Genomic DNA, 72089 nt, shown 5'->3' with positions numbered 1-72089 from the left:
GCATATTCAACTTGGTTTCCTTCATGTTCTTTGGACTAAAAATTCAACCCTCTTATAGGAAGTTTGGGCATTTCTTGAAGGTCAGAGTTTGACAGATATTTAGGCCAATAGCCAGCCTTCCTCTCCCTTAAGGTTTTTTTTTTTTTTTTTTTTCCTAGTGACTGTAGAAATAATGAGAATTTGCTAAGCCTAGCAGGCAAAGATACAATGTTTTTGATTAGGGATACCTAAGTATGCCCGTGGACTTCTTGGAAGAAAATAAAACTAAGAAAATGGCTAAGTATAACTGAGTTAACACTACATACATCCATACATTGTTGGAAAAAGGAAAATTAGGGAGAATTATTATAGATTAAGGATGTTGTTAGATTAAGAAATATCTAGTTTGCTATATCTTATTTATGATTATACTTATACTGTCACCTTTTCTTATTTTAAGTGGTATTCTTTTCCTTGAGATCTACATTATGTAACTGAAAAATCTCACTTGCTACATTTGAGATCTTAGAAACACTAAGAATTGTTAAAGCTTGAAATAACAAAAAGGAAAATATCCTACACATCATGAGCAAGATTCTGTATCATTTTCTATACATTCTTTTAGTATAAATTTATCTAAAACAGAGTTCTTCACTAAATTCCTCTTAAGTTCCATGCATGTCTTTTTTTCTGCATTAAAAACCTCTCTACTTTCAGTCTTCTAAAAAAAAACAGAACCACTCTCAACTAAACATATACATTTATTCTTGCCTTTTAGAAAGATGCAATAGTTGAAGCCAAGAAAATGAATACATATAGTTTAATCATGTAGACCAAAGAACAGGGTATACCCAGGGTCATAGCGCTAACTTTGTTACTTGTAGGCAGCCAATTTATTTTCACTTCTATGTTTTAATGTCTTAATTGAGAAAATGGAAATTATATATACATGTCTTAGCTTAAGGTATGTACAGGTGGTTATGTATGCATGTGTGAGTATATTTGAGAATGTGTTTATATGTGCACATGTGGAGGCTATTGCAGGATAATGCATGTGAAATACATGTGAAGAGCTTTGTTCATTTATTTGCTAGCAGATGCTTACTCAATTTCAGATACAATTATTAAGTAAGTTACTCCTGTCTTTGAGAGTTCATTCAATTCCCATAATACTCTGCTGGACTTATATTACTATGTTATGAAGAGAGCATTATAAATAATTAGAATTAAACTATGATTATAAATGCAAATGAACAACTTCTACATGAATAGTGGCTTGCATAGTGCTTTCTCTGTTGATTCAATAATTTCCAGTGGTTTCTTAGTTATTTTTGACAATCACCTCAGCTCCACTCTAGAAAGAACACAACTTTTCCACTGAGAGGACCATCCAGATGCTCCTTCACTCCCCATCCCTACTGTAGTCTAAACAACTAGCTGCATTCTACCCCCTAAACAAATTTGCAGTTATCAGTGTATTTTCAGTGCATTCTTGGTGTGCAGAAATAAATTTTGCACTTTCTAGCCACCACCTGGGAGCTATAGACCACACTATGAGATCTAAAATAGGCATTAATTATTGCCTTAAATCTCCCTCTTTGGGAGGAATATACAAAGAATATTTAGCACTTAGCTAAAAAGTAGAAACATATCTTAGGAAATGCTCTCTTCTAGAGTCAAGGCACGTGTGTCCTGTTTGGCAATCTTTATATACTTTTCCCTAGCAGATCAGTTTTTATCCTTTAAAGCTCTTTAGAATAACATATGGATACACATTATAATAGTGTAAAGTATTAGAGTTCTATTTTCTGTAGTTAAGAGAAATCTGTGTTAACAAGTGACTTCTTATCATTACAGATCATTTTAACTTCTCATTAGAATTGGCCAAAAGTGACAGATGCATAGCAGCATTAAACAGGCTAAAACAAAGACAAACAGAATGGATTTTGGTCACTGTGCCTTTCCTTACTGATGAATTCTTATGTATGCAGACATTGTACTTCTAGCTATGTAACAGCAATTTCCTTTCTCTCACATTATACAGCCTAGCCATTTACACTATTTTATAGTGAAGAGGTTAACAGCAGGATCTTGGATAGGTCTGAGTCCAAGACAGTATTCTACTGTTTTCCAGATCCATGACTTATTCTCCAAATGCCTCAATTTTTTCAGGCTTAAAATAGATAAAACAATGGTAAATTAAGCACTGAGTCAGATTGTACATTTGAATTATTTAGCATAGTTTGGCACATAATAAGTACTCAATAAATACTACATCTTGGACAGATGACTATGATAATAATTGTGATGATTAGAATACCTGAAAACAAACAGAAGTAAAGCAACCAAAAGTAAAGGATTATAGTGTTAAGAATCAGATTCCTAGTCACTTGTCTTCGATACAGGCAGAAGACTCCAATCATGATTAGTGCACTATCATTATCTAGGTTGAAGGAAAAAAAAACAACAGTTCTGTTTCCCCCTTCTCACTGATTTCTAAAATGAGGAAATGTGAGCACTGTTCTATTATTTCCCATCTCACAGATCAAAATTGGACTATAAATAGGACAACTCCCCTCCTGCAAGGAAGGCCTTACAGGACAGGGCCTCTCTTTTTGGCCCCAAGTTCATTTTGTGGACCTGAACAAATGATTGTTATCCTTACTTCAGAGGTGGAGAAAAAGGTCTATAGTAATGAACTTTGAGTGGAGAATTTTTTAGGGATTTTCTCTGATGTTTCATTAGGCTAATGATGTTGAGAATTAAGTCATAAAGCATTCCTGTTGCTGAAAAAGAGGTGAGTAAATATGGTGGAAGCTGTTTTCCTGTTGATCTTTCAAAGGCAGTTTAATTAGCTAATGGTCGACTCTCCAAAGCCAAAGCTAGATAATTGGACTGGGGGCGGAGTAAACTGACTTCTTTGACAAGTGTGCTTATTTAGAGAATTACTTTAATTCCTTTGTTCATTACAGGGACCCTGTAAGACAAGGCAACCCTGGGATTTCATGGAGATGCAAGTAATTGCTCTGATTTATTTTTATAAATCTGTCTTCAGTTTCACAACTCATTATTAGTCTTTTGTGTGCTAAAAGTATAGGCATCTTATGTGCATAAAATAATTAAAATAAATCTAAGACATCTTTTGCCTTTTGTGGCATATAGAATTAGTCTGACTTGTTTTAGGGCAACGTGAGGATCTTATGATAGTTGATTTTATGGTCTTTAGGAGAAAGTTCCAATATCCTAACCAAAATCAAATTAAATAACCTTTGTTCTCTTTTCAGTGTCTCTAATCACTAGAGTAAGACAAATCATAATTTTCCCTACCCTAATCGGTTAGGTGAATGTCAATATTTATGTATTTCTGTGTTTGATCAATGTCACTGCATCATTTTCAGCCCAAAACACCAAAAAAAAAAAAAAAAAAAAAAAAAAACCCAAAAGGAAACAAAAATGACAATTGGAGAAATTTTAACATTGAAAGCTTAGTAAGACATCTTAATCCTTCAGTTGGAGGAAAAATAGAAAACTCGATTAGCATTCAATTACCAATTTGCTATATTCTGCAACAGCAATCAACAATAAACAACTATATCAGAACTGGCATACCAATTGAGCAAAATACCTGTTCTTGGACCTCTTAACATAGAAAAAGCAATAGACTGGAGCAACCTCTAAAAAGAATTATTAGTTTCTAAATCAGATGAGATTAGTATAACTGAAACTTGAATCATCAATATATTCTTAATATGAGTATATATGCTTTTATCATAATCTCTGTAAATAAAAAGTGCATTATAATACCTATATGCACTCATTGAAGATGAGGATAATTAGAATAGAGAGAAATATAAAAACTTAATACACAATAAATTTTAATTGAAAGTGCACTATGTGTAGGGACATTGCTTAATAACAGAAATATCAAGATGACAAAGATATGATACTGATACTGCTATTTAGGGACTCACGCCTTGATGAAGTGAAAAGTAAGCAGATAAACTGTAACACAACATGGAAATCTTACTAGCATACATATGAACCAAGTGATGTATGAGCCTAAAGGGGAAACAATTCATTCTGCTTCTCAACAGTGCTTTATTATTCTGGGGTTCTGGGTTGGCAGAATCTGAAACTCTGACCATAGTATTGATCAGTTGATCTAAATAATTCACTAGAAATCTGGTGTTTGTATTTTATAATAGAGATAAAATTTTATCTAAACAAAGAACACAGATTATTGTATTTTAAATCTCTACTACTTTTATTGTATTGGGTTTGTAATTAATTAGGTAGAAAATTAAGAATGGTGCTTTCAAAATCTCTTCTTACCAATTCTGAAAACATGAATAGATTCACGTATTTTAGGAAATGTAAACTGATTCATGGGAAATCTGAGTGTGTGTGTTACACATGTTGTATTAAGTACTTTGTTGTTATATATGTACATATTTATCAACGTCTCCTCCATGACTAGTTAGTGGAGTTTTTTGAAACACCATGATAATAAGGTCAAAGTCATGGATGTGGGTTTCCCTCATTTTGTTCCATGGCTACAGATAGATTTTTCATCTCTGCTAGGCTTCTTGAAAATATCTGCATCTGATCACAAGGAAAGGTACTTTAAATAAATCAATGCAAATCCATCAGCCGTGCTTGCACCTGGCATTGAATAAGTCACCCAGATAAACTTGTTTGCAAGCAAAATGGGATGAAAAGAATGTCCTACAAATGCTGAGTGTAATTTTTTTCAAAGTAGTTTGCAAACCTTTTGAGGAGAGGATGCTGTATTATACTCTCATGTCCTCTACATCCACCAGTGTAGTATGATACACAGCTACTTTTTTTGTTGTTGGATTCATGACTGTAATACAATAAAAATCTCTCTACTTTGATGAGAGAGTGGCATGGACATATATACACTACCAAATGTAAAATAGATAGCTAGTGGGAAGCAGCCGCATAGCACAGGGAGATCAGCTCGGTGCTTTGTGACCACCTAGAGGGGTGTGATAGGGAGGGTGGGAGGGAGGGAGATGCAAGAGGGAAGAGATATGGGAACATATGTATATGTAAAACTGATTCACTTTGTTATAAAGCAGAAACTAACACACCATTGTAAAGCAATTATACTCCAATAAAGATGTTAAAAAAAAAATCTCTCTACTTTGAAATAAACTAAAATAAATAGTGATCATTTTAAAACCTACATTTTTTGAGTCCACAGATGCAAACTCACATAAATTATTTAAATATCAAAGGAATGAATTTGAAGGAATATATTTTCATTGAAAAAGAAAAAGGAGAAATACAATTGATTTCTCTTTAAGTATGGCTTGAATAAAATAGTCATCACTAATGTGAGTTTTTATACTGGCAGTGGGATTTGTGTGTGTGTAAATACAGCAGCATAGAAATTTTGATTACCACAATCCTTTTTATTGAAGCTCCATTGTACAGTGAAAAAGAAAAGCTTGATGGCTTAATTCATATCTGGTTTGCATTTTCCTCTCTGACTTTTTTGGTATGTACTTTAGTTAGAGTTTTTTGTCCTGTATCTCTATTTCCCCATCTTTAAGGATAATAATTTGTAAATAGCCTTTAAAAAATGAAGTATTAGAGTTCCAGCTTTAACCTCAGACTTCTTTGTACTTCATATATTATCACCTATTACCTAACTTCAAACTACACTTTATACTAATTTCTCTATCTCTCTCTAAAATTTTTTTCAAGACATTTTCATCTATAAAGCTAACAAAAACTCCTCTCTGACTTTGTCCCACTAGAGATTGTCTACCTCTCTATCACTCTCACTTTATAGCTTTATTTCTTGAAACAGTAATTTAATTTCTTTTTATTTTCTTAAGTCATATTTACATAAATTGAGTGCATCTCCTATTACTCCTTTAAAATGACACTTGGTAAGATCACCAGCAATCTTTCATTTGACACAATTTGTAGAAAAATACTGCTGCTTATCTGATCAAACTTTGCTTAAAATATCTCTCCTTTTAAAACTCCCCCTGTCTCAATGAAACTATTTCTCTCTTCAGTTCTTTTCTCTATGAATATTCATTCACCATCTTTCTCTGACCCCTTGATATTTCCAAGGGCTCCTTAGAACTATGTTGCTTCACAATCCAATTCACTCTTCTTGCTATATAATCTTTACATTTATATGGCTCCTAACCCTCAAGATAAGCTGGTGGCTAACCATTCCAGATCTATCCTAGACTTGCCTCCTAAACTCCACACATATTTTAAAATTACCTATTGGACATCTTGGCCTGGATCTCCAATGGGCAACAGAAGTCAGTAAACCTAAAACTTTCTCCCTAAAGACTGTTCTTATTTTTGAGTAAACTCACCTAAAGTAAAAACTTAATTTCTCTAGTCATTGTAGGATCTACCTACTCCCTTTATAACTTCATTACTTAATGGATTATTAAGTCTTCTAGTTTTATCCCCCCATGCCAATTATAATCTTTCCCTGTTTTTATTACCAACTTGTTTAAATGCAGATTAATTTTTACTCAGTTGACTCTATCCAATCTACTTGTGTCTAATATTGTTCATCCAACCAAACCTTCCAAACAGCCACCACGTCCCTACTCATCTTGGTACTGGGTCTCTGTACAATCCCCAAGAAAAACCTAGTTTCAAATAGAGTTGTTTTTTTTTTCTTACACTTTGTCTTAGAGAAGTTAACAACTGTAGGCCTTAGAAATAAAATGGCTGATCAACTTGACTATAATATAGCTATCAAGTCTGTGTTTGAAATCCCAACGTGTAATTTGTCTTCTATATAAGTATGTAATGGCTTTTAAGAGTACGGCCTCTGGAGGCAGACTGGCTTTTTGTGAATCTTGACTTTTCCCTTTATGACTTTGAAGAAGTTACTTATTATCTGTGTCTGTGTCCTCATTTGTAACGAAGGAGTGAAAAACCATACCTACTTCTTTGGGTAATTACATTTACTACATATGAAACTCATACCAGTGTCTGGAACATTGTATGTGCTCAAAATTATTCACTAGTATTTTTCTAAGGGTATGCTTTAAAGAATGGATGAGTTGTGTTTTTTTTTTTTTTTTTTTTTTGGTTGTTTGTTTGGTTTTGTCTAGAGGAACCTCAGACCCTGAATGTCTGCCTACACTTGATGTGCATGGGCAAAGCAGCCTCTAAACCACTCTTGATGCCATTAAATTGCCCTTTCCCAACTTCCCAGGTCACTCCAATATGGGAGCCAGAAACACACTCAGTGAGCCCTACAGGGATGAGGAATGGACTATAGACTCTCTTTAACCACATTTGGTCTACCACTCCTACTCCCATACCAAGCCAGTGCTACTGCTGTTGCATTATAAGGAATCTCAAGTATTGTACTTTTTCTGTCCATGTGTGAATGGATCAGCTTTTGAAAACAACTGCAATCAAAATTCTCAAACTCCTTCTTTGTCATCGGAATTCATTGTAATTTTCCTAGACTAGATCTCAAGATCTAGAATAAGAAAACTTGCATGTAGTTTTTATTAATAAGGAATCAGTATTACTCTCTCTGGAACAAGAACATATTAGTGTAATATAAAATTAGTATACTTTCTTAAAATCCTTATTGGTTCCTACTATCTTATGGCAAAGCTCAAATCCTTAGGATAAGATGGGTCATTCATAATCTACCCTGCTTATTTTTCCAGAATCATTTTCTAACCTCTCCTACGTGCTCCATGTTCAAGAAATAACAAATACTTGCAAACCGCTGAGTATAGCATGATTTCTCTCATTGCATGCCTTGCCTACTTCCATCGCCTGCACCTTCTCCCACCTGTTCTTCTACCTCTACTTACTAAAAACTTACTTATCTGTCAAAATACAGTTTAAAATTAACCTCCTCTAAGAATTCAGAGCCTGTGTTCCTGGATAAATGCCCACTTAGATAGACACCTTTTGGGCCTAACCAAGCACTTCTTCCTGTCTCCTGCTTGATCTTTGTATGTATGTATGTTATAATAAAACTGATGACTGACATTTATGGTAGCTCCTTTTCTTGATTGAGAGGCCCTGTAGGCCGAGGCCCTGTGGGCCGGTGACCTTGCTTAGTTTAATGTTTAATCCTCAAAGCTATGCATGGAGTCCACAAGGTAAGGACTAGAGAAATGTTACTAAATAGGTATATATCCATAAAACCTACATCAGTTTCCATTGTGGAGAGAGAAGAATGATTATTGAGAAATTCAGAAGACTACAAATATTGAAAGTTGGGTACATTTATCTTGGTTAATTGACTCATTTACTAGAGAGTATTGGAGGACATTCTCCACAGTTCATGTATGACTTGTGCAGATTCTGTCATGTTTCCACACATCTTGTGATGCATGGACTGCCTTTGTTTTAACCATATTTTCAAGCATGTTTTTATAGCAAACAGCTTGGGAAGATAGAGATAGTTTTTCCCTCTGGTCAAAGGTACTATCCAATATAATGTAGATAATGCCTTCCTTTAGGACAAAGGTGAGGAAAGTTACCTACTGCCCAGTATAAAAGATTTGGGTTCCCTAAATGCAGGCTTCCCATCCTACAACACAACTCAATGTGTGTTCAGATGTTCCCTGGTCCAGTTTTCCCTTCATGTATCATTAAAAAGTAGGACCTAGATAAAATAAATACTCTAAATCAAAATGTGTTTTATTTTATGCTAGTGAAAATAGCATTATAAGCTTGAAATGAGTTTCTGAAATAGGCAAAATCCACACTCAGGTTTCCTATCTTCTGTCCTCACTGCTGTTGCCCAGACAGTTACCACTGTGCTTATCATTGGAGTGTCTATTTCTTCTTTCTTTATTTGAATGGTTGATGAGGAAAAAATAATAGTATGATTAGATATGGATATTATCTTGCTACTTCTAAACTCTTATTCCTTTCTGAGTACAAACTAAATTGTTGCCTCATATTTCCTTTTGCAAACCACCTTCCATAATCCTAGCCCTACTCCAAATAATAGCAAACAAGAAAAGGAAGAGAAAGATAAACTGACAACCATAGATTCTATCTTCTGTAACAGATATGTGTGTTGTTACTTTTAGATATTAATAACATTTCATTTTAATAATCTCATAAATCCCATGAAGTTTTAGCAATTATTCCCATTTTATGAATAAGGAAAGTGAGACTCAGAGGGTTGACTTAATATGCCCAAGAAAAAAGAGCCCAGTAAGTAAGTAAGTGGCAGAAGCCAGGAGTTTTAGACCCTGAAATTCACCAAAAAATAATTTCAAGAATTTCATTTTATCCTTAGGACTTCCAACAAAAATTCCATTCCTGCTTTTCCTTGTCACTTTTCACTATAAATATTTAGTCACTGGGCTAACTCCTCTACCCTCTATCCAAAATTACTTTCCTCTCTCTTCTGTTTATACTCTCTTTTTTCTCTTCAATCCTCTGTTCTCATGTAAAGAGTTTATATATGAAATATAATATATCCATAGGCCACACTAAGCATTATGCAACCTATGGAGATATTATATTTGCTCAGCAGAACATTTTCAAAATTGGATATTTTATGAAAGAGTTCAGGTTAGCAACTTTTCTTGAAGACTGACAAGATCTAACAACACTGGACCCACATTTCTGTATAACCATCTGCTTGAGCTGAACAGTGGCAGTCCCCTTTAAAAAGGGCACTCTGAAGTGTGCAGTAGGCTCAATTGCTTCCTTTGTCTCACACCTGGATGCTTCCTCATTTATGTTGTAGGCCAGGACCCACAGGCATTTGAATTTGTGGTGCCTGATTTATACAGTATTGGTTAGCTGTACAGATGGCAAGGAACTACTGCCCTGTGCCAAGAAATTATTAAGGTACATAGAGTCGTTTCATTTAAGAGCTTTCTGGTGGAATAAAACACCCCCTTTATAGTCTATTAAGTGATAGGAAAGAGATTACTCGCTATTGTTGTGAGAGATGCTATTGTTTAGCATTTTGATTTTTGTGGACTTATGAAGAAATTTATGGGATTTCTTGGTTTTTTTTACTGTCAAACACTTACTTCAGTGAATAAATTGTATCCTTTGGGATTTACCTAACAAGAAATTTGATAAGCCATTTATCTTTTAAGTAATTTTTAATGTCTGACCATTGGCTCCAGCAAAGAAAAGTAACTTTAGTGTTACAGATGACAAATCACATTAGCTAAAACCAAGAACTTCTCCAGCAAACTTTATGGCAACACCATTGATTTGTCTCTGTGGTATATCTTGTATATTGAATGGCACATTTGACATGTATTAGCTGCTACTAAATGGGAAAGAAAGAATTTTAAGTGTATTTAAACTTCATCAATGAGATTAAATTAAAGCTAATAGAGATTTTGTCTTAGGTTTTTTCTCATATTAATTAATTGAAAATGATTTCTTTCTTCATTTTTGCATTAAGATATTTATTCTCATTTGAATTTCCCATTATATTAAAAAAGAAAGACCACAGAAGTCTTTAAATGCAATAAAGTATTGAGGCTCCAAAGCCTTAATTTTAATACTTGACAAAAACATTCTACAAACAAGTATCTTTCATTGTATATCACAACATAGAAGTTCACATAGAAATATTCTATGTATATTACCAAATTTTTCCTGAAATCAGACAAGAAAATAGAATGTGTTCATAATTATAAGCATTTCTTACTTCACAGGATTCATCAAATCTAATACTGAATTTATAAAATTAAAGGAACTTCAAATTTATTTTGGGCAATATTACTTGTACAACAGAGAATTTTGGGATTATATGTTGTGATTTTGCTCCCATGTTGATTACAGGAGATGGTGAGGGCAAAGATTCTGGAATCAAACTGATCTGGATTTAATATTCTGGCTATACTATATTCTGTGAGTTTGATCCTTTACTATTTCTTTAACTTATCTTGCCTCTGCTCTCTTCTCTCATTCCACTTAAAAAATAAATAATTATTTTTATCTTGGATGCCTTTATCCAAGATAAATTGAGTAATGAATTCATTGTTCAAAATATAGGAAATTCTCAATAATTGATTGTTAATTCTTTTTACTTATATTTATTAAAATATCAGAGAACAAAGTTTTAGAAAAAATAAACCAAATATCAATTAAATTACTGAAAACATGCAGGACCACATACAGAAAACACTTGTATTTAATTTGAAATATTAAATTTTAGTTAAATTAAGATGTAACTAATGCCTTCAATAATTTTAGAAATTAAAAAACTTTTCTATATAATTTAATAATCACAGAAGATATAAAATAGAAATTTAAAAAATTCTAATCTTACAAATAACATGTGAGACATTTATGAGTAAAATTACAAAAGAGCTAAAAGAGATGAAGGCATATATCCATGTTCATGGGAATATGATGCATCGGTAAGATGTTCATTTTTTTCCTTGATTCATAATTTGATAGTTTCAATTAAATTCTTTTTTTTGTTTGTTTCTTAGTATTTATTTATTTATTAACATCTTTATTGGAGTATAATTGTTTTACAATGGTGTGTTAGTTTCTGCTTTATAACAAAGTGAATCAGCTACACATATACATATACCCCCATATCTCCTCAATTAAATTCTAATCAAAATTTCAAAATAATTTTATGGCTTTGATAGCAAAGCCATGAAAGAGCCAAAACATTTTTGAAGCAAAAGATTAGGATGAGGTTGCCCTAAAAGATATAAAAATCATAAAAAAAACTAAATTAATAAGCATCCAATGGTACCAACACCAGGTTACCATGTAGCAAATGTCATGTAATAGAAATTCCAGGGTGGGTATTGGCAAGTGATAACAAATAGAAAAAAACAAAAGAATAGAATTTAACATAAATTTATCAGCAAATCTATGCAAACATAAGGAGACCCAATATATGACAGCAGTGAGATCAATGGGGAAAGGTAATCTATTCAATAATGGTACTGGGGCCGTGCTTACCTATATGGAACAATGAAATAGGATGTCTATTACATAACATACTCCATGCGAAGTAAATAATTCTTTGTGATATATAATACTATAATGGTTTTAAATAAAATAAAGAACAAAAAGGGAAACATTAATAATACTGATTATATTAATTTTTTTCACAAATAGAAATAAAAGAGTAAAAGTAAGTAACTTAATGGGAGAGGCTGTCACATATAATTAGCAGTAAACTAATATAGAGCATGTACAACATTTTAAAATCAATTAAAATGCAAAACAATTGAACAAAATATAAAAAGAGACATTTCCTAGAAGCAAGAATATGGGTAGCTAATACAAATAAAACAAAAGGTCAACCTGTTCAGAAACTAAAGAAAAGCAAATTAAAACCATAGTGAGAAACCAGTTCAATCACTTAATTGGAAAAAAACCTGAAAAGTCTGAAAATAGTCATGGCCATTGCTTACAACCAATTAGAATGTCTTTCAACCAATTTGTAAAACAATTTGGAGTTATATATACATTTAAAAAATGTGCTTGTATTAAGGCGCAACTATTTTCTTCCTACATATATATTTGTTTGATAAATACTTATACACTTGCACCAGGAGACAGAAGAATATTGATATCAACATTATTTCTAATAGCAACACAACTAGGAACAACCCAAATGTAAAACAACAGGAAGATGGATTAAAGCAAATGTAGTATATGCAACAATGGGAGAGAATGAGACAGGGAATTCATGAGAATGAGACAGGGTTGTTCATGTTGTGAACTACCACAACATGTATCATATGTTTGCATTTCATCAACAAAATATTGAGCAAATAAAGCAAATCACAGAAGAATTAATTTAACATGGCATCATTATTTGAATTTCAATAATTGACAAATTTAAATAATATAAATATTAGCATATATAATATGTAGCAAAACTATATTTAAAAACTAGGGAATGAGAAATATAAAATATAGTAGTTCTGTATTCAGAAATGTTAAACACAGTGAGAATGGGATATGATTTGCCACTACTTATTTGTCAAAATAAAAAATTTGGATAATTTCTCAAATTCCAGGTGTAGAGAAATAGACAGCCTTATATGTTTGGAGCAAGTATGTAAGTATTTTAGACACTTTGGCAAAAAGCATGATCTCTTTTATACACAGCAATTGTATTGCTAAATCTACAGTCTATAGTTACATTCATCCAAAGCAATAAAGATGTATACATTACAATATTTGTTATGGTATTTAATAGAATATTAACTGGAAACATTTTTCAAAGTCAATTATTAGGATATAAGTTATGTTAGATATATGGAATGGAATACTATAGAATCATTGGAAAGAATTAGGTAGATCTATACGTGTTCATATCAAGAGATAAACAACCTATAGTATAATTTTTTTTAAGTATGATATATATAATACTACTCAAATGCTTTTGATTTTTTAAAATTTATTGAGGGTACCCCTACTCTTCTTTTTATAGTTATTTTTAAGATTTTCTTATTTTTTTCAAGACATAAATAAGGAAAAACATGTTCTAAACTTGTCATTTTGAAAGATAAAATCTAAGTATTATTTTAACATTTTGTTAAATGACATATTTTAAAGGGATGAGTAAATAAATTCAGTATGATAGCTTCTGACACAAAGGTTTCACATTGAAGGAATTCTCAAGAAGAATTGGCAACAAACTCCTGCTCATATACAGAATGTATCTTACACTTAGATTTTAATGAAAAACAATTTGAAATAAATTATTCACCAGTAAGATACGGTTAATTATTCATGGAATGTACATGCAATGGAATATTATGCATCTAATAAAAATGTCAGGTAGGTATTATATCCACTATATATAAATAAATGAAAAAGTATGCAATACAGCATATATCATATGATCTTAGTGAGGAGACTGCACAAAGAATTTTTAAAGGATTTGAAACAAACCACTGTAGAAAATTTTATTCTTAGGGTTTAAGAAATTGTATAGAAATCCTTATAGTCTGATTTATTTTTTACAATGAATATCTATTACTTCTATAGACAGTAAATAATAAAGTTGTTTCTATTTACAAAAACAAATCTTCACAACTACATATGCAAATAATGTTTTAAAATACTTTAAATAATTCTCAAATTCTAAATAAATATTGTATTATATAGAGACTATGAAAATGGAATTACAAAAAATAAAATAATTTTTGTTCAAAATATTAAGTGCCTACTCTAAGTTTGGCCCCCTTGTTGGCACTGATATAGCAAGCAGCACATCGCAGGATGAAGGCTGGGGTTATGGGGAAACAGAAGACAGTATAGTCTGTGAAAACTGGTTTAGCCCCGGGAACCTGATCTGACCCAGTATAGAGAAGCTGTGAGCAAAAGTTAAAGTGGCCATTTTGATAGGAACTGTTTCAGACACAAGGCATATTCAACATCACCTTAGGGCCCAGTTAAAAGGGTAACAGCACCAGGGAGAGGATTTTTCTCTAAATTGTTAGGAAGTAGTTTTGGCAACATAAGTTACCAGGACAGCCCATGGCAGAGGACTTCTTTGCCTAGTTGACAGCTGCAGGATATAGCAATTATACTGTTAAATGTGCTTCTAAATTAAACTGCTAAGTATATCTTATAGATAGGCTCACAGAAGGGGCAAGTCACCTTCAAACAGTCTATTGAGAAAAGTAAGACACCCAAGAGGGAAGCTGGACTTGTGGAAGAGCGTGACAAAGGCTGCATGCCATTTCTGAGCACCTATAAGACATACTTTGTGACTTGGGAAAAAACTTTTAAAGGAGAATTTGCAGGAAACCAAAACTCTAGCAGGAGCAAGTATGAGCAAGAGCCAGGAAAGCCACTTAGGATTAATCATTTAGCGCCACAGGGTGATGAGGCTGAGCATTTGGATTGAATGTAAAAGAAAGCAAAGAGAATTTTTCCAGAGGAAAGTTTTCGGAAGAGATAAATCTTGAATTTTAGCAGGGCGGTGGGGTCCCAAAACTAGATGCATCTGCCTTTAGGCAACAATAATTCTGAAAACGTTGACTAGTCCTTTGTTATTTGACTTCAGTTTTAGTTCTTAATGACGATTGACATTCCAAATCTCTGACATATGTTACCTCAGCTGTTTTTAAGTGACACAAAAGAGAAAAGGAAATTGAGAAGTACTGATGTTTTAAAATGTCTTTTTTTCCTAAACAACTCTTAGTGTTAATGAATACTAGGCTTCCTTAACCAGTAAGTAGGGGAGTCAATTGCTTACTCTTGGAATGTGAATCAATACTTTCAAACACTGTGGGATAAACTACCACATGACATACTTCTAAATTATACGTTAGTTTACAAACATCTCTCATCATAATAATATACTATTTTTAGGCCCTGATACATACACACTTGTCCAGTACATACTACCAAACAGTGAGACAGATACAGTGTCACCCCATAAGACTATGCTGTTCAGTATGGTAATCATATGTGGCTATTGAGCACTTAAAATGTGGCTAGTCCGACTTTAGATGTGTTGTTAGTATAAATTTGACACCGGGATTTGAAAAGGCAGTATCAAAAAAATACATCATTAATGAATATTTTTATAATGAACATTTATTGAAATAATAATATTTTGGATAAATTCGGTTAAATAAAATACACTTTAAAATTAATTTACCTGTTACTTTTTATTGTGACTACCAGATTATATAAAAATGCATTTATGGCTTGCATTTTATTTCTAATAGACAGTATTAATCTAAAAGACTAAAATCAAAAAAGAGGAAGAAAAATTTCTAGCCACATCAAGATAATTATATCTCTAGTCTTAACTACGTTCCAAAAGTGGGTAACAAGAGATGCTGAGACATAGCAAGTTTAAGCAGTCATACAAACTTCGGGAACAGTATCCAGGTCTTTTTTTGGTGCTTTGTCATCACTTTTGCTTGTTGTATCTTATATCAATGAATCTTTCAATGTCCTTGAAACAATTAAATCAATTTAGCTTATGCTTTCTTAAAAACAAATTATTTCTTCCCTTTGGTTTTGCATATGCAGAAAGAGACTCTGAAACAATTTCACAATGGTTGTTGTTAAGAAAGTTATTAGATTTTTTTTGAGTGAAATTATAACCCAAGTGCCTTTCATACCTTAATGATGGTGTCTTTAAATCTGAATTCCAAGGTGACCTGTTTCTTCCATCCTCTTTAGTGTTTATTCAACATGAGACAATTAATGAATTCTAAGGGTTCATATCCCCTGTTTTCTTTGGAAATGGTTTGGCTGGTAATCAGTGTTAGGAGATTCATTGGCATGTTCTGTTGTACAAATAATGTTGGCTGGGGAAGGACGCTGATTATTTAACATCAGTGTTTGACAGAAAGCTTGTGTTTATAGTGTGAAAAGGTACAGGCTTAGAAAACTGCATGTTCAGATGTTAGAAGGGGTTTTTAGGGAAGGGTCTTCTGCCAGATCAGCTTCTAAATGTTGGAACTGGCTTTCAGAGTGTTCACAATCTTTCGGGGTCTGTTGGCACATCCATCACAATGTGTCATATGATGAGGCATAAACTAAGGTTGCAGTTGGGACTGCATAGTTAGATGTTGTGTTGACGTGCCAGGAAGCATAGGCACCTTAGGTATTCCTGGTTGACAGCCCCATAGAATAAGATAAATGCCAAGATCTGTTAAAAAGATGGGGCTGTGGTTGGCTCAGAAGAAACACAATTACATGTCACATAAAGTCCATCTTATAATCAAGCTCCAACCTACCTTTCCAGGGCTAATTTCTCTTCCTACTATACTGTAAGCTCCACGAAGGAAGAGATTTTGCCTGTTTTCTTTACTTTTAACCACAGTTCTATAATGGAACCTGGAATATAATAAGTTCTCAATAAATGCCTGTTAAATCAAAATTATCTAACTAAGTCTCAGAACGGGCTTTCTCTTTATTGTATATGTTTCTCCATGTATCAGCTTTAAGGAGCTGGTTACCTAAAGGGTATCCACATGACCTTCTAAAATCTTCTGGGATATCTAATAATTAAAGATCAATTAGCTATTTGTATTGTCATATTTTTTCTTAGAGTCACACTAAGCTTTATATGGTGTATGATTTATTTTAAAAATGGCCAGTTACCTGATCTGTTTGCCTTTACCCGGTGAAATTCCTGTGTACAGTAGGAAACTCCTACCCACATACCTTACAGTTGAGCACAGAGAGTTGTTTAAAACAGGGATCCATGTCTGCATTTATGGAAGATAACCTTTTCTGGTCTTCAGGATAATGTTCTGAATTTCTAATGGGCAGGTTTTAATTTGTATTATAAGGCGCAAGCTTAGGCTTTGAAAGGATTACTGAAAATAGAATTATGTAAGTTTTGTGGGTTTAGTTTAGTATTCCTATGACCATTGGAGGAATAATCAAGCAGGGAAATAGGAAGGTATTGCTCCAGGGAACCTGTTTATGAGTCTGGTCATTCTGTATTTTGTATTGTGCAAGGAGTGACGTCAATAAAACATGTGAAACATATTTGTTTCTGAAGTCAGAATTATTTTTAAGAATGAAATTTTAGATAAGTGGTGGGGTATTTTTTTGACCCTAAAGGCTAATAGGTGTTTTGAAGTACTTTCCTGAGTTATATAAGAATTCTCATTTTATTGAAATCAATTTGGCAAATGATTTCTAGCCCAACCATGAAGCAAGCACTATGACGTACTTATTCAAAGATTAGCAAGTCATGGTTCCTGTCCTTAAATATCTCATTCTCAAGCAGGAAAGGCAAACACACGCACAAACACACACACGCGTGCACACACACACATACACACACGAGGCAACAGAGGGAGTACTGACCTCTTTTGAGAACAAATGGCTAAGGGAGCACTTCAACTTCATTAGGTGGGCTCACAGATATGGCAAACTTTAAATTAGGCATTTGAAATATAAGGAGGGTTTAACCTCATTTAGGTAGTCTGGAGGTTGGTGGTGGGGTTACTGGCACAGAACATATAATGGAAGCAAAGGAACAGATAAGTAAAAAGGCGTGATGGGTCTAACCATCATACGGAAGTGCATAATTCTGGAAGGCATGTTCCCATTGCAGTTCATGTGAATGACTATGCCTTGCAAAACTCCAGGGGTATTGTTCACATAGTTTATATGAATGTATCCACTAGAATTGTGTAACACAGCAGCCCAGGGTTCTGTCAACAGTAAATAGTTTAGCCATTTGTGATTACTTGAGGAAGAATTATGGGAATTGAGTCTGTAAATATCTGTAGTATGAATTTTACAAGATATAGAACTAGGGATTATTAATTTGCAAACAAATGAGGCTAATTAGATCATTAAGATTAAAAAATAGTTAATTATAAATTATTTTGAAAATTGTAATTCTAAAGCTAAAAATATCGATAGAATTTGAGTTTATTTACATTGTTTCTTCAGGATTTAGTCACCATTGAGTCTGAATTAATATTTTAGCACTTAAAACAAAATAAGTCACAAATATGCCTCAGTATATTTGTAGGACAACCTGAGCATGGAGTTGTTATAAGATATTTAAAAAATGAAAGTTCGAGTGTCTATGTGAAATTATCAGGGAAATTAGAGGATAGAGAGTAGGGAAAAAACAAGGCACAGAGATTTTAGAACATTGTAATTTGAGATATATTAACAATAGTGCCTAAGACTTTTCAGGCAACCTTGATTCATTAGTTCAAATGTTTCTGTTTGTATTACAGCTCTTCCTCTACCCCTCTATACCCTTTTTCACTGAATTGGATATTCTTTAGCTGCCTTCTAATTACGGGATATGTGACATTCATCTATTCAAGAGAAAATAGCAATTTTTTAAAGTAGCAAATATAATCTTTTTAGAAGTGGCAACCTGAGGCATTACTTATGTGGTCAACGGCAAACCCTAAGTAGGTAATCGCCGTCTGGTTGCTTCTCAAATTGGTTGTATGTTTGGAGCACTGTGTGGATATTGGTCTGTTTGCTTTCAGATGAATCCTTCTCCTAATGGACTATCAAGTATTTGGATAAATCTATCACTAACGCAGACGATGGCTCCTGTACTTATTGAAATGCCTTCAAACCAATTTGGTAAATTACATCCACTATGAGAGTTAGATGGCATGTCATGAAAGATCAAGCTTTTTGGTAAAATGTCATTTCTTTGAAAGTTTTATATCCCCCTTTTAGAAATAAAGTCTTTTGAAAGAGAAAATATACCATTAATATGTATTTTATATGTTATCTTAAATTTCACACAGAAATGTACAGCATTTAGAAAGTTCAAGAACACATATGAGAACTGGATAAAGAATTCTCTTTACTTGTAAGAAATTTTTTAAACACAACTTTTTTTTCTCACTACTCTTTTTATCCACCATAAACAGGCAAGTTTATACACAGCTATAGTAGAAGTAGAAGAGTTTTTCCAGAGTAATAGCCTCTATTATCTGAACATTTGAAAAATAAAAACAAAATTATCATTTTTCTCTAGCTTTGAACTCTACTTATGGAGTATGTGTACTAAATTTAATACCAAAATCAAAATATGTTTGCACTTATTAGAGATTCTATGAGTGTTTACTTGGCAAAAAAAATAATAAAAATAAATAAATAATTTATAAAAAATAAATAAAAAATAACTTTTTATTAACCATGGGACACACCACTTTAAAAAATTTATGAGGTGGTGTATGTTTCTAATTAGAAAAGTAATATACGTTCAGAAAAGGAAATGTTGGAGAATGCAGAAAAAGGGTAGTACATTTAATATTCAACTTATTAAGGGTTTTAATATAAGGTACAATTACTGTTTTTAAACTTCAATGTGAAGCATAACTTGCAGTCCTTTATTCAGTCTGGTAGTAACTAAATGAAACATGGAAAGAGATAATTGGCAAAATACTCTCTCTCCTCAGCAGCTTTGCAAGATGCTTACAGACATCTCCATCTAGGAGAGGAGAGGACAGGGAATCTGTTTGGCTTTGTGAGAACTGTGTTAACCTTATCAACCTGCATTCTTATACCCATCACATTTTACATAAAGTCTTATTCTCTTTACTGTAAGTAAATTTTTAAATATTTATTTTATTTTTCATTAAAGTATAGTTGATTTATTTACTTATTTTTTATTTGGCCGTGCCCCACGGCATGCGGGATCTTAGCTACCTGACCAGGGATCGAACCCAGGTCCCCTGCATTGGGAGCACAGAGCCTTAACCACTGGACTGCCAAGGAAGTCCTGACTGTAAGTAAATTTTAATGTAACTTTTGGTTTACTTTCATTTTTGCAATGAAAAAAACCCATAAATTCTATCTTATTATCTGAACAAAGATAATTGGTAAGGTAGGTATCTTTAGATTTGAAAGATGTAATTGGGGACGTCCTTTTGAAAGAGTTTGATAGAATATTTAAAAATAGCCATGCACAGCATCTATTGTCTTTTTAAAGTCTTCAAGTAGAGAAAAATCCTGATGTCCAAGATAGCGTTATCCAGTTTCTCACTATCCAGCAAGGATTTTAGTCCGAAGATCTCAACTGGAAGCAGAGAATAGTCTGCCAAGGGGATTAATATGAAATAGGCTTTTCATACTGACTGGGAAAGGTGACTGCAGTAGCCACTATAACAATGGGAAAAAAACATCAGCCAACAGTATGGGCACTCTGACCTACTATCCTAAGTATATACCTTGAGAGACTTAAGGCAGACCTTGCTACTATTTTACAAACTTTATCCAGCTTAGTTATTTTAATAAAATGTATGGAGAGAGCTTACTTCAACAATTTAACCAAGTTAAAAGTTAGATTTAACTAAGTTAGAATGATTTTAACTAAGTTAAACAAGTTAACTAAGTTAAGAGGTCTAACTTGATAAAATTCTAGGCTGGTATCTCATTCCTACAGCTCTACCCTAGGGAGGTTGGCAACAATGCTGAATACTCATTCAGTAACTTATGAAAAAGATAATTTATTTAAAAAATATCTCTGAAACAATATGGTCTTTCAAAACAATGTTGTAAATATACATTTTTGATGCAGAAGGATCCCTAAGACATTATAACGAGGAGCTGAGAGCGTAGACTCTGGAGTCAAGAATGTCAGTTCTTGAATCCTGGTTCTGCCACTTACTAGCTGTGTGACCTTGGGTGAGTTACTTAACATCTCAGTGCCAAATCTTAGAACGATATACTAAAATTTTCTAATGGGAACATCTCCAGGGAATAGTACTGAGGAAATGGTTTTGATGGTGAGGGGGACTTTATGTACGCTTTTAAGCCTTTATGTAGAAATTTACATTTTTATTATATGCTTGATTTATTTTTATATAAATAAGTACATTGGAAGTAAGACATACTTATTTTTTTATCCCACCACCACCCTGCCCCCACTCATCCCCCTTGGTGTCCATACGTTTGTTCTCTACATCTGTGTCTCTATTTCTGCCTTGCAAACCGGTTCATCTGTACCATTTTTCTAGATTCCTCATATATGCATTAACATACAATATTTGTTTTTCTCTTTCTGACATACTTCACTATGTATGACACTATCTAGGTCCATCCACGTCTCTACAAATGACCCAATTTCATTCCTTTTCATGGCTGAGTAATATTCCATTGTATATATGTCCCACATCTTCTTGATCCATTCATCTGTCGATGGGCATTTAGGTTGCTTCCATGACCTGGCTATTGTAAATAGTGCTGCAATGAACATTGGGGTGCATGTGTCTTTTTGAATTATGGTTTTCTCTGGGAATATGCCCAGTAGTGGGATTGCTGGGTCATATGGTAGTTCTATTTTTAGTTTTTTAAGGAACCTCCATACTGTTTTCCATAGTGGCTGTATCAATTTACATTCCCACCAGCAGTGCAAGAGGGTTCCCTTTTCTCCACACCCTCACCAGCATTTGTTGTTTAAGACATACTTTTAAAAGTTCCTATTTGTATAAGACACACTGAGATGTGTATCACCCTAAAACTGTGTGTGTATGTGTTATATACCTTGATGAGAGTAGGGCGCATTTGTTTTTGCCCTTTTATTTATCTATATTTGAGAATCAAAAACTCTGGAAGGAGTTCTTTTTTCTGTTGAATAAAAGATATAGAGTCAAAGATTACAAATTGTTTAAATTCTATGCAGACTGATATTAGGGACAAATCTAAAACAATGGTTTTTTTCAGGTTTCAGTGCCTAGGGGTGAAAATTAAGAATCAGAACAAAAAACGCACAGGGTTATATCATACAGAATGGAAATAAACATTTCTATAAGGACAAAAACAAGAACAAACAACAAAAACAAAGGCTGTAGTTGTCACTTATTAAAAAGGGTGCATTTGCCCAGAGATTGTGTTCTGTGACCACTCAGCACTTATTTCAGGTTCTCTGTACCCTGGAGGTTTGTACAACGATAACAGGCATGAAGCTGGCCAAAGCAACAGGCACAAGAAACCAATGATGCATTTTCTAGTAGAGGTATTGTATTAGGTCTCTCCAGATTGATCTATCTAAATCTATCTCTCACCAATCAAGATAGAGATTTTAAGGAATTTTCTAGGAACAGTGTGTGTTATATGGGTATCCTTATAATCACATATCCAATTCATCCTAGGGAAGAATTAGGAACTACAATACTCATATTTTCCTTGAGAATAATGTAAACTCAAAATACATGATTGTAATTTTGTAGGATGTCATACAGGCAATTGAAAAACAATGAACAGGGATAATCAAGGCAAATATTTAAGGCAATTTACATTGTCTCCCTAGGTCTCCTCTTCTGTCCATGTCCATCCTTCCCACCTGTTGAATTCCCATTTTATCCTCCAGTTCCACCACCCAGCAGCATCAGCTTTCTCCCCAGCCTTCTTTATCAAAGGGTGCCTTCAGAGCCTTCATTTATATTAAAAGGGCAATTACAATAAAGACTTAGAGGGTTGCATCCCTCTATGGTATGAGAGATCAGTCTTAACCTAAAGGAATGAGTTTTGAAAATAACTCAGTGTTAAAAGAAGTAAACAGTATTGTTTCCCTGTGGTTTTGCTGGATTTCCTAGGAAAATATTTGTATTTTGTACCCATTTTGGCTCAACCAATGAAGCATAGTACGACTTTGTGCCAGAAGTGAAACAGAATTGAAATAGCATTGTGAGGTAGAATTGTTTCAGTAAATCGATGTGGTTTTCCCCAATTTAGGATTTGATTTTTATTCTTTGTAAATAGAATTTATAAATTATATAAAATATATTAAGCATAATATTCGGTATATAATAAGTTAGTTAATTTTAATTGTATTGTTTTCATCCTTCCTTCTTTTGCAAGGGAATTAGCTGATAGCAGTCCTTAATTTTGACTTTACAAAACTATCACCAAATTTTGTCACTGTCTAGAATTACTTCCAGTGACTACTTAGTGCATCTACACTGGAACTCCAAGTCATAATAATAGGATTTAGGTAGAATGCCAATGTACTCCTCAGTCTTTCAGTGTGACAGCAAAATCCCTGAGCAATTCCCATTGGTACCAGAATATGTGATCTTGCTATCCATTAGAATTTTCTATTTCCTAAATATTCAGTGCATTTCACACCACTATGTCTCTGCATGAATTATTTCTTCTTAAAATGATAGACTTCTCCTGGAGAAGACATCCTGCCTCAACCTAAATAATACCACTAGTAAGATTTCAAAAGACAACTCATTTTATTATTAAACAACCTAATGCTAAAGCATAATTTCCCTTAAGATGAAATATGCACCCCTCTCATAAATCTGTATGGATCCCTTCTGAAGAAACAAAATCCTTGTTTATTGATTATAGTTATCATGTATTCATATATCTACTTTTCTTCATTTTTTAAAAATTTTGGGCTAAACCTCATTGTTTCTTGACCCCCTTATAATTCTAATTAGTCTCCTAATGCACTCTGCTTTTTAAAATCCATCTTAAAATTAAAGTAAAATGAAAATAAAACAAGGTTAGTGAATAAGACAGTTAAATTGTAACACTAGAGGCTACTATGGCATTGTGAAAAAATCTTGGTCTTTATAGTTATACAAACTTAGTTTATATCCCAGATTTGCAACTTACTGGCTCCGAGCAATTGACTTAAAGTCATCTGTAAAATGATGAGAGCGATATGTCAACTATAATGGTTATTATGAAAATAAAATGTAATAATCCATGTAAAGCCCTGGTACATAGGAAGTACTCAATTATCTTTATCAATTCCTCCATTTACTTGCTCCTTTACCAAGGAGAATTTACTTCTGTATTGTGAAATAGCTATTCTCCTAAATGTTTTACATGCCATTGTGTTTTATTGAAACATATTAACTTTCTTAACTTTTTATGTTGAAAAAATTTTAGATTTACAGAAGAGTTACAGTGCAGAGAGTTCTCATATGCCCCACACTACACTTTTTCCAATGCTGACATCTTATATAACTATTGTACATTTATCAAAACTAAGAAATTAACATTCATATAACACTATTAACTAAACTACAGACTTTATTCATATGTCACCATTTTCCACTAAAATCTTTATCCTGTTCCAAGATTTAGTTCAGGACTCCATGATATATTCAGCATGTATTAATTTTTTAAAATTCAGATCCCAAGCTCTTTAATGATATTTTAAAGAGCCAGTTTTTAACTGCTCTGCACCTATTTCAAGGTTTCATTTTTATTCTTATATTTTACTTTGGTTTATGTCCACCATTTCTATATGTTATTTTTAAACTTGAGTCTATCACATGTGGCATTAGCTAAGCAGCTTGACATTGTGTCATCATGCGTTTTTTAAAATTGTTTTTTATGTCTTTGCTCAAATCATTGATAAAAAGTTTGAATATGATGGGACCCAAAAATGACTCTGTAAAACATCTCTTGTGAACAAATTGAGCCACTGAACCCATTCATCAATACTCTGAGTACTCTTCTGCATCTCATGATTTGGGCCAGAACAGCTGAGCCAAAGTGGGTTTCGTGTTGAGAACATATAAATTGTCCTTGCTTTTGTATCCAATCTGACAGTATCTCCAATTATAGACATCTTGTTACTATTTTCTATTTGTCCTATTTCTTAGTATTTTTTCATGTTTTCTGCTTCTTTTGGATTAATTGAATCATTATTATGATTTCATTTATGTCCTCTAATGGCCTATTTTTTTAAATTAATTAATTAATTAATTAATTTTATTTTTGGCTGTGTTGGGTCTTCATTGCTGTTTGTGGGCTTTCTCTGGTTGCAGCGAGCGGGGGCTACTCTTCACTGCGTTGTGCAGGCTTCTCACTGCGGTGGCTTCTCATGTTGCGAAGCATGGGCTCTAGGCTCGCAGGCTTCAGTAGTTGCAGCACGCAGGCTTTGTAGTTGTGGCTCGCAGGCTCTAGAGCTCAGGGTCAGTAGTTGTGGCTCACGGGCTTAGTTGCTCCGCGGCATGTGGGATCTTCCTGGACCAGGGCTCGAACCCGTGTCCCCTGCATTGGCAGGAGGATTCCCAATCACTGAGCCACCAGGGAAGCCCCCTTTAGTGGCCTATTAACTATATCTATTTGTGTTATTAATTTTTTTGATGATTCATTAAAAATTACAACATATATCTTTAACTTATCATTATCTACCTTCAGATAACATTTTACTGCTTTATAAGTGGTGTTAAGGACCTAAAAATACTATAATTTAATTTGCTTATTCCCTTCATTTATTCCATAGTTATCACATAATTAAATTCTATATATGTTGTAAACTCCTCAATACATTGTTATTATTTATTTCAACAGTAAATTATTCTTAAATAGATTAAAAATGAGAAATTTTTTAAAAATTTACTCACATATTTTCCATCTCTGTGATTATTTAATCCTCTGTGTAGATCCAACTTTCTCTCTGATATCATTTTCTTCTTTCTGAAGAACTCCCTTTTAATTTTAAGTTTTTTCTATGCTCTTCTTGATATTCTTGGTATGAAAAAGTCTTAATTTTGTTTTCATCTTTGTAAGATAATTCTGGAAGGGATAAAATTTTTGGTCGATATATCTTTTTTTTTTTCTTTCAGTACTTTATAGATTTGTTCATTGTCTTCTAGTTTGCACAGTTTCTGACAATAGGTTTGCTGCTGTGATTCCTTTTTTTTTTGTACTACATTCCAATGATTTATTTAATTTATAATTGGGAATTTGTACCATTTGACCACTTTTACCCATTTCATGCCCCACCACACACACCCCCCGCCCCCCCCCACACACACACAAACACTAATCTGTTTTCTGTATTTACGAGTTTGTTTGGATTTTTTTTTTTTTAGATTCCACATATAAGTGATATCATATGGTATCTTTTTTTGGTCTGATTTATTTCACTTAGCATAATGAACTCAAGGTTCATTCATGTCACAAATGGCAAAATGTACTTTTTTATGGATGAATATTGTATATATATGCATATATATTTTTTTCTTTATCAATTTATCCATCAGTGGACACATAGGTTTCTTCCACACCTTGGATATTATAAATAATGCTGCAGTGAACATAGGGGTGCATATTTCTTTTTGAGTTAGTTTTTTTGTTTCCATCAGATAAATATCCAGTAGTAGAATTGCTGGATCATATGGTAGTTCTATTTAAATTTTTTGAGGAAGCTTCATATTGTTTCCATAGTGGCTTCACCAAATTACATTCCCACCAACAGTGTACAAGGGTTCCCTTTCTCCACATCCTCGCCAACACTTGTTATTTGTTGTCTTTTTGATAATAGCCACTCTAAGAGATGTGAGGTGATATCTCATTGTGGTTTTGATTTGCATTTCCCTGATGATTATGATGTTGAGCACATTTCCATGTACCTGTTGGCCATCTATATGCCATCTTTGGAAAAATGTCTATTCAGAAGGTTTGCCCATTTTTTAATCAGATTGTTTTTATTTTATTATTGAGCTGTATGAGTTCTTTATATATTTTGGATATTAACCCCTTACCGGATGTATGATTTGCAAATATTTCCTCCCATTCAGTAGGTTGCCTTTTTGTTTTGTTGATGGCTTCCTTTGCTGTGCATAATCTTCTTAGTTTAATATAATCCCACTGCTGTGATTCTTATTTTGTTCTTCTACATATAGTATATCATTTTTCTTTTTCTTTCAGGATTTTCTCTTTATTATTGTTTTTTACCTATTTGTTAGGTTAGGTTTTGGTCTTGGTTTTTGTTGTTGTTGATGTTTCTTCATCTTTGGGCTTTTGCTATTCCTGGATCTGTAGATTTATAATTTTCGTCCATATTGGAAGAATTTGGCCATTTTTTCTTTAAGTATTTGTTTCTGCCCTTTTTGCTTATTCTGAGACTCCAATTACACATGTAGACAACCTGACATTTTTCAATGGCACATCAAGCCTTGGTCATTTTTGCTTATTTCTTTGGTCTTCTTTCTTTCTGAACTTCATTTTGAATAGTTTCTATTAGTATATCTTTATGTTCACTGATATTTCCTCTTCAGAGTCTAATCTGCTTTTAATCCCATCCTGTGTATTTTTCATTTAAGATATTGTATTTTTCATCTCTACCAGTTCCATTTGGGTCTTTTAAATATCTTCCATTTTATTTCTTTGTATATTCAAATTTACATTTACATCTTAGGTTATGTTTACAATATTTATAAAGCTGTTTTAATGTCCTTGTTAATAAATTACATCATCTCAGTTATTTTTGAGTCTGTTTCTACTGCTTGACTTTTCTCCTGGTTTGGTTTATATTCTCCTGCTTCTTCACATGCCTGATAATGCTTTATTAGATGTTGGACAATTTTGAATTTTATGGTGTTTGTTTCTGAATCTTACTGAATTCCTTTGAAGAGTGTTGGATTTTGTTCTGCAGCATAGATAAGTAGCTTGTGGGAATTTGATCCATTCAAGCCCAGCATTAAGCTTTGTTTGGCCAGGTCCTTCATTGACTTTACCTCTGGGATTAATTTAATCCCAACTGCTAAGGTGTGACATCTCTGAAAACTCTACTCAATTTTTTTTATATTATAATGTCTTTCTACTATGGCCAGTAGGAAGAAAAACTATTTCCAGTTTGTGTGAGTTCTGAGTAGTGATCAGACTATTGCTTCCCTGTGGTTCCTTTTTTTTCGGACAGTAGGAGTCTCCTTTATACATGCACACATTAATATTCAACAAATGCCTCAAGGGTATCCTTCTTAAATTCTTCAGTGTTCTTTCTTTCTGCAGTTCCTTCCTCTCCTGTATTCTTCCCCATAAATTCTAACTGCCTTGATCTTCCCAAACTCTAATTTCTGTATCCTCAACTCAGTGAGATCACCAAGGCTTTCTCCTGGAAACTGCCTGCAATAAGCTGGAGTATTGTAGGACTCAGCTCATTTATTCCTCTTCTCTCAGGGATTACAGACCAGTGGTGTTTGTTTTTCAGTGTCTGAAAATGATTGTGTCATATATTTTGTCTGATTTTTAATTGTCAGATGTTTCCATTGGTTATGATGGAAGAGCAATTCTGAAGCAGAATTCTGAAGTGTTCTTTCTGTGGAAACTTCTACAGATCTAAAAATGGCTTTATGTGCAAGAAGGAGTATTTACAGTTACCCAAATTATGAATTAACATTGATTTATTAAATTTAGACATTTGGAATCGAGTTGTTTAAATTCTTAAGTTCAAATTACATACTTTATCTTAACCATACACAAAAATCAATTCAACATGGATTAAAGAATTGAACCAGTAAGACCTGGAAAAATAAAACTCCTAGAAAAAAACCTAAGGGGTAAGCTCCTTGACATTGGTTTTGGCAATGATTTTTTGGCAATGATTTTTTGGATTTGACACCAAAAATAAAGTCAACAAAAGCAAAAATAAACAAGTGGGACTACCTCAAACTAATAAGCTTCAGCACAGAAAAAAAAATAAACAAAATGAAAAGGCAACCTATGGAATGGGAGAAAATATTTGCAAGTCATATATCCAATAAGGTGTTAATATCCAAAATATACAAGAAACTCATACAACTCAAAAAACCCCAATAAAAACAACAAAAAAATCCCCAAACCCAAATTGACCAATTAAATAATGGCAAAAGATCTTAAACATTTTACCAAAGAAAACATACAAATGGCTGACAGGTACATGAAAATGTGCTCAACATCATTAATCATCAGGGGAATGGAAATTAAAACCACAATGAGACATCTCTTTACACTTGTTAGGATGTCTGTTATAAAAAAGGCTAGAGATAACAAATGCTGGTGAGGATGTGGAGAAAAGAGAACCTTTGTGCACTATTGGTGGAAATGTAAATTGGTGCAGCCACTATGAAAAACAGTAGGAGGTTCCTCAAAAAGTTAGAAACAGTACTACCATCTGATCCAGCAATTCCACTTCTGGGTGTATATCCAAAGGAAACTAATCATTGTCTCAAGGAGATATCTGTACTCCCATATTCATAATAGCATTATTCACAGTAGCTGAAGTATGGAAACCACCTAAGTGTCTATTGGCAGATGAATGGATCAAGAAAATGTTGGGAGAAATGTTAGAATGTCAAGCAAATTGAGGCTATTAGGATGATAATTTTGAATGTCAAATCTGATCATCTCAAAGAGTTGACATTGTTTATCCAAGATTAGAGACAGATCAAGGGACCTAGGGGGAGTAATCATCTTCTTAAGTTTTCTCCAGCCATAGACAGACATTCTAACCAACACTGCTTTATAGACAAGGGTCTCCAAGTCTGCATACTATTCAACTGATATTCTTTATAATAAGATATTCTTTATAATGTAATCTGATGTGGTTAGATGAAAATCTTCACACCTATTCAGATTTAGCAAACTTCATTGATTTCTCTGTGGAGTCTGCATTTCTTTAGCTTTAGGCAACAATTCTATGTTCATTTTAATGGCATCCCATTGAATCTTGACTATGTCTCATATTTTTTCTTCCTCTGAAATCACAACTCTAAAGTTCTGCTAATGAAACTTTCATAAACATATAAACTATTCTAGAATTTTCTCAGAATCTACCTGTCATTTCTGGCTTCTATTCCTGCCTTCATTTTGAAAGCATTTAACCATCATTAGTCTTATGGCATATTTTCCTTTTATTATGAGTTTGTTAGGATTACTGACAGGTGTTCTGAAATTACATCTATGAATTCATTTGATATTGTAAGATAAATTTTCTGAGTTTAGTGTCCTAATCTCATTTAGACAATTACATGTGTTCTCACCCTTTCCTCACCCAACTTTTACCTCTGTTTTATTTAGTCTGTTCTTTCCAGTTTTTGTAGCTGAAAAAAGGGAAGTAAAATTTGTTGCATGGTTCTTTGTACTTTCTCTATAACAGTACAGTCTATATCAAACAATAGATCTATCCTTTCCTTCTTTTTCTGAGTGTGATTTATAGTCACTTAACAATCATTACCTTGGTTTCCATTTATTCCATTTTCATGCCCTTTTTGAGTGATAAAAACAAAAACAGTTGTAGAAAATGCTTTTGCCTTACAGGAAAAAATGTGCTTTAAGATTTCAACCAACTTTAGAAAAGAAACATTAAAGACTTCTCAATTATTGATTGTCCTTTTGCAGCTAAAATGAACATAGAAGTGCTAAGTAAAATAAATAACTTTATGTCATTAGCCTACCATTCCCGTATATATGAATTTACTTAGAATTATCATATAGCCAATCATATAACTAAGTTCAATTTTTGATTGAAAACTTCTAAGTCTTATAATATTAGTGGAAGTAGAAAATTTTCTTCATGCTCTATTGAATTAAAAAATTTTTCCAACCTTGCTAAAATTTATGACAAAGAAAACTAATTTTTAACTCTCTCTAATTCTTAGGGTTTAAATGTTATATGATAAATATAAGTTAAACCAACAAAAAAACAAATAATGCAAAAGGAATTTTGTTACTAAACAAACAAAAAAGTCCCTAAACATATTACAATCTATAAGTATATGTTATTTAAGCTCAAGAAAGGACATCATGTTGTTATTCATATAAAACCTTTAGGTATCCTGTCATAATGACATGGAAATATTAATCCGTCCCAGAAAGCAATTTTCTTTTTTTATGAACAAGAGTAATTTGTGACCCATTAGTAAAGAAGGGGAAATTATTTTAATGATAGTAATCATGAAACAAATTTTAATTCTAGTGTACTTACAAATAGTCAATATTTTGGTCTACAAAAAAGTTTCATCATGATTATATGCAAAGCGCAACATCTCTATGCTTGCCATGGAGAGTGCAACTATAACAGATGATAGCATAAAATTCCTAAAATATATTATTTACAGTAAATTAGTAAAAGAAGAATGAGTTATTATACATATTGTTACCCAAACTAGGTTTAAGATATGTATATATGTTTTATCACCAAATAGAAACATGGTTTTAGTCATAATTAATAGCCTAAATATGTTCAGATATTTTTACCAAATTAACATTACTGAATGAAGCAAATTTTCATAAACTGTGTATGTGCATACTGTGAGAATTGCAAATGACACCATTTTTGAGAACTTAATTTGGCACTTATATTAGGAAAAATACACTTGAAACACCTAGTGTTTGGCACCCTATGGTGAACTTTTGCTGAGATCTGATAATCTGGGCACCAGCAGCCTCTTGGAGCGGGAGCACATCACAGCTTCACACAGCACTCCAAGCCTCCAGGCCTCTGAAGGCCTGTTTCTTTGGTTCAGCATCTCTGCACTAGGATGGCCCAACACTAGAGAACACGAAGTTGAGGATACACTTCAATCACTGGGTCCTCTGCTTTATTATTTTGCAAACACAATAGCTCTTTGCTCCTGCAATATTATCTTCTACATTGTACTTATATCTAAATGTCTTCCATTTCTTGAAGCTCTGGGAAAGAGAAAGTGATTCAGGTACTATATCTTTTTACAGATTGCTTTCTGATAAATACCAATGTGACTGGCAAAAACAAATGTGAAGTATAAATGTATTTGCCTTTCACAGTTTTCAATTTTAAATTGAAGTATCAATATTTAATTTTCTTACAAGTTTTCTGGTGTGTTGTATTAAGTACAGTTCTAATTTTATTTTATTTTTTAAAGTTTTCTCAACATTTATTAAGTGCATATTTCACAATACATATTTGAAAACTGCCATTTTAAGCACAGAGTCTACTGAAGTGTATACATCATTTTAAGAGAAATAAATAACTTTCATATTAAAAATAATTATCTCTTTTGGATGGATTATGGAGAATTTTTCTCATCTTTATATTTTCCTCATTGAACTTATTTTATAATTAATGAGTAACCCATTGTCTTTAGAAGTGGATTTATACTGTAACATTTCAAGTTTTTAATGTAGGATCTCATTCTCATATTATAAGATTTGTGCTGAGGTAGATCTAATCAGGCAGAAGTAAGAACATATAAACAAAAGTCCTTTATCAGGACCAAATTACTATAAGATAACTCTATCCTAAAATTCTACAGTCTAAAACTATAGATGTTCAAAAAGAGCAATATAATAGAATCAGTCAGATACTTTAATGCTTCTTGCCATATATGAAATACATTTCAAATTTCATTATTCTTGTCAGATAAAAATAAATTAAAAATTTTTATAACATAAGCCAATAAGAAAAATAACATACTACTTTAAAATACACATAATTTTTCAGAAATGCTTTTGAGTTAAATATTAAATTTAATATATTTTTGAAAAATGTGTGTGAAAACAGCTAATTATAGAATTATAGAATTTTTAAACCTTTTTTAAGCTTTGAATGTATAGAACTTTGATGAAACCATCTATAGAAAAACATCTTAGACTGTTTTAAATTGATTAAAAAAATAATGATACAGAACTACCTCATTTCTCAAATGCATATTGATGTTATATTAAGTGTTTGAAAATAGTTTGATTTCCTCAATAATCTAAGCCAGAAAATGTGCTGTATAAACGTTTTTTAAATGTCCAGGCAATATTTTCAGCTAGCAAATATATATCACTCCCCAACTCCCACCCCAAGAATAGACAGTTACACTGACATTACAAGGTCTTAATTCAGTGAGTTAGAATTAATAATGTTCCACTGTATCTTGTAATTGGTGGAAATCTGTTTACTTCTACTCTGCTCTCCCTTTGTGCTTAAATGTTCTGTTGAATTCACCATGAACTTCAAGGTGAACTTCAGAGGTTCAGTGAGAGGTTTATTCATTTTGGCAGAAAAAAGGGCTGACTCTATACATAGCTAACTTTTAAACTACATTCCTGTACCTTGCAAAACCACCAACATTTTCTCCACAACTGGCTATTTTCCATTTTTGATATGATGAGAGCCAAAACAAGAGTTAGTTAAGAAACCAGAATTCTTTTCAGCTCTGAAAATTAAAAAAAAAACCTCTAGGAGAAAATTTTGGTTGTATGCTCACTGTATTGATCCTCCAATCTAATTTCATTTTAAGGTAGAAATTGGATTATCTTTGGGTTTTTTTTTTTCCTTTGAAAGCTGTTGAACTCATTATAAATACAAAAATCTATTTAATTTACCTATACTAATCAAGTAAGTGATCTTTCTATTGGTATTTGAGGAAGGAAGATCAAATGTAATTCCCAATGTCATATATACACAGAGCTGTATATCACTTTGGGATGCCAATTTCAAGTCTTGAGGCACAGTATGCTTGCACTCATCCTTGGCCTCTACTTATTAGACAAGTTAAGTGCAGCCCAAATTTGGAAGCCTGGCTATAAACTATTGTCTTTCAATTTTATTTATGGACACGTTTAGTAAAACATGAACTTTTCCCCTGAATGTTTGAAATATGGTAGTTTTAACATACCCTGTGTCTACTACTTTCTTCTTATGCATATTCTTATGAAACATTACCATCTGACAACTTTAGGGGGAAATTTGTAGATCCCAGTAAATAATTGTGTAATTCAGTTAATAAAGCCAAAATATTCATATTAAATTAGGAAACTTAGTTTTCTTTTATTTATTTATTTATTTTTATTTATGGCTGTGTTGGGTCTTCGTTTCCGTGCGAGGGCTTTCTCCAGTTGTGGCAAGTGGGGGCCACTCCTCATCGCGGTGCGCGGGCCTCTCACTATCACGGCCTCTCTTGTTGCGGAGCACAGGCTCCAGACGCGCAGGCTCAGTAATTGTGGCTCATGGGCCCAGTTGCTCCGCGGCATGTGGGATCCTCCCAGATCAGGGCTCGAACCCGTGTCCCCTGCATTGGCAGGCAGATTCTCAACCACCGCGCCACCAGGGAAGCCCCTAGTTTTCTTATATTTGGATATTTTAAGCAATGGAGATAACAGTATTGTCCTAAATCTCTGATTACTATTTCTAGAACCTAGTATAGAATTCTGAACTCTAGGCCATTAACATGTGAAGTATTCTAAGAGAGTATTGCTGTGAAAATTAAATGTAGCTGATCATTGTAATGCTTTTAAATGCTCTGCCATTCTTAATTCACATCAATCAATTGCAATCATTAATCATGTTGAATGCAGTGGTTTGGGTGAACACTTAATATTGATTCTAGCTTAAATTTCACTGCAATTATAACTTAATGGTAAGTAGTATGTGTAATATTTAAATATAATCTAGTTTAAACTGTCAATTAAGTGACAGCAGCAAGAAAGGACAAGTCCTGTGACCCAGACAGAAATTATAAGTAAATTTTTTTCTTAAATGGAGAAGGAAAGAAGCCAATGGATCAAAAGAGCAAGAGGAAGGGGATGTTTGATGGTACATGTTAAGTACAGTGTTTAGCTATGCTAACACTAGCATATTTACAGAGGTGCTCTAAGACACAAATGGAAAAACAAGTGCACCAACAAACAGAACAGCAGTCATTCAGGTGTTGGAAGATGACAGATTTCAAAGGCCCGGGCATTTTCTGCTAAAATTCAAGATTGCCTTCCTAAATGGAAAGTCCAGACACTTATTTATTAAAAAATCCTACATTTAAAAAAGAAAACCGGTCACAATTTATCTCCTGCTCCAAATATATTACTCAGGTTTCCCTGAGACAACCAGTCAACCAGCTTTGTGCAAGTCCATTAATTACACTGATTCTAACTTTCCTCATCTGAAAATAAATGTTTCAACCAAATAATTCATAAGGCTTAAGGCATAGTTTCAGCAGTTTGAGTTGATAATATACATACATATAGACTTATTTGAAGGGATACTCTAAGGAGTGATGCTCAGAATGTGGCTCCCTGACCAGCAGAACTGGCATCACCTGGGAACTTGTTAGCAATGCAGATTATCAGGCCCCACCTCCTACATGCCAAATTGGACAGGTGATTCTGACACAGGCTGAAGTTTGAGAAGTACTGCTTTCAGGCATGGTATGCTTCTATGTTAGTTAGACAGGAACAGGAGGAATCAAATGCAAAATTGTTAACTTCTCTCTCCAAAATCCCACCAAACTGACAATATTTAAGAGGAAAAATAACAAACAGAACAAGTAAATGAATCCTCAGCAATATCAACATTCTGGGAAGTTATCAACTGACTATATCTGTGAGCAATTTCTTGGAAAAAAAATATAGATAAAATCAAAATGATGCCAAAATCCAATGGATTTGAGGAATTATTTACCAAGTATAATTAAAACAGTAAACTTTAAAACAAGTTAGTTTTTTTCTGAAGAACTGAAAAATCTAAACAACAAGATTCTTGTGTTGGGACCAGGGATAATAAAAGTGCTAATGGGAAGTTGATCCAATTATTATTTAAAGGCTGAGGAAGAGCTGATCAGTCCCATTTTCAGATGAAGAGCCACAAAAAGAGCTGTGAAAGTTTTGACATTGGAAATGGTCAGAGATCCAGAGACTTCTGAATGTGTTCCAAGTAATATTAAGCATTATGGAAAGAAGAAAATATATTCCCAAGTGGGAAAACATACTGCCAACCTGAATTGAATGTGTAGTCCCTTCTATCTCCAACCACACACTTATGCATAAATTCATCAAAGCCACCATTGTCATGCATTAATCAGATGTGACATGTACATGCAGAAGCAGTGACAGGTGCATAGGCTACTAATACCACTACTACCAGCTATGTATATACACATACTCAAATCCTAAGTATTTTAAGAAATCTAACTGCATAAGAAAAGGTAAAAAAAGGAAAAATAAAAAATAAACACACACACATACATACAAACCAACACTAGGATGACTAAACTCCGATGGAGAAAGGTAATACAGGGGCAAAATTTATCAGACTTCATCTCATAAAGCTACAGAAATAAAAATATACACATAATATATTAAAAGAAAATTATATGCTTAAAGAAGAAATTAATAAATTACATATCAAAACTCTAGATTTGAGCGATAAAACAAATACCTCATTCTTTGCAAAGATCTACAAGGACAATATAGTCTTGAAGGCTGAAGATATTAAAAGAATTAAGGAAGCATGACTAGAACCTGATGAGAGTCAGAAAATAAATATAAATAAGAGGACATTAATTTATAAAAGAACTATAATCAAATTATATCAATAATTTTGAGAGTCCAGCTGAAATGATTAATTTTCTAAGAAAGATTATGTAACTTGCTAAAGTCACACAGTTTAGCGATGGATTCAGTTTGGTCTGAATATAAAGTTTTTCCTATCAATGTCTACCACACCATCCCTATCCTTTTTCTGGTACTGTTAGAGATGATTTTGATCAGGTATCCATCTTCCTTCACAAGGCCAAATATTTCAGGGCAAGCAGGCTACCTTAATAACCATAGAGGGAGAATCACATGGGTTTAATCCATTTTTAGTACCATGTATTAAATCAACCATCCTTTTCCCTCTAACTTGAAATAGCAGCTTTGTAATTTTTTAATATCCCACATATATGCAGATCTATTTCTGAAATCTCTTGTTTTTTTATTTTACTGATCAATTTGGATATTCCCTGTATTAATACAATATTCTTTAGAAAACAGAACCTTTTTACTAAGTTTTAGTATGTGGTAATAAAACTCCCAGCTTACTTTTCTCATTTGATACTAATCATTTTAAAGAAGTAATAACTTTGACCTCAGTAAATATATTTTCATAATTTGCCTTTAAAATCCCTGAAATAACTATTCATTTGAAGGTTCTTGAAACTTGCAATTCTACCAATTTTTGCTTTATGTAATATGTTTCTTTTACCATTTACCTACCTATATTCCTATTATGCCAAATAATTTTAGAACAAAGGAAAATGAAGTTGTTTTAAATAACATGGAGGGTTGTCAAAAGTTGAATTATTTCCTTATTTTAATATTATTTTTGTTTGCATTCATCATGTTTAAAAAACTATTTTGATAATTCCCTGTGTGTGCTAGAATGTTCATGTTTCCTTATCTTTATTATTTATTTCTCAGTGTATTTAGAATATAATATTTCTCCCATTTTAGATGAAGTAAAAAAATACATTAAACAGCTCATAAAGTTAATATCAAAAAAAAAAACCAAAAACCCAATCATAAATGGGCAGAAGACTTGAATAGATATTTCTCCAAAGAAGACATGCAGCTGGCCAACAGGCACATGAAAAGATGCTCAACATCTCTAATTATTAGAGAAATACTTATCAAAACCACAATGAGATATCATCTCACACCTGTCAGAGTGACTATCATCAAAAACTCTACAAGTAACAAATGTTGCTGAGGATGTGGAGAAAAGGGAACCCTCATGCACTGTTGGTGGGAATGTAAATTGGTGCAACCACAATGGAAGTAGGGAGGGAGGTTCCTCAAAAAACGAAAAATAGAAATACCATATGACCCAGCAATTCCACTCCTGGGTATATATCTGGAAAAAAATGAAAACACTAATTTGAAAAGATGCATGCATCCCAATGTTCATCCAGCACTATTTATAATAGCTAAAATATGGAAGCAACCAAAGTGTCCATCAACAGAGAAATGGATAAAGAAGATGTGGATATATATGGAGACATACACATACACACACACACACAATGGAATATTACTCAACCATAAAAAAAATGAAATTCTGCCATTTGCAGCAACATGGATGGACCTAGAGAATATTACGCTTAGTAAAATAAGTAAGACAAAAACAAATTCTGTATGATATCACTTATATGTGTAATCTAAAAAACAATACAAATTAATGTATATGCAAAACAGACTCATAGATATAGAAAACAAACCAGCAGTTACCAGTGGAGAGAGGGAAGGGAGGAGGAGCATGTTAGGGGTAGGGGGTTAAGAGATACAAACTACTATGTATAAAATAGACAAGCAACAAGGATATACTGTATGGCCCAGGGAATTACAGCCATTATCTTGTAATAATGTAACAGGGAAGAACAAAATCTGACTCCATGCTGGATCTGTTTCTTTTACATTAACCTTTTCTCTCCATTGTTTTTTGTTACTATAATCACTAAAAGGATGTTGTCTATAGCTATTGGCATACATAATGGCCTCCCTCGGGGAACCCTGCCCTTCTGCCTAAATGTTAAACTAAAGTGCCTTTGTTCAGCTTACAGGGAAACATTCTGACCCTGCCCACCTGTGAATGGCTGCAAGAAAGAAGAAATTAACACATCCCTTCCCCGAGGCTGGCCAAATCAGGAGATGCTTTGCAAGACTTATGGCCTTTTTACTTTACTTCCTCACCTCCTCTCCCTCTGTGTTCTATAAAAGAAACTGGCATCCAGACCCCAGTAAGATGGTACTCTAGGACATTAGTCTACCATGTTCTCAGACGCCCGGCTTTCTGAATAAAGTCACTATTCCTTGCCTCAACACCATGTCTCCCAATTTATTGGCCTGTCATGCAGCGAGCAGAGCAAGCTTGGACTCAGTAACAATAACTTTTAATGGATTATAAACTGTAAAAATACTGAATCACTATACTGTACAAATGAAACTAATATAATATTGTAAATCAACTATACTTCAATAAAAAAAGAAAACACATGAAGACATGCTAGTCTTCTGAGAGTCATTCCACTTAAAATTTTCAGTACCTTGAATTTGTAAAGCTATTTCTAAAATACTAAGATGTAAAGATATCATTTAAAATGTATAGAAGCTTAATCTATTAGAAAAAATATGCAATTTAGATGAGATGGTTAATACATCTAGAGACCAATAGTCCATTCCAGACTATATACCACTCTGCCTTTGTGCAGTCTTTGTGCAGACTTTGGGGAGAGTCTAGAGAGCAGGGGACAGAGCCTCTGGGTGGTTTGTCCCTGTCAAGACCATTAGACATAGACTGGAGATCAGAAACAGGACTTCAGTTAAGCAAGAAAATGACTGGCAAAAAAAAGAAGGACCCCAGCTGCAGGGAAATTTGGGAGCTAGGTGAATTTCTAAAACAAGAACTCAGAACAAGAACCAGAATGATAGGCCATTTGAATAACTCAGGATACATAAAAACTGGGGAAAACCTGTTTGGAAACTCAATCATCAAGAGCCTCAGCAGAGTTGACTTGTATCTTTGAGTATAATGCGGAAGTCCCAAGACTTTAATTTAATTAACTCCCAGTGATTCTAAGCCCTCCTGGTTGTGCATGTGTTAGTGGTAGTGTGGGAATAAAGGGAATTGATGGTAAAGCAGACAAATGGAATTGAATATACTCATTCTGATTTAACATTAAGTTGGCTTGAAAACTGGGTCAAAGCAGATTTTGCAAGTTAAGAGATCAATAGCTCAATTATAGCAGAGCTGGAGAAGGCAGATCTAAAGAAGTTAGGTAGTGAAGAACAAGGAGAGGCTGAATGGCACTGTTATACTTTGCTTCTTCAGTAAACTGGCTATTTTGCTCACTGCTTCCTGTTCAAATGAAGGGATTCATCATGAAGTTGATCTGACTCTAGTGTAAATGTATTAAAAATATTGATTCTTTTAATTCATTTTTTCTCCAATATAAATATCTATGGTTAAGCTGTCCTATACTTAGTTTACTAGGCTGACTGATTTTAAATTTTTCATTAAAAAAAAAACAACTTTAAATGCCAAAGTATCTTTCTAGGAGTAGAAAATCCCATTGACTTTGAATAAATTTGGATCAAGTAGGTGAGGAAAAGACAATGCTCAAATATACAAAGTAACTGCTTCAACAAGAACAAAAAGGATTATACAGATTTAGTCTCAGTGCTTGAATCTTTCCAACTCTATCACGTTAGAATAGTTACGTACAATGCAGTCTATATGAAAGTGGTCTAACTGTGAATATAATGTTGTGTTCTTAATTCTTTGTTAATCTAATTCATTTGCTCCTGGGACACAATACCCAGTGCTCACAAATTTGCTCTTGAATCAGAAAGAACAACGTAAATTCCAGAACAGCATGTCTTCTTTCACATTTTGATATTATATTATCCAGTTCTTTGATGGGGCAGCATGGAGCGGGGAGCAGACTCACTGGGGAAATTAAAAATATGTGACAGCACTTTTTAATACAAAGGTTCCCTGAAGCCAGGCAAATTGGGACTGGCAGTTATCAACATCAGCTCACTGTTGGGTGGATCTGCTGAAATGCTCTGGGTGGTCTTTATGAACTTCCTAGTGGGCAGCTTGTTAGGCTAAAGGCAGAGAAACAGCACTTAAAGTATTTTGAAATTATCAGGAAGATAAGAAGATATGAGAGAACACCAACCAAGGGCAGTACTGTGGTTTACAGTTTGGAGCAGGATACCAAGGAATTTATTTGGAGAAAAGACCAACAAATAGGATCAGGGAAAGGAGATTTCTGTATTTAAATTTATTCTCATTTTTTTTTCTGTAACTCTTAAATCTCCAGACTCACATGATTATTCTATTTAGTGCTTCCCAAATCTTACAAAACGCAAGAATCCACTTTTGTCTTACCTTAACCTACTCCAATCCCATCCACATTATAAGTGCAGAAGCAGAGAACAGTTTTTTCCCAAGAATGTACATCATCAGTTCTCAGATTCGATGAGTAAACACATAGCCCCCTGGGAGGTGCCTGTACAGTTCAGCAAGTCTAGAGGCCAGACTCACAGCTGGAATATTACCTGCCTACTACCTCCTGTGCTAACGTGCCCATTAAATGAATATTATTAAACACAGGACAGAATAAAGCTAATTTCCCCCCTCAATTTTAACCTGTGATTTCTTAATATAAAATGAAGAGAAACTTGTGTCCTGGCATGAGTGAAATAGAAAGAATACTTCAATTCTGTATGAATGATCAAAGTCCACATCCTTGAATAAAAATCAGAGAACCAGTATTTTAGTTCATTTTATGTAGAAAGAAATCCACAGATATTTAAAAATATAAGAAGTTAAGAAAAGACATTTTATAGAAACATGTTATATTAAACAACACTGACTAATTAGTAATGGTTTCCAAATATTCCTTCTGTACCTTGCATTTAACTAAGATATTACTGGTTGACACTGAGTAAGATTGTAATGGTTAATAAGGTTTTTTTTTTTTGTTGTTTTCAAATATCTAATATTTATGATCTCTCTCAGAGTGATACTGACAGCGCTAAACATATAACTTAATATCAAAAGATAAGAGAATGATGTAAAATGAAAAGATGGAGTATAATGCAAAGAAAAATGGACTGACATGAGAACATATGACTTCTACTTGTGATGAAGCAACTCAGTGGTTTTATTAAGTTGGAAAAGTTATGTAACCTCAGGTTCCTTATCTGTAAAATGGGGATATTAAGATCTGACCTGTCCATCTCACGGGGTCATGTGAAAATAAACAAATAATATATGTTTAAAACAAAAATGAATTTTAAAGATGCAAGATATTATAAAACAGAGTTAGGATATGGAAGGAGGTCAATGTGTTTAGTTCAGTGAGCTTTTTTACAAACGTTAAGCTTTATAAACTCATTTAAGGGAGGAGGAAACGGCAATGCTGATCTTAAAAGTACTAATTCCAGGGCTTCCCTGGTGGCGCAGTGGTTGAGAATCTGCCTGCTAATGCAGGGGACACGGGTTCGAGCCCTGGTCTGGGAAGATCCCACATGCCGCGGAGCAACTGGGCCCGTGAGCCACAACTGCTGAGCCTGCGCGTCTGGAGCCTGTGCCCCGCAACGGGAGGGGCCGCGATAGTGAGAGGCCCGCGCACCGCGATGAAGAGTGGCCCCCGCACCACGATGAAGAGTGGCCCCCGCTTGCCTCAACTAGAGCAAGCCCTCGCGCGAAACGAAGACCCAACACAGCTAAAAATAAATAAATAAATAAATAGAGTAGCTATTAATTAAAAAAAAACAAAAACAAACAAACAAAAAGTACTAATTCCATTCTTGAATTTTCCACATGCAGTATACAAAGACTATCGAGACAATTCAGACAGCTGACTCAATTACCTGCTCTTCTGTCAAAAAATGTACACTCTACCTGATTTCAGGATGCTCATATTTCTGAGGTGAAAGAAAGGCTTTGATGACAGCCATGTTAGAAGTGTGCTTTGCTGAAGCCTAGACAATGCCATGGTTATCAGAAACCAATGAAATTCAATGGGGCAAATATATTTTTCTTCTTTTTTTCCTATATGAATTGCCCTTTTAAAAATAGCTTATTATTAAACATTTTTTCATATTTTTATGCAACATTTATAATTGCATTCTGAAATTCTGAGACCAATGTTTCATATATTTCAGGTAAATGTTATTTTTGAAAATTATTATCTTTATTGTTGGGAAGGAGTAGACAGCTTACTGGTAGAAATTCTTACCTGGTACAGTGTTCCTATACAAAAAAAGTACATATAAGTAGTATAAATATTATACACACTTAATACACACACATACACACATAATAAAATACCTAATGTTTACCAGGCATTTTCTATGTGCATGGGGATATCCTTGTACTTTATAAGTATTATCTCATTTAATCCTCATCATGTAAAAAGATCCTGTTTTTTCCTATTGTGCATATGAAATCAAGCACAGAAAAGTTAAGTGGCTTGCCCAATATTGCACAGCAAGTAAATGGCAGAGTCAAGATGAAACTCAGGCAGTACACCATCAGAGCCTACACTCTTAAATCCCTCCACTGTGTGGCCTCATCAAATAATCTTTTCATAAACCACAAACTTTAAGACAGACCTCCAGTGTATTTCAGATAGGAATGGGGTTGTGCTTTTGGGTTCTGGAACACGAAAGTGAGCTGGTTATACCAGCCTGAATAGGCTGAACTCACCTCCACATCCCAGAACTCCTGCAACTGAAAATGTTTCCCTTCCCTTAAGGAGCAAGTCCCCACAGACTCCCTATCTCATATTTATGTAAAAACTACTCATTCCAGACAGCATCAGAAGACTTCCTCAATGGCAGGCACTCTTGGAACAGTGTCTTTTCCCTGAGTTTATCACAGGAACATGTTGGAAAATTTGTATCAAGAGTAAAATCAGAGGCTGATATTAGAGTTGGTAAAGGTTAGCCTTTGGCAGAATTGTGAAATAGGTTAAATGTGCCTGAGGCATTTTTCCTCTTTCATGATTAGTTCTCAAGCCCTCCCATTTGATTCTCATGACCCTACTGGAACGATTAATTAATTATTTGTTTGATTTTCTACTTACTGCTTAACTCTGCTTAAAAGCTATAATTTTCATACGTGCGGGAACCATACTTGCCTGTTTTGCTATTTTACCCTAGCCCCATAATATAGTACCAGATCATGGAATATGCTGGCCATTTATTGAATGAGGGAATAAAATGTTTACTAAAAAGATCTTGGCCCCTTTCTTGCATCAGTATATGGCACAAAAATTAGTTGTTCAGTTACTATCTCTTAACTGAATGGATGAAAAAAATGACTAAGGGAAGTGGTTAAGGTATGAATCTTTCTGGGATTGAAATTCCAAAGAAAATTCTCCAAGACTTACCATAGGAGAGAGGAAGAAGTGAGACCTTTTAATACACTGCATATTAATAAGAACTGCAAAACTTCCCATAGTATCTCTTCCTTCTTTGCAGCAAGCCTCAGGTTTCAACCTGCTCTCTCTACTTTCATGTTTACATTATCTATTTGATCTCTTGTGAATTCTGTCTCCATGTGACTGGTGGCGGAATAGATGTTATTTTTCTTTCTTCTTTCCTTTCTATATGTGTATGATAGACACAAGTCCTAATCATTTTAATCCCTTGAGAAATTTACTGATGGGGGAAAGAAAACAACACATTGAGAATACATTTTACAATCTTGGGATATTTTTACTGTTTTAGTCCCTGGACCATAGCTCTAAACTCTTCAGTATGGAAGCGATAATTATCAACGATTGCTAATATTTATTGAATATTTGTTACATATTCCATTCACTTGACACTTTAAACTTGCTTGCCATTTAGTCTCAAAAGGATCTGGATTTACAAAGTAGTAAGTAAACTGAGGTTCAAAAATATAATAGGCTATTTCTAAAGATCATTTGCCTCCTAAGTGACAGAAATAGATCTGAAATCCTGATCTCTGTTGTTCCAAAGCTTTTGTTGTTGCTGACCAAAGACTGAATTAAGCCAAAATAGTGTTGGCTTCTGATCTCAAGGTAAAAAATATTATTTATAAGGATATCCAGAATTTGTTAAACTTCTCCTCATGCACATTTGGTGACTTCTTCCTGTCTCTTTAGTAGAACAGCAGTAGCTCAGAAAATAAAGTCTCTAAAATGAAGGAATACCTGTAGCCCCCTAGTGGCCTATGGATATTATCCACTTCACAGTGAGCTGGAATGCCTTGTGAGCAATGCTTCATGTAACTGATGCCCCACCAAGAGAGACCCATGTGGAAACAGCAGAGAAATCTCTACTTATTATGACTTGAGACTTGAGGGATATTATACCATTTTTTAAAAATTAATTAATTAATTAATTAATTTTTGGCTGTGTTGGGTCTTCGTTTCTGTGCGAGGGCTTTCTCCAGTTGCGGCGAGCGGGGGCCACTCTTCATCGCGGTGCGCGGGCCTCTCACTGTCGCGGCCTCTCTTGTTGCGGAGCACAGGCTCCAGATGCGCAGGCTCAGTAGTTGTGGCTCACGGGCTTAGTTGCTCCGCGGCATGTGGGATCTTCCCAGACCAGGGCTCAAACCCATGTCCCCTGCATTAGCAGGCAGATTCTCAACCACTGCGCCACCAGGGAAGCCCTATACCATTTTTTTAGAGCATTTTTTCCTCCAGTATCCATCAGTGGTGTGGAGGTCACTTCCTCAATTGTATATCACTGTATTCCCTTTCCTTGCTAGACAAAATTCATCTGATGAGGGGAAAAGTGTAGGTTTGGGAAAATGCTAAGTTAACAACAATAACCAAAAAAAATAAAGTGACTGACAGAGTAATGAGTAACAAGGAGAAAGCTATAAATCAATGTTTTTTTCATTTATTGGTTCACTTAAGACATGTTTATGGAGAGTTCACTGTGTGACAGGGACTGCGTCTAATATTGTTTATTCAAAGACAATAAGACTGCCCCTGCCATTAAGATCCTTACAATCTTGGGACTTCTCTGGCCTTCCACTGTAGAGGGTGTGGGTTCGATCCCTGGTCAGGGAGCTAAGATCTCTCATGCCTCCTGGCCAAAAAAACCAAAACATAAAACAGAAGCAATATTGTAACAAATTCAATAAAGACTTTAAAAATGGTCCACATCAAAAAAATCTTTAAAAGAAGAAAAAGACCAGCTCAGTCAGTAATACTTATTTACTAATAATACCTCTAGTCAATGAAATTGCAAGGGATAGTGCATTATAAAAAGAAAAAAAAAAAATCCTTACAGTCTGCCTTGGTCATTTTGCACTGCCATAATACAAATACCATAATATGGGTGGCTTAAACACCAAACATTTATTTCTCACAGTTCTGGAGACCGGGAAGTCCAAGATCAAGGCACCAGCAGATTCATTGAGGACCTGCTTCCTGGCTTGTAGATGGCTGTCTTCTTTCTATGACCTCACATGGTGGAAAGCAGAGAGAGATTAAGCAAGCTCTCCTGGATCTATACTTATAAGGGCACTAATCTCATAATGAGGGCTCCACCCTCATGACCTAATTACCTCCAAAAGGCACCATGTCCAAATACTATCACATTGAGGATTGGGGTTTCATATGTGAATTTTGATCAGTCGGGAGGAGGTGCAAACATACAGTCCATAGCACAGTCTAATGGGGAAGAGGAGATGCCAACAAAATTATAACACTGTGTGCTAAATACTATAACTTGTCCTGAAAAAGAAATGCAATGGGACCATAGAAGAATAAACTCCTAAATATGCCTGAGGGCATCAAAGAAGGCTACACAGATTAGATAAACTTTGATATTAGAGGATATCTAAGGAAGAGTTTGTTAGAAGCACAACTGGACAGAGAGAATTCCAGGCACAGTCAAAAGTTAGGAGAAAAGTCATGGCTGGAGAGTCATGGATAGATAGACATTGCTGGGATATAAAGTGCAAGGCACAGTGAAGTGGAAGGTAAAGATGGAATAGCTAAAAATGATGCCAAATCATCAAGGGCAGGTATGTATTGAAAAATATATTATCCGGAAATTTATAGGAAATAGTTCAAGTCACTGGCACCAAAATATTCCTTGCATTTTAGAACAGTATTCTGTCAATTGCAATGGAACACGATAGAGAGGATCAGGACCAAAAGTTGTGAACTTGGCTCTTAAGACAAAAGAGAGATGCAAGTAATGAAAAAAGTAGAATTGAATTATGGAACAAACAACAATTGATGTGTTTTTTTTGTTTTGCTTTGTTTTGTTTTGTTTTTTTAATTTATTTATTTATTTTTGGCTGCATTGGGTCTTCATTGCTGCATGTGGGCTTTCTCTAGTTGCGGTGAATGAGGGCTAAATTGATGTGTTTTGATGAGGGTTTGGGAGCCTCAAGGAAGGTAATGTATGATCGTGCCTCCTCTCATGTGAGACGCTCGCTCTAGTGACTACCCCTTTCTCCTCCAATGTTTTCTTTGTCAGGCCAGACCACCATCCTTCAGCTTCAAAACCTTGGCTGCTTTGATCAAAGTTGCCCTTCTTCTCTGAGTATTGCTCTACACTAAGAGCCACTTGGCCCAGGAAGTTATGCTTGTCTCACCTTCCTGCTAAGTGCAGCCTTTAGTTCAAGACAGCCTGACATAGATGGTAGACTTGCTTCATGTTGGGAATAATTTTGTGGTGCTATTTGTCCTTGAAAATTTTCCCGTGGGGTCATACAGTAGCTAGTCTCTAGTTGAGACCACATTCTTCTTAGCCTGACATAAGACATCAGAGGTGACCCAAATTCTAGCCCTCAGTTTACTCTTCCCCTTTTTGCCCCTTCCCAAGGTAGAGACAATAAGAGAAAACATAACGAGTCATAAATTAAGGAGTGTTCTGTCTTTAGAGAAGGTACCAGTCAGAGCACAAGGACCCTTAGGAAATATTTCAGTTGCTGTCTTGACCCTGGTTCCATAGCCGTCCTAGTTTGAAACTCTGGTCTTGACTTCATTAATTTACTAAACATTAACCTGTCTATTCTGTTGACATGACCTTGACCCCTATTCCTAACTATATCTCAGTCTGCCATGTACCTTGTTGTCGATAAACTTTTATATCAGCTATGCCCATGATACTGCTGACCCTCATCTCTGTTTGTCTAATCACATTTCACTAAAACTTTGCCAAAAGCATGCCTTGACACAAATTGGTCCCGTGCACTTGTCTTGGGCTTATGCTCCATATTAGTCACCTCAGATTGCTAAAACAAGTTACTATAGACTGTGTGGCTTATACAACAGATATTTATTTCTCACATTTCTGGAGTCTGGGAGAGTCTAAGATCAAGGTGCCAGCTGATTTGGTTCCTGGTGAGAGTCCTCTTCCTAAGTTAAAGATGGCTGCTTTGTTGCTGCATTCTCACATGATAGAAAGAGAGCAATCTCTCTCTTTCTCTCTCTCTTTTTCTTTCTCTGTCACCCTTCTTATAATCCCATCATGAGGGTCCCACTTTCATGACACCATCTAACTGCCTGCCAAAAGCCTCATCTCCAAATACCGTCACATTAAAGTTTATGGTTTCAACATATGCATTTTAGTGGGGCACGATTCAGTCTATAGCAGATCCCCACTAAGTTTGTCTGCAGATGTTGCAGCTAAGACTGGCTCTCCTTAAACAATACACTGTCACATGCACATTCATTTAACTCCCATGTATTTCGTACTTGCTCGATTATAGTCATTGTGTTAGCTGCCGGGGATATAGAAATGAGCCATATGAACAAGACTCACTTCTTGTCTTTAAAACAAGCCAAAACAAACCAAAACAATATAATTGGCCAACAAAGAAGGGTTGGGAAATGAAGGAAAGGAAACATGTATTGAGCAGCCAACAGTTAAGAGTTTAGTGAGTGAGCATGTGCTCTTCAGTTAGACTGCTTGGGTTGGAATCCTGATACCAACACTTAATAAATGTAATATGAGCAAACTATTTAACCTCTTGCTGCTTCAGGTCCTCTTCTCTAAAAAAAAAGATAGTAAAACCTGTAGGATTTTAAGAATTGAGGAGGTATTTAGAACAGTACCTGGTATGAGTAAGCACTCAATATTGTTAGCCACTAGTAATAAAATGTTCCATTTGCCATTCTCTTTAGACATTTATACCGTTTAATCATAAAAAAGCCATACATGAAGACTATGGTTTTCCCATTTCACATGAAACCAATTTTTAAGGAACTTACAATGATAAGTTGGAAGGTTGAAAATGGAGTTAAGAACTGATGAAAGCAGGGGAAGAAGTCAAGAGTATTTTGTAGGCCACAATTGGACAGAGTTGATGTCTGAATGAATCTAAAAGATGATATGTAAAGATTACTATGAAATTTCTGGGTAGACTACTAGAGATGACAGTCTTAAATATTTCACCTAGGAATTCTCACACTGTAGTCAGGTAGATGTTATGCTTCAAGTAACTATTATGATTTAAATAAATAATGACGTGATGGCCATGAGAATTCACTTGCAGATGTTGAACTGCAGGGAATGAAATTAAATGATGGCCTCAGGTACTGTGCTTTGAATCTATTGCTTCTGAGGTAACATCTCCTCTAAGCCAAGGATGTGGTGCCACAGGAATACTAAAGCAAACCCATTCTTAGGAGATACAAGACTGCTCTGACAGACAACTTTGGCTCAAGGACTCCCCATAACTTTGCCAAATCTTCCTTGGGCTGCCTGACAATCCAGGACAGTTCCATCCAACTTTCTCTCACGTCCTCCTTTACTTTTTATCAAATTTACGTCACAGCCTGATGGTCCCCCTGAGCCTCCCCCTGCTCATTTTGCTCTTCCCTGCAGATTTGGGAGCAGTTACTCCATCATCCCTGTGAGCCTTTCTTTCTAAAAGTAAACGAATCCCTTCTTCACAATCCAATCTTTTTTTTTTAATTGAAGTATAGTTGATTTACAATGTTGTGTTAGTTTCTGGTGTACAGCAAAGTGATTCAGTTACACACACACATAGAATCTGTAATTAAAAAAAAAACTCCCTGCAAACAAAAGTCCAGGACCAGATGGCTTCACTGGAGAATTATACCAAACATACAAAGAAAAACTTATACCGATCCTTCTCAAATTCTTCCAAAAGACTGAACAGGAGGGAACACTCCCAAAGTCATTCTATGAAGCCACCATCACCCTGGTATCAAACCCAACAAAGACACTACCAAAAAAGAAAATTACATGCCAATATCTTTGATGAATATACATGCAAAAATTCTCAAAAAAATATTAGCAAACCAAATCCAACAGCACATAAAAAATATCATACATCACAATCAAGTTGGATTTATCTCAGGGTCAGAAGATGATCCACTATCCATTCTTAATTCCTTGAGCTTTCAGCTGCCAATTCAGATCTTGGTGGCATGTGACCCAAATCCTCCCAGACAGAACACTTGATAGTCATGCCTTTCTCAGATTGGGGTTGCTCCACATGTTTGTTCACAATTACAATGGGACAAAAAAGTATCAGAAGGTACCCAAGTGGATCACCTGGGTTACACAAATATTCCTCCCAGTTCCCATTATTTAAAAGCAGCCTTATCACCTGCTGACTGGGGTCAATTACCTCTGAAAATATGGTGATTCCTGTTTTTGCCTGCTGGCCCTTGGGCACAAAGTGACTTAATTTATAGTGAACTGAGACTCTGGCTGTGTCTCTTGACAAGAGTTTGCCCTTTTGGAGGATCAGGACTTAAAACTCTGTAGAAATCAGAGGTGTAGAGAGGGGAATCACAAAATCTCCCAGTGAGTCACTGCAAGTGTTGGTAAATGGAGACATTCATGCTTCTATATCTTGGATTCTGGACCTGTGTTTTTCCTTTTGTGGGCACTGCATCATATGGAGGTCTTTGATTTAATAAATGTATTGCATCCTGACAGATGATACCTCATCCTTTCATAGTGCTTCCTCCGAGCTGGTCTTTCAGCTGCACCTTTAGAAAGCTATTCCTGCTTTCCTGAGGTTGGCTATCATTAGATGACATGACACATGATATAACCAGTAGATTGCATTTTCTTCAGCCTAATCACAAAACTCCTTGGCTACCAAGTGGAGTGTGGCTGTGTTGTGTGGCATTTCATCATCTTTATAAAACAGGTATTCTGTAAGTCTTGGATGCCTGGTGCTGGCTGACACAACACACATACAAAATCGGTATCTATGCCTGTAAGGACAACTGCTGGACCATTGGACCAGGATAAAAATGACCTGATGTAATCAACTTACCACCAAATAGTCTTCTCAGGGAATAGTGCCATATTGGTGGCTCAACACTGGTCTGTGTTCTGATGCACTGGATATTCAGAAGGAGCTCGATTAGCCTTGCTAAGTGGAAGTATATGCTACTGGACCCATACATAATCTCCATCTGTGCTGTCTGAGCCATTTGTTCATGTGCCTATTGTGCTAGTTTTGGCAAAGTCTGGTTTATATCAACTGGCTGAGAGCATTTGTCTACTTGCTTCTTCAGTTCCTCTTCTATTATGGATGGTTTCTGATTAGTCTTAACATGTCTCTTCATGCTTTATGCCTACTCTGGCATGTTTATCTACATGTCTCTACCCAAGACACTTAGGGCAGGAGGGTAGGACCAAGGCAGAAGGAGTGACGGGGTTCCTTATAGAAACTCTTTTGCTATTAGGAGGAAGTTTTCATTTATACTGTGACAGGCAAATAAAATGTTATTATACAGCCTTGTGTCCATGGCCAAATACTAGGAACTTTGAAGGGGTTGGTGCAGGGATGGAGTCAGGTTTTAGCATGAAGCTCATATAATTTGGAAGAGGGGAACCCTTTCTAAGAAAAAAAACCCAGAATAACAAATATGAAATTAGATAAATATATAATTACTTATTTAGGAAAAGAACCTCACCAAATTACTGGGCCTTTGGTAATTCAGATTCTTTTTTGTTTGTTTGTTTCTGGTAATTTTTTAGGCAATTTACCAAAATTCTTCCATTAAGAAAATGTTGAGGGCAGGGGGTATATGAGAAATCTCTGTACCTTCTGCTCAATTTTGCTGTGAACCTAAAGATGCTCTAAAAAATAAACTCTATTTTACAAAAAAGGTTTTCTGTTTGTAACCAGGCTGCCCTCCCTAGCTAGAACACTCTATAGTTTTCATGCATCTTCCAGGACTTATAGAGCCCAAGTCGGCATGTGTAAGGTGCCTAGGTTAGGATTCATTAGCTTCGCAGAATCTACCAGTGGGCTGGTGACACTAACTCAGTCAGCATCATTCAACATCTTGAGCACTCTCTCCTGAAAAGCAATGGTATTTCATCCATTGGTTTCTAGGTAGTATTGTCCTAGTGATTTTTCTTCCTCTTTGGGCTTTTTCCTCTTTAACTTCCTTTATTCAACCATCTAATTTTGGAGTTCTTCAAGGTCTGGTCCTAGGTGTACTTCACTTCTTATTCTATACTCTCATTAGACTTTTATATTGACATTTACTTTTCAGTTACCTCCTATGCACAGATGACTCACAATTTACATCTCCAGACCATATGCTTCTTCTGAGCATTAGATCTAAATGTCCCCTAGATATCTTCCCTGGAATAATTCCAAGTCTTCCCCAAGTCAACATGTTCAAAATGAAATCATAATCTATCTCACCCTTCAAATCGAGTCATCTATAACATTGTCAATTCCAGATAATATAATTTCCACTTCAGTGATCCCATACAGTTATACAAGCCTGAAATCTTATAGTCAAATTTGAGCTTATCTCTTCCTCCCCATTTTATCCAAACAACTAAAAGAAACTGCAAATTTTACATCCTAAATATCTCTCAACCATTTTCATTCTCTCTAACCTTTCCACTACTACCTTAGTCCAGGCTGCCGTCACATAAATTCTGGGCCTTCACAATAGCCTACTAACCAGTATACCTTCATCTATTCTTGCCCTCTTTTTTATCAAATCTATACACAGAAGCCAGAGCGATCGTTTAAAAATGCAAATCTGATTAAATCACATGCTTGCTTAAGTCCGGTCAATGTTTTTCCATTGCATGTAAGATAGAGGATAAATTATTTAGCGAGGCCTACAAAGCTGTGGTGGTCTGACCCTACCCCTCAAGCCTCATCTCACAATGTGTTCTCCTTTCCTTAGTCTACTTAAGCTGTACTGTCTTTCTTCAGGCTCCTTACACACACCATGGTCTTCCTGCCATGTCTTTTGCAAGTGCCAGAACACAATTTCTTCTTTACCCAGGAAACTTCTAATCATTCTTAATATTTCAGTTCAATTGTTCTATCCTAAGGAAATCCTTCCAGACCTCTCTGATTAGCTCTTATAACCTACTAACTATCCTTATAATGATGGCAATTTCACATTTCCATGATTATTTGCTATCTTTCCCACTGTTTGTTAGCTCTATGGCACTAAGGACATTCACGACCTCTTTTACCACTGAGTCTCTGGTGCCTAGCATAGTCCTTGACACCTGACACTCAATGCATATTTATTAATGAATTAATGAAGTTTGTAAGGTACTGTTATTGATAATTTGTTTATACAAGCAACGTGCATTTAAAACACTTATGGGTTACTATCTTGGTAGTTTTTTTCCAAAAAATCTTGCCTTGAGGATAGTTTATCCAACTTGTAAAAGTGGCATTTTTACAGAATGGGGTTCCTAAAGTTTAGCAAAATGTTTATCTGTGTGTACAGAGTGAATACAGGGAGTATGCTGCATGAGCTAAATGTGTTACCTACCAATTTCCCTAATGGTTGTTTCTGATCATAAATGTTGGCTGTCACTTTTGGTCATCTAGTTAGGTTTCTAAGTGTATTTGCTACACACATATCAAGTTGATTAGAGATGATTTGCTGATCTGTTTTACTTTAGATAAATAGAAATCTAGTGTTCCAAAACAGGCAGTTGAATCGATTTGGCAGACTACTAAAAGAATACTTAACACATGTTCTTCAACCCAAGGGTATCCAGTCTGAAGCTATAGCATCAGCCAAATTAAATTCTCAGTGAAAAGCACAGAGGAAGCTGGTTCTATATTGGCTAGATTAGTGTTACATGCAAGACTTACAGAGAAGTGGAGGGTAAGAAAAGAAGTCAGTAAGAGATGAACATGGGCTTGGTGGGTGCAACTGTAGATGGCTATCATGTTCCATGGACTTTAAATACAATATCTCAGCAATCCTTGCAAAAGTCCTACAAAGAGTATTTTTATCCCAGTCTTACAAACAAGGAGGCTGATATTCAGGGATTAACTGATATTCAGGGACCATTTCTAAAATGGTGATATTCAGAGAATATTGGTGATACCCAATTCCTACACTTTATCTTTTGGGCTCAAATATAACTTTTGAAAGAAATACTTCCTTTAACAATGAGGCTTATGATAAGCACTACACTATAATTATCTTATTATTCATCTGCATATCTCAGTTGAGTGCAAGTTTTTCAAAGACTCAGATTATACCTTCTTTATTTACCATTTTATCCCTAGTGGGAACATCTTGGCCTTAAAAGACTGCTGAATAAATGGATGCCCAAGATTATTTGACCTGAAAAAATTAGTTCTGTTTCTGACCCTAAACCATCTTTCTTCTTTCATGTCATGTGTTTTAAAGTGTAGATTTTATTACTATTCTGGTATGGTGACCCAACAGACCAGGACACAATTACCCTTGAAAGATGGCTTGTTATTCACAGTTCCCAAGAAGAGGGGGCCTCATGGGGAAGCACCAGGGTCAGTCAGGAGGCTGAAGGAGTGGAGGAAAATCATGAGCAATAGCCTTTATTGTGGTTTTCTCAAGAAGGCAAGGCAAGGTAGGTTAAGCAGGCTTAGGATTTGCTACCTTGAAAAATTTTGGCAGACTCTGAGGCATAGAGACTGTCCCTAGTTATCTGAGGTGAGTAGGGCAGGGGGATAGTGGTCCTGCATGTGGGAGCCCTGTGAGAGTCAAATAAAGGAAGTGGTTGGGGCATGGGTTCAGATTAGTTGCTTTGCACATGAAAGGCATGCATGCAGGTAAGTCCTTTACTATTTCTAGGAATTAGCTAGCCCTGGAAAGTGCAGTCTCCTCAGGGTCAGTAAGGGCCCTGAGTGTCAAAACAACGGTATAAAATGACATGTTTAATATACCATGTCAAAGGAGTAATTAGTTAAGAGAAAAGAATCAGTGCTGAATTTAAGTTTTTGCACATGAAAATAATATTAAGTTGCTATTATTCAAATACTCAAGGATAGAGAGGGATCTTATAGATCTTCCATTTTACTGTCTTTTGAGAGTACCAAATTTAAATACTTTGAGGAAAATAATTTCCCCTTTCTCACCTGCCTTTAGAATATATTTCAATATATCACAACAACATATTACTCCAATTTATTACATTTAGATGAAGTTTGTATGTAGGTAGGAACCTCAATACTAAGTAAAGAGGGGCTAGACAGAGGTTACGATTGGGAGAAACTGGGTTAGGTAACATTCTAAGAAAGGGTTGTTTTCATTCTAAAGGAGCAGAGCACTGTCAGACTCCTTGCTATGAGGGTCTATGATGAAACACCAAATAATTAAAAAATCAATTATATTAGAAAGCAAATCATTAATAAATATTTATAGCAGTAGATTTCATTGGTCTTTTTCACGACTTGCATTCTCAGTAAAAACATTATTGTCACTAAGCAAATATTTTCATGGTTCACATGATCTGAGAGAAGACTGAGCTCCCTGAAAAATTTAAGCAACGTTTTTCTCTTTATCAGGAAAAAACTCCCTTTTTTTTTCTCTTGGACTTAGTTGAAAAGCATGTATTTGTGTGGCCATGCATGCATGAGTTTGTATGTCTTGGCGGATGAGGCAAACATAAGACAATTCCTCGGATTTATATTTTTTAGTTGTTTCTTGTACTTCAGAGGGAAATATGCTAAACTGAGTTGTTGACCATTTTTGATATTTCAAAAAATGCATTCCAGGTGGAAACTTGCAGGGAAGAATTTTAGGCTGACACAGTTGGAAATGTTTAAACACTCAACACAATGAAGTTCACAATGGAAAATCTGACAAAACTTTTATATTATTTGCAACGTGAGGTTCCACTGAAATTACCAAACAGGCAGCAAGTGCCATAATAAAAGCAGCTTCTGGAAATTGTGGGGGAAAAACCTGTAGCTTATTTTAGAGAATTAGTTTTCTAATCGTGTATTCCTAACTCAAGGGAGAACCTGGTGGTAACAGAATGTTCCTCTATTGTAGTCTATCCATTTAGTTTTCAAATAGTCGTGCTAGTTTAGCATTGTGTTTAAGGCTTGGAGTGGGGTGGTTTTTGTTGCAAAGGAAAAATGTAACATAAAGAGCCCCTTTTAGCAATCTAGGTTCCATGTCTTTGAGTTAGATGGCAGATGATGAATGTTTGATTTGTTTTCGCAGATAGTGGCCTAAAAAGCAAATCAAAAAATGAGTTCCCAGGATGAAAAAAGAGGAAAGCGAAACATGAGCCTTTTTGGTATTTTTGTTCCATATAAGAAAGGAGATTTCCAAAAGGCAATAAAATAACAAAAGAACCATTCCAAGCATTGTTGATGCCTTAAGTTGAGGGTATGCGAGCATACAGCCAGCAAAAACTCACTTTTAAAAACATTAAATCATCATACAAAAGGCCTGGAAATATCTACCAAAGATCTAATGCATCTCAGGCAGATTTATCATTCATTTATTTAAAAAATATTTATTGAAAGATTGCTGTGCACCAAATCCTGTTCTGAGGTACACAATGGTGAACAAAAATAGAACACATGCTGTAATGGCATACATTTAAAGATCTCTCTCTATCTCCTTTGATGGAAACTTAACCAGCTTTAGCATCACACCATTTTGTAATGTGGGTATTTACTTCTTTATGCTTCCTTTCTTTAGGTCAAGTTTGTGTGTGTGTGTGTGTGTGTGTGTGTGTGTGTGTGTGTGTGTGAACATATGGATACATCTGCCTGGGGTGATGCAAGGGGTTTTATTTAATAGCTATAAAATTTGAAGCTACATCTAACTAAAAGACAAAAATTGCATTTAAAGACAAAATATATGACAAATAATGTCTGGTTCAGTAAGTACTGGATTTTCTTCCTCTTTATCAGATCTTTTATTCTTTACCCTCCATTTTCATGATTGTGCTTTTCTATACTTCAGTGTTCTCAAATATGACTACACATTGGAATCACCTGGGGAGATTTAAAAATTATTGATTCTTGGGTCTAACACCTGCCATCCTGAAAATTCTATTTAATTTGTGTATTGGTCAGTGTTCTCCAGAGAAACAGAACCAATAATGTGTGTGTGTGTGTGTGTGTGTGTGTGTGTGTGTGTGTATAATTTATTCTGAGGAATTGGCTCACATGATTAAGGAGACTGAGAGGTCTCATGATCTGCCATCTGCAAGCTGGAGACCTAGTGGTGTAATTCCAGTCTGAGTGTGAAGACCTGGAAACCAGGAAAGCCAAGGATATAAATCTCCATCCAAGGGCAGGAAAGGACTGAGGTCCCAGCTCAAGATAGCAGACAGGAAGGGAAGGAATACTCCCTTCATCTGCATTTTGTTCTATTCAGGCCCTCAATGGATTGGATGTTGCCCACCCACATTGGGGAGGGCAATCTACTTTACTGAGTCCACCTATTCAAATGCTAATCTCATCCAGAAACACCCTCATAGACACACCCAGAAATAATGTTGAATCTGGGCTCTCCATGGCCCAGTCAATATGACACATAAAATTAACCATCACAATTGGTCTGGGGTACAACCTATACATGAGGAATTATAAAAGTTCTGCTAATAAATCTCACGTTTAGCCAAGGTTGAAATTCACTGTTCTGAAACTCTGGTTCTCAAAGTGTGATCCCTGTAGGCTCACCATCTCTTGGGAACTTGCTAGAAATGGAAATTCTAGGGTCTCACTCCAGACCTACTAAATCAGAAACTCTGGTGATAGGCCCTGCAATCTGTCTTTTATCAAACCTTCTAGGTGATTGTGAAGGATGTGAATGTTTGAGAAACACTGAGTGGGGCTGGAAATTAATTTGTATTTCTAATCAGTTCCCAGGTGATGCTGATTCTATCTACTAGTCCAGAGACAACACTGAGAACTACTGCTCTAAACCCAACTCCCATCTGATTCTTTCAGGATATATCTGCTCACACTTGATGGAATGGATTTCTCAGGAAAAAAAAAAGCTACATCTGATAGATTTAGCTAATGCACAAAATCAGTGTTTTATTTCCAATGATATTCTCTTATCTGATGGATTACTAAGGGGAGGGAGGGAGTTTAGCTTAGGAATCAAGTTTAAAATTTTCCATGTGTTTCCTACAATCACAGACACTTGACTTGGAATATAAGTTGGTTCAGTTGTTCCCTTGCAGGCAGGAATAAATATCCAGGTGTTGGAGTCACAAAAAATGCACCTGACTCGGAGCCAGCTTTTGTGTTTGGCTTCGAGGTAACTTCCAACTTTTGCCAGATATGCTGACCACCTGTGAAATATTTGATCAATCTGCTGATCCAGCTGCAGCCTCTCTGTGCTGTAAATTCCAGCTCTCCTATGGGATGAGAGGGTGCTTGGCGGCATAACAGTCTAACATGGGCCAAGTCAGAAGGAGGGAGTTGACTCAGGTCTGGCTGGAAAAGTAATTTGTTTGCCCCTATTGTCTCTACAACCAAAGCACATGTTTCAGTACTACCTTATTACATCAGTGGTATAGCCCTTTGTTCATGTGATATCAGGTCAGACTGCTGGTGTAACTGACTCACATTCAAATGTCTCAGATTAATGCACCAGGATTATTTCCCCTTTACACTTTTTAGGGCCTGACTGCTAGAGTGCATGTCTGTGGAATTTGACAATACCTGCTGTTGGCCCAGAAAAGGTCATACGACTTCCCATTTGTCTCACAGATTGTGGAACTGAATATGGGCCAAGAGAGAACATATGAAATTGTTCTGAGATCAGTTAAGAAAAAAAGCCACTCCTGAAGAGAATAGAAACGTGAAGAATTTTAGAGAAGTAAATGATTAAAGACATCAACAAGCCTAGGGAATCTGAAACATGTCTGATCATCAGAATCACCCAGAAGATGTAAAAGGAGAGATACTGGGGCCCAAGAAGAGATTTCCCTCTGGGTGAGCCTAGAATAGATCCAAGTTATTCTGATGATTCTGTCCCAGATCTCTCTATCCTCTGTTATCCCACTACCACTTTGAGATCCACTGGCCTAGACCACCCCTCTCTGAAGGCCAAGTGATCTTGCAAAGTAAATTCTTTTTTCTACCACATTCAGTCTCTTAAAAGTGTAATGATTCTGGATAAAGTATAAAGTCAAGTTAATCAACAAATTTCTATGAGTTGAGACTATGATTCTAGCCTGTCTTAGCCACTGACTAGCTCTATGACTTGGTTTATGACTTAACCTCTTTCCTCCCTGGTAAAATAGGAATAGTAATTCCATAGGATAATGTAAGGATAAAATTATATAAAGACTATAAAAATATTTTGAATATTTTATATTTTGTATATTGTACAATATACATTTAAAATATTTGTTATTAATAATAGTATAATGTTTACTAAGCCTGAAAAATGAGGTTCACATTACTTACCATGTTGGGAGATATTAAAAGAAATGAGTTTTAGAAATCTTGATTTAGAGCAGTGAACAAAGCAAAATTTATGAAATAAAAGACAAAGCTCAAAACAAACATTTGGCTAATAAGAGGTGGTATGTAAATATTATGTGATTGTTTATTAATTCAACAAATATTTGCATATTGAGTTCCTAATATGTGCCAGACATCTACTGATATCACCAATTAGTGACAAAACAAGTTTTGACATTGGCCACCCATTACCAAAGGAACAACTGAAAAACAACCTAATTAAAGATCTGTTAGTTTTATACTTTTTAAAGGAGAAATTCCAAATTGCTCAGCATGGCATACAAGGAATCTCACAATCTGGGCCCTACCTTTTTCAAAGTCATGCATCACAGGAAGGGACTATGCTCAAGTCACACTGACTTTTTTACTTCTAATTGGATAAGACGTCACCTCAGGATTTGGATCATTTGCTGGAAGATGAATTCCTATTCATTTCCCTACAAAGATGTATCAAGTGCTCAGTTTTAAGTTCTTGCAAAGAAATTTGTATATCTGAAATGCAGTTGAAGTTTGAGGATCCTTCCAAGCAGCTCCATGAACCCTGTTTATCAGTTAGGAAAGCAAGTCAAAGGCATACCATGTTCACACCCAGCTCAAATGCAACCTTGTCTCTGAAGCCTTTTCTTTAGGCAGTTAGTCCTCCCTAAGCCCCTATTCATATTGCTGTTAGAGAAAATATGATATTGTTTAGTGTTGTCTGTTTATATTTCTCTTCTCTTTTAACCATAAACTGAGAAGCAAGACTCTCACATAATCATCTTTCTGTCATAAATGTTTATTGCTATTCTACTACATAATAGGGGCTGAATAAATATGTGAGAAAGGAAGGGAAGAGGAATGAGAGAAAGGAAAGAAAACAGGTATCTTATAGCCAAATACCCCCTTGTACCTCACACTGTGGATTTTGTAATAGTCAGCCAGGTGTTCCAAATGATGAGGCTGTGAAAATTAAGTATGTTTAGAGATAAATAGACTTTTCCTCAGAAAATCAAAGAAGAAAAGGTGAAGTCAGGTGACACACCGAGTCTGAGGTCAGCACTGTGAACTTTTTGGGCCTGGAGCCAGAAAGGGAGTTGAGACAGACCCTGCTGGCTTCCAGGTGTAATTGTGTTTATACCCATTAAGATTATTGTGTTGACAGTACACAGGAGAGATAGTCAGACTCTAAGCAGTTTCTAAATCTTGTCCTGGGAATTCCTAAGAGAAAACTGTGGGCACTGATCCTGGAAGGTGATAGATGGAAAATGTTAGTAGATGCTTTTAGTTTCCTGATTCAGAACAATAGAGAGTCTGTATGGGGGCTCAGCATCCCTGGAGGTGGTCCCCCCCACCAGAATGTTTTTTTATGTCAAGAAGTCTGAATTGCTAAGATATTTGAGGTTCTTTCCTAGAATGACTATCCTACTAGCATTACATTGAGATAAAATCGAAAAGCTTGCAGTGGAATTTCTCTCTTGCAGTCCAAATTTCATTGTTATCTTCAAAAAAACTTCAGTCCAGAGGTGACTGCTGGTGTGCTAGAGGCCATGCTAATGTTCACCTACTGTAAAGGAGTAAAGATTTATTATGCTTAGTAGTACCCATTACTACTAGCAAAAACTTGCTCATAGTATGTAGGTATATAAAGCAAATTAAGTACTTGTTCATGAAATTGTCATTTTTTAAACAAGTATTTATTGATTCCTCTTCTTACCCAGGCACTGTTCTGTGCCCTTTGTGTATGTCTGTGAACAAGATAGATATATTAATAGTATCTACCCTTATGAAGCTTACATACTCGTAGGGTAGATAGACCATAAACAAATAATTGTCGAAAAATAGGAATAACTTCATAGCAAGTGACTTACTAAGCAACTCTTGATAGGATAGTCAGGGAGAATGTCTCTGAAGAAAAGTAAAAAGAGATATTTGAAATGAAGCCTGAATAATGAGAAAGTGTTATATACACAAAGACCTGGCGAGAGGATGTCCCAAGTAAAGGGGACATCAAGTACACAGTTCCTAAGGCAAGAAGGAGTTCTGCCGGTCTGGAGGACAGAAAAATAATCAGTGAGGAAGGCGGAGAAAGGTAGAAAAGAAAGGGACCACGTAGGACCTTTGTAGATAGTGACAGAGACTTGGAATCAATTTTATGATCTATGGATTTTAAGCAAACTATTGCTATGAAATTATTTATATTAATGAATTGCACTTCGCCTTCAACAAAAAATGAAACGAAAATAAAAATTAATTGTTGCTAAGAGGGAACAGAGGATTTCACTGTGGAGGGATTTTGAGTTGCAACTTGAAGAAAGTGTAAGGGTTCAGCAGGTGAATGAAAAGGAGAAAAGGCCATTCAGCTTTGAAGACATGTGTAAGCCAAGCCACAAAAGCATGTGGTTGAATAGATGTCTAATATGAATGGGAGGTACATACCAGAAGTGGCTGCAAAAAATGTGGGTTTAGGTAATGATAAACTGCTCACAGGTATTGAGTCCTTGTCATGTGCCAGGGCTTGGGCTTAACTGTTTACTTCGGTTGATAGCAAACCCACTGTATTTCCTGAGTACATTCATTCTCCCATTCCCTGAGTATTTTCACATAACCTCCTGCCTCAGACTTTTAACATATCCTTCCCCCTCTGACTCATAACTGAAGATCTTGTTCCTTATATTAATAAGAAAATGGAAGGAATCAGAATTAACCATCAGATCTACTAACTTCCTTCCATTTATGCCCACACACTACACCTTCCTGATTTTTATTTTGGATGACAGGGACTTGTCTGTCCCTGTTCCAATCTAACATTAACCTTTGTATTTGTGCCCTGGATCCCATCTCCTTTTATTTTTCAAGGACTTGCTTCAGTTATTATCCCTTGTTTTAATTCATTCAATTATTGTTGCTATATTCTATCATTTCCTTCATTATAAAATCATGGAGTAATCTGTCTAATTAAAAAAAGCAAATGAAAAATAAAAAACTTTCTTAACCACTTCCCTTCTAGGTTATACTCCATTTCTCTGCTTCCCTTTGGAGCAAAACTTATGGAAGGTGTGTCCAGTCACTACCCAGCTCCCTTTTCTCTTAAAACCACATAAGTCAAGCTTTCATCCCCACACTGTTGAAACCACCCAAGGTCACTCATGATCTCTATGTGGCAAAAAAGCTCATCATCAATTCTCTTATTCAACTTTTCAATTACATTTAACACAGTCGGTAACTCTTTGAAGCTCTTTGTTCAACTGACTTCTAAGACTCCACCTTCACCTAATTTTCCTCAAGTCTCATTGGTTAGTGCTTTTAACTCTCTGGATATAGAGCCTCATCATTTCCCCAAATCGGAATGTTACAAGGCTCAGTCCTTGGACTTTTGTCCTCTCAGTCTATACTCACTTCCTAGGTAATATTTTTTCCCATGACTTAAATAACATACATTTGCTAATGGATTCCAAATTTACATATCCTCCCTATCCTGCAATCCATCTGCCTTCTTTTTTTTTTTTTTTAAAACATCTTTATTGGAGTATAATTGCTTTACAAACTTGTTAGTTTCTGCTGTATAACAAAGTGAATCAGCTATACGCATGCATATATCCCCATATCCCCTCCCTCTTGCATCTCCCTCCCACCCTCCCTATCCCACCCCTCTAGGTGGTCACAAAGCACGGAGCTGATCTCCCTGTGCTATGTGGCTGCTTCCCACTAGCCATCCATTTTACATTTGGTACTGTGTATATGTCAATGTTACTCTCTCACTTCGTCCCAGCTTACCCTTCCCCCTCCCCGTGTCCTCAAGTCCATTCTCTACATCTGCATCTTTATTCCTGTCCTGCCCCTAAGTTCATCAGAACCATGCTTTTTTTTTTTTTTAGATTCCATATATATGTGTAAGCATACAGTATCTGTTTTTCTCTTTCTGACTTACTTCACCCTGTATGACAGACTCTAGGTCCATCCACCTCACTACAAATAACTCAATTTCGTTTCTTTTTATGGCCAAGTAATATTCCATTGTATATACGTGCCACATCTTCTTTATCCATTCATCTGTCAATGGACACTTAGGTTACTTCCATGTCCTGGGTAGTGTAAATAGAGCTGCAATGAACATTGTGGTACATGACTCTTTTTGATTATGATTTTCTCAGGGTATATGCCCAGTAGTGGGATTGCTGGGACATATGGTAGTTCTATTTTTAGTTAAGGAACCTCCATACTGTTCTCCATAGTGGCTGTATCAATTTACATTCCCACCAACAGTGCAAGAGGGTTCCCTTTTCTCCACACCCTCTCCAGAATTTATGGTTTGTAGATTTTTTGATGATGGCCATTCTGACTGGTGTGAGGTGATACCTCATTGTAGTTTTGATTTGCATTTCTCTAATGATTAGTGTTGTTGAGCATCCTTTCATGTGTTTGTTGGCAATCTGTATATCTTCTTTGGAGAAATGTCTATTTAGGTCTTCTGCCCATTTTTGGATTGGGTTGTTTGTTTTTTTGATATTGAGGTGCATGAGCTGCTTATAAATTTTGGAGATTAATCCTTTCTCAGTTGCTTCGTTTGCACATATTTTCTCCCATTCTGAGGGTTGTCTTTTCGTCTTGTTGATGGTTTCCTTTGCTGTGCGAAAGCTTTTAAGTTTCATTAGGTCCCATTTGTTTATTTTTGTTTTTATTTCCATTTCTCTAGGAGGTGGGTCAAAAAGGATCTTGCTGTGATGTATGTCACAGAGTGTCTGCCTATGTTTTCCTCTAAGAGTTTTATAGTGTCTGGCCTTACATTTAGGTCTTAAATCCATTTTGAGTTTATTTTTGTGTATGGTGTTAGGAGGTGTCCTAATTTCATTCTTTTACATGTAGCTGTCCAGTTTTCCCAGCATCACTTATTGAAGAGGCTTTCTTTTCTCCTTTGTATACTCTTGCCCCCTTTATCAAACATAAGGTGATGATATGTGCATGGGTTTATCTCTGGGCTTTCTATCCTGTTCCATTGATCTATATTTCTGTTTTTGTGCCAGTACCATACCGTCTTGATTACTGTCGCTTTGTAGTATAGTCTGAGTCTGGGAGCCTGATTCCTCCAGCTCCGTTTATCTTTCTTTTTCAAGATTGCTTTGGCTATTCGGGGTCTTTTGTGTTTCCATGCAAATTGTGAAATTTTTTGTTCTAGTTCTGTGAAAAATGCCATTGGTAATTTGATAGGGATTGCATTGACTCTGTAGATTGCTTTGGGTAGTATAGTCATTTTCACAGTACTGATTCTTCCAATCCAAGAACATGGTATATCTCTCCATCTGTTTGTATCATCTTTAATTACTTTCATCAGTGTCTTGTAGATTTCTGCATACAGGTCTTTTGTCTCCTTAGGTAGGTTTATTCCTAGGTATTTTATTCTTTTTGTTGCAGTGGTAAATGGGAGTGTTTCCTTAATTTCTCTTTCAGATTTTTCATCATTAGTGTATAGGAATGCAAGAGATTTCTGTGCATTAATTTTGTATCCCGCTACTCTATCAAATTCATTGATTAGCTCTAATAGTTTGTATGTTATTTGCTGCTTTCCCCTTGCTGCTTTCAATATTTTTTCTTCGTATTTAATTTTTGATAGTTTCATTAATATGTGTCTTGGTGTGTTTCTCTTTGGGTTTATCCTGTATGGTACTGTGTTTCCTGGACTTGATTGACTATTTCCTTTCCCACGTTAGGGAAGTTTTCGACTATAATCTCTTCAAATATTTTCTCAACCCCCCTTTTCTTTCTCTTCTTCTTCTGGGACCGCTATACTTCGAATGTTGGTTCGTTTAATGTTGTCCCAGAGGTCTCTTGAGACTGTCCTCAATTCTTTTCATTGTTTTTTCTTTTCTGCTCTCTGGCAGTTATTTCCACCATTTTATCTTCCAGCTCACTTATCTGTTCTTCTGCCTCAGTTATTCTGCTACTGGTTCCTTCTAGAATATTTTTAATTTCAGTAATTGTGTTGTTCATCTCTGTTTGTTTGCTCTTTAGTTCTTCTAGATCCTTGGTAAGTGTTTCTTGCATTTTCTCTATTCTGTCTCCCAGATTTCGGATCATCTTTACTATCAATACTCTGAACTCTTTTTCAGTTAGGTTGCCTATTTCGTCTTCATTTATTTGGTCTTGTAGGTTTTTACCTTGCTCCTTCATCTGTAACATATTTTTCCGTGGTTTCATCTTTTTTTTTGTTTGTTTGTTTCCTCTTTTTGATAGGTGGTGCTGTATTCCTGTCTTACTGGTTGTTTGGCCTGAGACGTCCAGCACTGGAGTTTGCAGGCAGTTGGATAGATCCAGGTCTTGGTGCTGAGATGAAGACCTCCGGGAGGCCTTACTCCGATTAATATTCCCTGGGGTCTGAGGTTCTCTGTTAGTCCAGTGGTTTGGACTCAGAGCTTCCACCATAGGAGCTTGGTCCCGACCTCTGGCCTGAGAACCAACATCTTGCAAGCATATGTCAGCATGTTGAGGATTTTCCTTCTGACAGTGAGGACAGAAATATGTCATTCTCTTATTCTCCCCTAAGCGACACACAGTTATTTTGCAGCAGCACTGACCACAATTAGGACGCTTGTAAACCTTATAGTGGTTAGAGACAGCAGATCCTGCTTTGTGGCACCTGTAAAAAAGAAGGCTGAAATCACGTATCATTTTCACAAGGTGATGTGTCTGTTCATGTGTTAACTGACAAACTTTAACAGCAGGATGGAGACCACTGTCAAAGAGAGCTTCATTTTTGATGATGTTTCCCACCCCGGGCAACACTTTCTGATCCATTAACACGTCACATAGCATCCGTCCTCTCTGCTTTTTCACTTCACTTTCTGCTCTTGAGAAACTAAAGTTAGGTGAACATGCATCTAATTCTTCCATCATTCTTATTCTCTGTTGGCTTTCTGCTGAGTTTCTGATTTCTACTGATGAGTCAAAGAAACAAATCAGATCTTTGGTGAGCTGTACTTCAAAAACAGGAGAAAGTCCATTTTTATTTTTAGACTTAACTGGATTAATCACGAGGGAGCCTTTCATTCCAAAATGAATCCATAAAGCTTTTGGCCCAAAGTACATAAAGAGCTCCTTCCCCAAAGTTTCCACGCCACTGTAAATGTGTCCATTAAACAGTCTCAAGAAATTCTGGCTGTAGTCTTTATTATTATTCAGTGCAGCAGCCTGTGAGGAGCCTGCAGCCCCAGAGGCTGAGGGCGGCGAGCCGGGCACCCCTGGGCTCTGCAGCGCTCGGCCCCGCATGTCCGTCACCGCCTGGCCCCGGCGCACTCGCGCCCGAATCTTCTCTCCATTGAGAGTACAGCCCGGTCCTTCCACCATCTCTCGGGCCGCCCTGTGCCCCACTAGGCTGCACGGCCCTGCTGAAAAAACTGCCGCGCAACCTCACCTCTGCGCGGGCACGTACCTCGGCCCCGAGGAGATTCAAATCTCCCATCTGCCTTCTTAACATCTCAGGAATCTTATGCTCGTCTCATCATTTCTCTTAATTATACAATATGTATCACAATTGTAATATTTCTGCCTCTAAACTGACTCCAATCATATTTTACTCCCTGTGTTCCACATGTAAAATAATCATTATATCCTTTAAATATTATTTTCACAATTGTACTGAGATGCTATTTTTCTTAATCATGCTTTTTCTCTCACAGTTTTATAGTGGAGTTTTCCAGAGGCTGTGTGGAAAATATAAAGTTATTGCTTTTACAGTTAATGGAATATGTGTTTGTGTATTATTGTATTTTAAAAATGTCTCAGTTTTGAATGATAAGGAAAGGTGTCGGACATTTCCTCAAAGGTCAAAATTAGAGTTATCATATGACCCAGAAATTGTACTCCTAGTTTCATACCCAAGAGAAATAAAAACATATCATATGAAAATACAAAAATATGTACACAAATGTTCATAGCAGCATTATTTATGATAGCCAAAGGTGGAAACAACCCAAATGTCCATCAACTGATGAACGGATACACTAAATGCAGTATATCCATACAATGGACTATTATTTAGCAATAAAAAGAATAAAGTACTGATACATGCTACAGCATGGTTGAAACTTGAAACATTTTAAGTGAAAGAAGCCAATCACAGAAGATCACATATTGCAAGATCCAATTTATATAAAATATTCAGATATCCAGAATAGCCAGATTTGTAAAGATAAAAAGTAGGTTAGTGGTTGGGTGGGAGGGATGAGAAGTGACTGATAATGGATACAAGTTTATTTTGAGGGTGATGAAAATATTTTTAAATTAGGTGTAGTGACTGCACAACTCTGAATATTCAAAAACCACTTAACTGTATACTTTAAATGGGTGAATTTTGTGGTATGTGAATTAAATCTCAATAAAGGTTTTTTTTTCAACAAAGGTTTAAAAATTTTTTCAGTCTGGATTTTTAATGTGGTAGAAAGATAAAACCCACACAAACAAAACCTCTGAGACTTTAAATAATTTTTCAGACAAAGTTTTAAAAGTTTGATAACCTCTGTCCTAATACAAATAAGAATCTCTTAACTGGTTTTGATGTTTTTATTCTAACTAACTCCCTGATGGTCTACCTTCATAAAGTGTTAACCAGAGCAATCTTTTAAAAATATTAGATCATACTATTCACCTATTTAAAAATCTTTCAGAAACTTTCTATGAGTTAGAACAAATCTTATAGCCCTCATCATGACCTACAATGTCTTACATATCCCATTTCCTATTACCTTCTCAATCGTATCTTTACCAATAGCTGTGTTCTAGACATTTTGGCATTACTACTGTGTCACATATATATCAAACATGATCTCACCCCAAGACCTTAGAATTTTCTGTTTTCTCTGCCTGGTTCCTCCCAAGATTTTACTTGAGTCACCTCTTTACTTTATTCGGGCTACTGCTCAAATGCCACTTCCTCATATAGTCCTTTCTTTCTCCTCCTATCCAAAACAACACCTTCTACCCCCATTGTAGCCTCCATTTCTCTTGATTTCCTTTCTCTGTCCTTTTGAATTGCCCATGAGCACAGCAGGTCATAATTATCAAAGAAATTAACCTATCCCGCAGCCTACCCTCAGCATCCCCAAACAATGACTGATGGAGTTGATGTAAAAATACTCCAGCTCTCTAGAGTCCTACGTGGGATTGTTCTGGAGACATAATATTCTTCACTGACACCCTTAGTTTCCCAGAGGAATTATCCTCTAGTTACCCAGGGTGGTGACTTACTCGACAACACACACTTTGTTGGCTGCTTTTCCTTTGCAGTTCATTTTCCTACTTGCTTAAGGATATATCCTGGTATTGCCTCCTAAATGCACTACTTGCATTCAAATATTTGTCTCTTATGACTTGATATTATGTTTATTATGTTTCTTTATATTTATTGTTTTATTTTCTCTTTCACCCACTAAAATGTAAATACTAAAAAGGTGAGGCTCTTGTTTTGTTCACTGGGCTCATAGTGCCTAAAACAATGCCTTGTATAACTTCTGCATTCAATAAATATTTATTGAATGTAAGAATGAGTGATTATCAGATGTATTCCTTATAATGATCCTGTGAGGCAGGTGCTATTGTTATTATTTCTATATCACAGAGGATGAAACCAAGATTTCAAAAGGTTAACTAAATTGTCTAGGTCGCACAGTATGTGGAGAAACAAGTCTCTAAGATGCCTGTCTACCATCAAAGCCCATACTTTTAACAAAATTCATAACAGTGAAAACTCAGCTCTGAGATCTAAGATACATAGTCCAAACACAACTAACAGCAAGTGATCTAGATTCCTCCTGACTAAGCTAGAGGTTAAGAAAGGTAAAGTTTCAAAGATTAGACAAATATAGAGACAAAATAAAAACAAGTTTGTATAAATTCTCCTGAAGTTCCAAGTCCCTCCCTTCTAAATTTTGTTTCTGTATTTGGTTTAACTTGCTCTCTTTCTCATGGATGATTATTGTGGTCACTTTGGTCAGCGGTAAATTTAATACACCCTTTGATTTTCTTTGATTTCCTACCGCCTTGCTCTGAGCTTTAGGTTTTATATTTCAGAGTAAATCCATGGTTTCCTACTTCTCTGTCATTCTTTGCCCAAGTCCAGGAGAGCGACCTAGAAGCTTACCAAGAAGAGTAGCCAGCACTATTCTCAAAAGGTGGTCAATTAATGGAATTACCCAAATGTAATGGGTACATCTTTGATCTGTTTTCTATTCACTTATCAAATACATACCTACAGCATTCTGAAACATCAGAACAGAAATAACAAAAGAGAAAAATTATTATGGTTTTAATGCTTTCTGCTTATTGTTTGTTCTTTATTTTCTTCAATTTTTATTAGACAATCAATAAGCTCATTTGGCAGATGGAACCAAATTGAGGCATTAGAAGTCTTCCAAAGTAAATTATTTTATTAATTGTAACAATGTCTATGGGTAAGGAAATTGACAAATGACTCCATCTTCCTTACTACTTAATTTAATCAGGGATTTGTAACTCTTTTAACACATGATTTTAGAACAGGCCAAAGATGAAGTTTTCCGGTCACAGGATTTCAAAGGATGAATGGGGTGGGTACTAGTTATGAAAGTGGGGGGGGGGGGGGGGGGCGCTTCCCTGGTGGCGCAGTGGTTGAGAGTCTGCCTGCCAATGCAGGGGACATGGGTTCGAGCCCTGGTCTGGGAATATTCCACATGCCGCGGAGCGACTGAGCCCGTGAGCCACAAGTACTGAGCCTGCACGTCTGGAGCCCGTGCTCCGCAACGGGAGAGGCCGCGACGGTGAGAGGCCCACGCACCGCGATGAAGAGTGGCCCCCGCTCGCCGCAACTGGAGAAAGCCCTCGCACAGAAACGAAGACCCAACACAGCCAAAAATGAATATAAATAAATAAATAAATTGGAAAGTGGGGGATCTGGTATTCAAGAAGATAGCAGTAGGAACAAGTGAAAGATGGAGAGGGAGGAATTGGATGAAGAGGCAGCAAAGAAAGCCTGTTACATGATTCAACGTTTTTGCCAGAGAATTGCTATTTCAATGTTTATAGATTCCAGAACTTTGTCAAATTATCAAAGGAAAGTCTTAATGAAAGAACATTTCTACAGAAAATAAACATCAAGGGAATTTGATATGAAATTTTATTTGACTTCTGCTCTACTGCGATCTGAAGTTTTGAGGAGATATCTGTATTGCCAGTGATATAATTACACTTTCCTAAAGGGTTCACAAATATTCATTGAGTTGACTTGCAGTTCTTAAAGAGGCAGTCTTCATTGTCATTTTTTCTCGTATCTCCTGCATTTAGCAGAGCTTGATGCTTGAGTAATTGTGCACATTAACACAAGATATCTATGTTAGCTTATCTTTCTTTCTATCTATCAATCATCTATCTAAATTCACTGTGTTATTTATGTATTAATTCTAATCTAATGGAACACTGACAAATAATCTTTTAATTTACTGATATAATTGAAAAAACCAGTAACCTGGTTAATGAGTCTTATTTTGTTCAACTGTTCACTGCCATGGCCATTATGAATGTATATGGCAGTGAAAAAAAGGGAAGAGCAGGTCTGATGGCATCAAGCACAGCTACAAGGCAGCTGGCAATGCCCAGGCTGTGTGGCAGGAAATGTTTCCAGGACTCCCCTTATGTGAAAAGGCAACAGGTTTCATTGAAGAATGCAAGTGTGGAAATAAGAAGGCTTTTGTTCCCTCTCTTCTCCCCTCAAAGAGCTTCCCACCTTGAAGAGATTTATGTCATGATTGGAATGAAGGAAACTCACAGAGAATAAACTGATGGCATTAAGAGGTTATCACAGGTCATCACTTTTTCTTTCTTTTACTCCCTTGGAGAGAAATGGGTAGCATTCTATCATTTTTGATAGTTGGCCTCCTAACTGGTAGTATCACCATGCTGCATATCTTGGCCAAAATTTTCCCAGGGGTAAACTCAGCAGGAACTTTTAGTGTGAGGTAAATCCTTGGCTACTAGGGGACAAGAGAACATAAAAGCTGAGTTTATGTATCGCAGGGCCCCAATTAGCAATAAACATATTTTTAATATAATTTTACAAATGACAAGTAACCGAAGAGGACTACAATTAACTCTAGGAAGAAATGTCCTTTTTCCTTTCCCCTGCTTTTCTTTCTTTTTATAATATTGTTCTATTATGTCTTAAAATAAAGAGACCATTAGGACATGTAGAGATGAACTATTTATTGATAAGTTGATGAATTTGCCATCAAGCACCTTTACACAAATTCAATCAGAAACTTTTAGATGTAAAATATCATTATGTTATATTTTGTATTTTGTGTGTATGTATTATTAGTGTGTAAAATATGATGATGATGATGATATTGCTTCCATAGACTTTGAGCTCCAAACTCTCATAACCAAAAACAACAGGAAAGCCTTCATCATCAATCCAGTCTACCAAGGCATTCCTAGTCTCACAGCTTCCTGTTTTTGATCAGCAGTGAAGCAAAAACAGGAATAGAGAAGAGAAGCCTCCTTTTCTTTCTGTCCTTACTAAACGAATTACTGTACTGAAATATCTAGAGTTCGGAAAGAACTCCACATTTTGCTTGAGGGTTCTGGCTTGACATCCTTTCATTAGATGAGACAAATAAGATTTTATTGAGCCACTAGGGAAGCGAGGGCTCTCTGAGCTAGACAAGAATGTTGCATGGGAAGATGTTATGCATTATAATTCAGCTACACAAATGAGCATGACCTAACAGGCTCAGATATGAGAGGAGAGGTGATAATAGGCAATTACAATTATAAAGATAATCTATAATATTGAGGTGTTTTCTTAATCCATGAAAGACTCTTGTTATCTGATGTTATATTTTTATATGTTTGGAAAAACTTTTCATGCTCTTGAAAAGGAAAATATTAGGCATAATCAATATTTTTAAACCATGATAAAATTCTCATTTTGTTGCTAATTTATCAATTG

General features: G+C 35.4%; 1 protein-coding gene across 1 annotated transcript; it reads right to left on the bottom strand.

Annotated features, from left to right (window-relative positions):
* Positions 1-31541: 31541 nt before the first annotated feature.
* On the bottom strand, positions 31542-66457 carry LOC133092964 (endonuclease 8-like 3). The gene is made up of 2 exons (XM_061192718.1): positions 65554-66457; positions 31542-31693 (listed from the first exon to the last, which is right to left on the bottom strand). The coding sequence occupies exons 1-2, from the start codon at positions 66455-66457 to the stop codon at positions 31542-31544; spliced, it is 1056 nt and encodes a 351-aa protein (XP_061048701.1).
* Between the last annotated feature and the right edge of the window lie 5632 nt (positions 66458-72089).

The sequence above is a fragment of the Eubalaena glacialis genome, chromosome 6, assembly GCF_028564815.1.
Source record: "Eubalaena glacialis isolate mEubGla1 chromosome 6, mEubGla1.1.hap2.+ XY, whole genome shotgun sequence".
Classification (NCBI taxonomy): Eukaryota; Metazoa; Chordata; class Mammalia; order Artiodactyla; family Balaenidae; genus Eubalaena; species Eubalaena glacialis.
This window is presented reverse-complemented; position numbering and strand designations above follow the sequence as displayed.

Bases quoted from the DNA above. Each gene is read 5' to 3' on its own strand.
- LOC133092964 (XM_061192718.1), bottom strand. From the start codon at position 66,457: ATGGTGGAAGGACCGGGCTGTACTCTCAATGGAGAGAAGATTCGGGCG. The intron at 31,694-65,553 runs GTCGGGACCAAG...CGTGTTCTCTAG, and splicing joins TGTTGGTTCTCAGGCCAGAG to TGTTGGGCCATCCTAGTGCA.